Source organism: Glycine max, chromosome 11 (assembly GCF_000004515.6).
Source record: "Glycine max cultivar Williams 82 chromosome 11, Glycine_max_v4.0, whole genome shotgun sequence".
NCBI lineage: Eukaryota > Viridiplantae > Streptophyta > Magnoliopsida > Fabales > Fabaceae > Glycine > Glycine max.
Window position 1 is genome coordinate 8,258,454 of NC_038247.2, and position 56,626 is coordinate 8,315,079.

Below are 56,626 nucleotides of genomic sequence, written 5' to 3' on the forward strand. Positions count from 1 at the left end.
TTCATTTTATATATTTTATGTATTATGATATTTTTAATTTAACAATTATTTTTATTACTAAATTATTAAATGTTGTTAATAGTAAAAAATTTTATACAAAATAAATAATATTATTTTATAAAGTATAATTCAATATTAGTAACAAAACATTTTAGTATTTATTTTAAAATTTTAGTTTCTTAAAATTTAAGTATTTAAAATAAAACAAATATTTAAAAAAAATATTAAATAACATTATGTTAGTTTTTTATTTCATTTACAAAACAAATGAATTCAATAACATTATTAAAAAATTATCTAAATTTTAAATATATGAAATATATTAAATAAAATAATATTTAAAAATAAAATTATATTCAAATAATTAAATAAATAAATGAAAATTTCTAAAAGAAAAAACTTTAATCATAAAAAAAAACTTACAACTTAAAAAAAAACTTAAAACTCCATATTAAAAATTTTGAAGTCATAAATAAATAAAAAAATTAAACTGAAGTTGTAAAAATTAAAAAAAAAAAGAAGAATAATAAATTGTATACAACTTATTCTATTTTCGATAATAATTTGAAATCAATTCCATAATGGAAAAATTGAAAAAAAAATTACAGTCATTTAGTAAAAGTGCCAAAAAAAATGAGAAGGTGAGCGTTACTAAAAATTATTTAAAATCTAAAATTTTAAATACTAGAGACATTTAATCCATGATATTATGAGATTCACTGGAAAGTCATCTAAAATTTTAATTTAGAATCTTCCACCAAAAATGCTTTAATGAAATTTGTTTTAGACTTTTGTTTCAGAAATTTTATTTATAAAAAAAATATAAAAATCATGTTTTGTGAACCGACTTATATATATATATATATTATTTTTTAACTTACAATATTGAAGTCGCTGATTGGTGTAGGACTTCTCTATTTTTTTTTTATAATTTCTGGTGATTATAGACGAGTTTTTTGTTTGAACGATACAAGGGAATCAAACTTTTATTGTTTAAATGCAACTGGCAAAAGTCATTTCACCACGCAAACCACGATTGATATTTGGCTTTTGCTTTTATTTTCTTGGTTTCGTAACCCTATTTTTCTCAATGAATTTGCTAGGCACTTGCTTATTGGGCCATTCCCTTCTTAATTGTATCGACATCATGAGCATGTTTGTTATAGGTTTACTGGCCCAAGCAGCAGATTGATTTATCAGCAGCATGATTGTAATTATATTTGTTAGCTATTGTTATAAGTGTTTTATATTTTTGTTATCTCTCATTCTCTTATTACAACAACTTTATCTTTAAGTAGTTACTGATTATTCATCAATAGAAGCATACATTAAGCTCTTTCTTCATTTGGTAGTTTCCCTTTGCTTTATTCGTGTGATCAATTCGAGTTGAACATTACTGACCTATATTTATTTCTTTTCCTTCCCAATATAGTTATTTCTTCTCGGGTGATCAAGTGGTATAATGGAGTGAACTTTGAGAAAAAGAGAATGTTGTTGGAGTGAAAGGAAGATCAGCAATGCATGCTCAACACTGCTTATCCGTTAAAACTGAATAAATCAATATGAGATAAATAACATCAAGCACCCAATACATAGACATGGATGATGTAAAGAGAGAAAAAAAATTGAAAATTAATTGACCGTAAAAATGATTATTTTTCTTCTATAAGTGGTTCATCCTCTTTATCATCATCAAGATTGCTATATTGTATATAGGGGAATGATTTAGGGAATGATTGGGAAGAACAGAGGTTAATTTATTTTTTTTCCTTTTGGTATTATCAAGGTTGATTTTGAAAGAAGAAAAAATTGTAGAAAAGGAGGATAATAGATAGATATAATAAGCCACTTTCACTTTTTGCAATTCAGCCCTCACAATTGGAGACACATCAATGTGCTACGTGGAAGCCATCATAACCATTTAATAGCCACATTAGCTACAACTTACTATTATAAGAAGAAAAACATATTTTTCATCATGTATAACAAGATTTCAATTAACTTTATCTTTTATTATGTTATTATCTCTGGAGATTATAATACTCATTTTTATTTTTAATACCAAATTTTGATAATTGACAAAAAAAATCAAATTCAAATAAAAAGGGTAAATTAAAAAAATATTTTTTTAGTTAAAATTAATTCAATTAAACGTGATTAACTAAAATTCTTATTTAACCTAAATCAGTTGTTTTTTTTTATTTAAGACTAGAGAAAATAACATCTATTAGAAATTTTGTTATATTCTTCATATAATATACCATATATCTTTAATTAAATGGCTCCATATATATTATTTCAATTTTAAACAACTCAATTAATTTTTTTCTAATAAGAAAATATAAACAAGTTGCTTAAATCCTCTCTCTCCAACATCCCATATTTTCTCTCTTACATGTAACACACTAATGCCAAGCAACCCAATATGAGCAATTCTTTCTTATTTTAATTAAACAATTCAAAATTACAGATAAGACACTAAAATATCATTTTTATTTTTAAGCAGCTAATGCAATGTAATTAAACAACTCCCATTAAAAATGTTCATAAGCCATGGACTCAATTGATTGACAAAATTCAGATTTAGGCACTCTTTTAAAATAAAAATATTAGGTTAAATTAATTTGTAGTTACTAGATTATTTGAATTTTTTAATTAGATTCATCAAACTTTTATTTGTTTTTTAATTGGTCCTTCTATCTAATTAATTGTCGTTACGAGAAATAAATTTACCACGAAACCTACTTAGTTTATGGATCCAGTATTATCACTTCTACAAGTTTTTGAATCCAATATTTTTAACAAGGTTTTTCAACCAATATATTTTGTTATCTTTATATATAGGTCCATTCAATTCAAGTATTCTTTCACAAGTCTTTTTAGACAATTGATTCAAATAATTATTTTTTTTTAACAAAAGTAAAGAAGAATAACCCAGTTAAAAAAACAAATATAAATTCAAGGATTCAATGAGAAGAAAAATTAAAAAAACTTAATTAAAAAATATTAAACAATTTAAGAATCTACGGATTAATTTAACGTAAATATCATTCAAGAGCCTAACTTGAAATTGTCTCTTGATTTGACTATTTACTCTAGGTAAATCATTTCCTTAAACAAATTATTTCTTTTACCAACTCTTACAATGATATTAAATGGTTATGATACCCAACTGTGTGGGACAAGATTTTCTTGTGCTAATAAGTTGAACAACTAAACAGCGACCAATCTCTTCTACTAATCCAGTTAACAGATTAAAGTATTTACTTTTCCTAACGAAAAAATATAACGTATTTTTAATTCAACGAAATTAGTCTATATGTGGCAAACGCGTACAAAGGGAGCAAGTATACATGAAGTCTCAAGGAAAATAAAGTTAAACAAGTAGCAGATCTTGTTATTTTGTTGCTGTCAAGTTTTTCCATTTAGACGAGATCTTTTAGAAAAACGGATTCGCATTGGCTAATTAGTTATTTGAATTAGATAAAATATTATTAAACATGCAAAACGAAAACTAGATATGGCTTGTAAACTTGGATAATGAGGTAACGCTCGGAGAAAATCCCCGGCAAGGTCTACCATCCTTTTAACCCCCCAAATTGACTATTGTATATCCATGATGTCACTTCTCTAATGGTGAGATATCATAAAACACTGTGTAATGTATCTAGAAGTAGAAGCTAGGAATATGCATGAGATGCAATTAATATTCTTCGGAATTAGAGGGAAGTGCTCTAACATATTATTTCGCTATTAATTTGCATGCACTATAAAGACAAATTAATAGAATAGGTACGTACACATTTTAAGCAAGATTTGTTCAGTTTTATTTTTGAGTTTATTTCTTCTTATCTTCTAAAAGGATATAACATAGTTTTATAAAAGCAAATTATGCGATACCCTCAGTCCCACACGATGTATATATCCAGCCATTTCCTTTTTCGATCGGGATTAAGATTTACTAAGCATTTTTACTTAGATATGCTAATTAATTATTATTTTTTATATAAGTTGTTGAATTGTTAATAATGTTGACAATTCACAGAAGGCAGTGATATATGTCATCTGGATGCTCCTTATATAAAAACTATGATCCAACTAAATATCATGTGCATGAGATATTGTACTTGATTCTTTAGTTGCTTCCTCTCATTATTTATCATTAATTGTTTCCCCACAGGGAGTATCATATGCATCTGGTTCAATGCTCCAAAACCGGATGCAATTATTAAATCCCTTTGTTTGGTAAAAGGAAGATGACCTGTTGCAATGGAAGCACTCAAGATTAGTTGGAGATTTCGTTGTATATAAATTATGATTTCAATATAAAAAATACAATGGTGCCAAAATTTCTGTTGCATCAGGATTTTGATGATTCAGACTTTTTTTTTGGTTGTTGTTGAAAAGCTTGATGATATTCAGACTTATACATGATTGAGAAAAATTTTGGTAATACAGATGTAAAGACGACGGTTTAGACCAATGGGTAGAGTATGAGATCGGGAATTTGATCGAATATTAAACATCAAATTAAGTATAGATGGTATTGTACGTAGTTAATATATATAATATATTGTGCGTAGAATTCAAGAGATGTTTTAAGTTCACTAAACACTTAAAAAGTACTTACAAGATGTTCATTAATAAAAACATATCTCAAGATTCCTTGAACACTTAAAAAAAATACATGTAAATAGCCCACTAATAAAATCATCACAATTAACAATGGGATTTGAACTTATGTGCTTATTGATGATATACATGGATACATTCTTATGACCAACTTTTGTTAGCGTCAATATAATACTTCTACCTTTACGAATTGTTGTGAATGAATAATGAATTGCAATTGGGGACGCTATACGGCATTCTTAAGTTATTTTTAATTTATTTTTTATTAGTGAGTTATTGTTTTATTCTCACACTCACCTAATCTTAGAAAGGTTGAGGGTTCGTCAATTAATTAATTTAAAACTAAGAGATCGGTTAGACAAAAGAAAGTACTAGCATTTTACCATTTCTTTTCATTTACATAATATACGCATAATCCTTTTCTAAATAGCTAGGAGTTGACCGTGACTGCTTTGTCATGATTGTTTGCATATGAAAATGGTGGTGGAATATGAACATACATAAGCAACCATTCACTTGCACGTACCTAATAAGATTGAATAAGAAGCAGTCGCATCTAGCATTTGCTAGCTTCTCTTTGGCTAAATTTCATCGATCCAAAGCAGGCACTTTCAATTTTCATTTTGCAATCTTGTTCAAAATGTCTCTATATATGTACATGGAAATTATTGGGTAAGTAGGGATGAATGTGCGTCCCGTTATATACAAAAGAAGTTAGTCTTAATCATTTTTTTTATTCATAGTAATGAAACATGGTACTTCCGCATTTACAATACTCACATATTTTATTTAAAATTGAACTAAATTTCCTTAATTAATCTTAATCATATAATTACACAAAGATAATTAAGATTACTTAATTAATTTTTAATTTTATCATTTATTTAAATTATATGTGGTTAGAACACTTTGGTTAATATTATAAGAAATAAAAATTATAAATTTAAATCATACAATTATACTTGAATAATTAAGATTACAAGTTAGTTAGTGGTCGTAAGACCATTTAAAAAGCTTGGGCGTGTTTTTTAATTTGAATATTATCTAATATATGATAATCATCATAATTTTTTATTGATTGATAATATTATTTATTTTTTACTTTTTCAAAATTAATCTATTTCTTTTAAAGTCTAATAGATTATATTAGAGTTTAAACTTTAAAGTATGCATGCACTTAATTTCAGTATAGAGTTTTTATATACAATTAACCAAAAAAAAATTATTACTTTAATATATTTATTATAAGTATTAATAAAACTTATTATATATGATAATTTGTAATTTAATAACAATATAAATTTTTAATAGATTATCCTAAAACATTCTCATATACTTTTAGTATATAAACAACCTTTAGCTACCCATACATTAGAATTGAAGAACTAAGACATGGATCAAGGAGAAATTATTAAGTAATTAGATGTTCATAATTTTGATTAATGTTTTCGTGACATATATTTAAACTTTTCAATTCATAGCGAAAATTAATAACACTTAATTATATATCATATAAAATTAGTAAGAATTATAATTATTCTAAATCCCCTAATAATTTTTCGGTGAACATACTTTCACTATTATATACATGTATAAGATAAGTGCTTACACTCGTTTTAAAAAAAAAAGACAAGTGCTTACACTATTTAAAAATGTCTCATACTAATTATTTCGTAGATATAACCTTTTATCTTATGGAAATTAAAATTGTTGATATAAGTATTATGACTATATATATTTTAATAGTATAATTCATTATATTAACTAATAATTTCATCGGTATAAACTATTAATATATACTTGTATATAGTTAATATATCATATTGTTAATGTAGGTTCACAATATCAATAATAATGATTTAATTTCTTTTAAATAAATAAAAAATATCAACGTAAACAATCCTAAGGTTTATATTTTTGTTTTCGCAGTGATACGAAATTATGAATTGATTTGAATAAAAAAAAATGAATTAGTTAATCGTTAGGAATGCGTTAAGGCTTTGTTGGGGTCCCACAGAGGGACTATTTAGTTTTGCGTACATTGATTGAATTTGATTTGCATACAAGATGAACAGGACGATGTTATACATATATATAGTCCATATTTTGAGAGAGAGAGGGAGATTTCTTCTACACACGGGCCATGCAAAGTGAGCTTCAAACTTGCTAAGCAGATGCCACGTGGAAACCTACCCCTGTTGGTAGTTTAAGTTTGTTGCTGATGTCTTTGTTGCCCCCCATCTTAAGTACTCACATGGTGGCCATTGTTATACGTATGTATGTGCCTTGTTCTTGTTGGACAAGCCAAGGTTGCGTTGAAAATATGAAATTTTTTCCTTCATTTTCTTGGTTTATTCGCGCACTTTCTGTATATAATTAGCAATATGTCATGGAGGTGGAGTTAACGTTGACACTTGACGTGGCTACTTTCATGCTCGTCTATGTAAAACAGTAAAAGTATTTAGACATGAAAATTTAAGTAAAGATGACAAAACTAGAAAGGGAGAGAAGAAGCTATTAATGCACTTAATTTGTTTAGGCAACTAGCTTATACATGGTATAGATAGAAGATGATATTAGATATATGCACATATGCATACCTTATATATATGTTTTCCTAATTAACACATTCTCTATTTTTGAAAAATTAATAATATTTGCTATAATTATGAAACCTAATGCCTCTAGACTGGTAGTTGATAAATGAATCTTAATGAGTGTGGCTAATCATGTTTACGTCCACCCTTTGAAAATAAACATTATTAAGGAGTGTCTTTCAGGGTCGTTATCCTTATGTATAATACAGGACAAACTTGGAATTTTCTGTCATAGCATAGTAATTAAACAAGTATTGAATTAAGCATTGCTATATATTCCAAATATCGCCATGCTATATTGCTATATATTAACAACCGCCTCTCAGCCTCAGATAAATATCCAATTAACTTCCAACAGAGTTCCTTGCAAGTCTATATATACCCTCATTCTGCACTTCATAACACTCAATGGAAGGTATGAACTCTTTTGCTCTCTTTTAATTTGTTGTCATGTTATCTACACCATGAATCAAACTAATTCTTATAGTATTTAATTTCTAACATGCATGTTTATGCAGCTATATAGCGTGAGTGATGATGGGAAGAACACCATTTGCATGCAGTAGTGATGAAAATGGTTTGAAGAAGGGGCCTTGGACCCCAGAAGAGGATAGAATATTGGTGGATTACATTCAGAAACATGGGCATGGGAGTTGGAGAGCACTTCCAAAACTTGCAGGGTTGAACAGGTGTGGGAAGAGTTGCAGGCTAAGGTGGAGTAATTATTTGAGGCCTGATATCAAAAGAGGAAAATTCTCTGAGGAAGAACAGCAACTCATCATTAATTTACATTCAGTTCTTGGTAATAAGTAAGTTACTTACTATTCCTTCGATTGATTTCATTACTAAATGGAAAGCTTACTTAGAATGAAACATCTCCTCAGTTAGGCTTATATGTATGTACATGTTTTGTTAATATTTTTCATATATAATACTACATAATAATCAAAATCATTTTTGATTTATTTCCAATATATATTAGGTGGTCGGCTATAGCAGGTCATCTGCCAGGTAGAACTGATAATGAAATTAAGAATTTCTGGAACACTCATTTAAAGAAAAAGCTTCTGCAAATGGGGTTAGATCCAGTGACTCATCGTCCAAGATCAGATCACCTTAATCTTCTATCTAATCTCCAACAGTTACTGGCTGCTACAAACATTGTGAGTAATATTCTCACAAACACTTGGGACAGTACTCATAATGCTCTAAGGCTACAATCAGATGCCAAACTCCAATTGCTGCAGAACATACTTCAAGTTCCTACCTCAAACTTGGACCTACTCAATCCATTTGGACCATCAGATGGTTTTCTAAATGAAGTTTTGGGGTTGAATCAGTCTAATAAGCTCCAAAACCTTTATAATAATGGTAGTTCAACTGATGGTTTTCCTTCTCAGAATCAGCCAAATATCCAAAGCTTTGAAGCCCCTCATCAGCAGCAAACTCTACCCAATGGAGGAAGCATTAATAGGAGTAGCATGAAATCTGAAAAGCTTGATGCGCCATATTCTTCTTCAACAGCATTCGTTAATTCTCTTCCAAATCTAGTTTCAGCCTCACCTGAATATTGTTCCACTCATGTCATGCAAATGGAAAACAAGGTAAATCCAAATGAGTTCTCTGACCCTTCTTCCACTTCAACCAACAACTTTGAAATGTGGGGAGATTTCATGTATGAGGAAGTAAGCGATGCTTATTGGAAAGATCTCAAGATAGAGTAAGTAACCTTTATGATTATATTAATATTGCACTGTTTTTCTTTTTAGCTCATCCTATCCACTTGTGCTTATTTTGTTTCTCTTATAAATTCTATTTATTTATGGTACGACATATACTTATTTTTCTCTATCTATATATTTTTGCAGCCAAGAGTAGTGGACAGTCTCTTTTAAAGACAACGGCATTCGAGGTCTATCACTGCGATAATAATAGGAATTATCATTGATCTCTAGGATCAACACAGAATGTTTCATTTAGAAAAGTAGTTGGTTGGTTCATGTGCATTTGAAGATGGATTAAATCTTGGATTCAATCATTATATTTTGTATAGACGAACCATGCAACATGGAGATTGTAATTTATTTTACAGAATAAATAAAATCCTCTCTTATTCCTCCTCGTACATTAATTGCAGCACATAAGTCCAACTCACTCAATATATGAGTCTTCTTTCTTAAAATAATAGTATTATTTGTGATGTAAGCTAGAGTCTCTATACTTAGAATGGTTGAAAATAAAACAAATTGAGAAATAAGGGTGACCGATCGCGGTTTATGACGTAACCTCACATGAACTTTCTGTCAAAATTCAACTTATTTTAAAAAGATAGTTTTTTCACCAGTATTTAAAATGTTTCTTAAGACTATAAGTTATATTCAAAATAATAATAATATTTTTTCTGCCTTTTTGCTTTCTTTATCTCTTGTTACAATTTTTTTTAAAAAAATATACCAAAGCTAAACTTTGTAAAACCTAACCTACACTAACTCATTTTTCATCTTTAATGAGAATGATATGTGCTCTAGTTGTCTGTCTTATCTTTCCTCTTGAAATTAACACCTTAGAAACAAGAGTCAAAAGAGGGGAACAAATTAACAGAACAGCATGGAGACTTTGAAACATGAAGAATGGCAAAAAATGATTGAATACTAATTAAAGACGAATTGTTATGGAGACTAAGCTAACACAAAATACAAAACTGTGAAAACGACCCATTTAGTTTTGGAGCAGAAAGAGGTTTTAAAACATATAAAAGGAAGATAAATTAAAGTCAAACTTCTCAAAACCTTAACGAAAACGTTGCCCAAACACCGAGTTACTTATGCAATAATTCTGCTGACACTGAGACTTAGAAAGCAGCATGGAAAATCTTTCTTATAACTTGGTACCTTTTAATCTACCATTTGGCAAAAAGACGAGTTTTTGTTATCCGTTAGGTAAGACTATTTCTACTGATTTTGATCTAACAAACAAAGAAAAAAAAATCATGAATCGTATTACTTCCTCCATTTTACAATGGAAGGTTCACTAAAATTATATAAAGATTTTACATATTATTAATCAATTAAATATCATCTATATGACTCAATACTCATTATAAAAGCCATTAAACTATTATATAGACGATTTGTAATAATTCAATAACAATGAAAAAAAAGTTGTTTACATTATACATATATTATTTATTCTTATATAATTATTTGTTAGCAGATATAATTTGTTTTTCTTAAAACAGTATTAGTATTTAATTAATTAATTACAAATCTCATTATTGTAATGGAATATTATTATTATTATTATTATTATTATTATTATTATTATTATTATTATTATTTTACAAAAAATGATAGTACATATATATTAATACAGATGAAAAAACTTGTGTATAAAAGGTAGACAAATCGGAGATACCAGAAAACACTGTCTACAAGAGAAGGGTTACTTACACTACACACATGAATCAAAATTGACATTATCGCTGCCAATTTTGGTTACTGAGATAGGAACAGCATTCTCAATTTTGATTAAAAAAACAGTACCAATTATATATATCTAAGTTTTGTGAGATTAGTTTATTCACACACACACACAAAAAAAAAAGCTTTGTGGGATTAGAAATCCATTTGCTAGAATGGCCAGAGTAAAGGCAGCCACAACCAACAGATGTTGAAGTGGAAATATCAAATTCTATATTAAGGTAGTAATATAGTGGGAGAATTAATTACGAGTTGAATCTACATTACATTTAATGGGAAAGAGATGGAAATAACGCCTTCCAGGCTTCTTCCAAGTTCCAACAGCAACGTGGTACTTAACATTATGATCATTATTATATGTCAAGTAAGCCTCAGAACTGAAACATCAAACTTTCTGAACTTTCATTTGAATTTGGGATGATGAAAAATACAATCCAACTTGCCACTTCTGTCGTCAAATCTAGATAGGAGGGCAAGGGACGAACAGAGATGGGAGAAAAAAAGTAGGGAGTCTGCATTTGCGTCACATACAATTTGCCACTAACATGGAGAACCTCAATCCAAAAGAAGCACTAGCGAAAAATCCTAAACAATATTACAAGCCTCGTGATTCCATAAAAGTCCTATTCTGAGAAGCAAAAATCATAAAAGCAAACACATGCAAACAATTGAATGTTCAATGTACTTCCCATACCATAGTTGAATATTGTTCTATTTCTGGTTGCTAGCACCCTTCTTCTTGAGCAGGCTTCCGAACTTGCCAAGCAAAGGCTTCTTCTTCTTCTTCAATTGTTGTTGTTTTGATGGTGGGCTCCCACTCTCATCAATGTTCTCTGTTACAGCATTTCCATTTATCTTATCAAAGCTCTCACCACCTTCTTCTATCTTTGAGTTAACTTCCTCTTCAAATGATTCAGGCTCTGCTTCTCTCTCCGGCGAGAACTCCTTTTTCTCTATCTTGCAGCTCTCCCACATTTTATACTCAACTTCTACTGAATCATCCTTTGCTTTGCTCCCCTCCTTTTCTTTGCTCTCATTTTCCTCCAGTTTTTCACTCACTTCCTCATATTTGGGAGATTCAATTTTTTCAGCCTTGTCGTTGGATAGAATGCTATCTTCCTGTATGCTGTTTTGTTTGAGTTCCTCCTGATTCACTGAAAGCTCTACCTTTGAAATGTCCTCTCCTACATGTCCATTTTCTTCAGAAAATTCAACTACTTTAGGAAGCAAATCATAGTCCTTCTCACTGTCAGTAAGATCCCCATTTTCCTCAGTGTAGTGGTTTCTGGTTGTAGCTTCTTCCAGCAACTTAGATAACTCCTCCACCTTCTTGATAGATTCAGCTTCCCTAATTCGGAGTTCATCATTTTCTTGAAACATACACTGCAACTCATTTTCTTTATCCAATAAGTTCTCCTTCAATTTCATGTTCTCAGCTGTTGTTTCCTTAAGAGCTTCCTGCAGTTGGATTGCCTCAGCCTCAACTTCCTTCAGATTTTCCTTCAACTGAGCTTCTTCCTCCCTGTTGGCATTAGCTTCTTCCTCGGTTTCTTTAAGCAAATAAAGCAATCTTTTTATTTCTTTTTCCAGTGACACCTTCTCTTCTTCATTTTTCTTTATGCAGCTGACTAGTTGAAGCTCTCTCTGCTCCCACTCAGCCTTGGAGTTCTCAAAGGCACTCTTAGAATTTTCAATACTACATACAAGAACATCAATCTCATGTCGTGCCTCATCAAGCATGGACTTGTATTTTTCATTAGTAGCTTTTAAGACTAACTTTAAGTCTTCAATCTGGGCATCATAGCTTTCACTTTCAGCTTGGATGTTTAGTAGATTTTCTTTGGCTTCTCTAGCTTCTGCAGATACTTCATGTAGTGCAGAAGCTAAGCTTTCCATTGCCTTTTTACTCTTTTCTTCTTCATCCCTAGAATTCTCCAATTCACTGATAAGTTTGTTTTTCTCTTCTAATAAGGCCTGCACACTAGAAGCAGCAAGCTTTTCATCGTTCAGAGCCTGTGCTTTCTCTTCCTTAACCCTCTCAAGTTCAGATGTCAGAGCCTCAACTTCCTTTGACTTTTCAAGACTTTCTTCCTTAGCCTTACAAAGTTGGCGTTGTGAATCCTCAACATCTGCTCTCTGTCTCCCAATTGTCATTTCTAATAATTCCACCTTCTCTTTAAGAGTAGCAACTTCAGATTCTGCTTCATGCAACAAATCATTGTTTCCTTCTAGCTGTTTCATTACAGATTCCAAAGACTCTGATGCAGATCTCTCCAGCTTGTTTGCTTCTCCAATCCTCATTTCTAGTTCCTCAACCTTCTTATGCCACTCCTCTAGCAGGCTACGTGCATAAGATTCAGCCATCTTTGAAGCTTCAAGCTCCACATTAAGCTGTTCAATAAAAGATTCTCTCTCTGACAACTTATCATCGTAACCCTTTGCTTTTTCAAGTTCTTCCTTGAGAGCTTCTATATCTGTTTTAAGTTTCAATATAACCTGATTTTCTCTGGCCTCTGTTTCCACTTTTGAATCTAGTAAGGCCTTCAATCGCACCAATTCAGCTGATAAAAACTCTGCTTTCTCTGCATGAATCTCGGCAATTTTAGTTGCATCATCAGCATGATTCAATGCCTGGTTCTTTGCATCACAAGTCATGGCAAGTTCTTGTTTAACCCGCTGAAGCTCCTGAGTGGTGGAGAGAAGAGAATCCATGTCCAATGCATATTGGTTCCTCACACTTTCAATCTCTTTCTGCCATTCTTCTTCCTTCTTCTTAACAGTTTCAATTCCAGCCTGTTCCAATTCCACAGCTCGGAACTTCTCAATCTCAGAATTCTCCTCAGCCCGTTTTTGAGCAACCAATGCTTCCCGGAGTTTCTCATTTGCTTCCTCAGCCACTCTCTGTGCTTCTTTCAAGTCATCGACTGCTTTTAGCTTCTCATTCTCAGCCTGAATAAGCTGCTCTTTTGCTTTCTTTAGGTCTTGTTGAGCAAGATTCAATTGATTCTGTAACTCGGAACCCTTTGCAGCTCTTGGGGGTTGTTTCTGACAAAACCAAGGAATATATACCCACAGATCAGAGTGCAGATACCCTTAAAAGGAAACCAACATTAATTAAAATATTTTTGTAAATCAGCTATAAGGAATAATGAAAGAAACATCCCCAGCAGTTTCCAACCAGATATTGAACATCTCAGAACAAAGGGTAAGAAGTCGTGCATATTAGTCAACTAGTTAGCAGTTTAGCACTAATTGGCTGAGTGATCCATCCTCAAGCAAAAAAGGTTTAAAGGCAACTTGAGATGTTAGGAAGTTAAAATGCTTGATCAAAAAATTAGAAATGAAAATAAAGAAAACAGTTCAAGTGCTGCAGCTATTTGATAATATAGAAAAATATGACCGAAATCTCAAAGAAAGATGGGACCTTAAGTGCAATTTGTAACTTACATCAGGTGGGGTGGCAGAGGGTCTTGGTGATTTCCGCTCAACAGTGGGCTTTGAATTCACAGATCGTGGTGATCGTTCCACAGAAAGCCGTGAATTTTGCAAAGGTGATGGTGACTCAGATTCTGGCTTGGATGCTAGTTTGCTAGTTTTACTGACTCTAGGAGTTGCAATTGATCCTTTGTTGGAATTTTCAGATAGATTGGGTCTATCAAATTCAAAATGACAACACCAGATAAATAATAATGCATTTAATGAAACATACAGTACAAGATACCAATTACCAAATAAGCAATGGATGGATCTAAGCCATAAAAAGCAACTCTAGTGGCAAATTAAGCATCCAGAATCATTACCAATACGAAAATTAGGGCGAGAACAGCAGATACTGATGATGTATAATAATAAGCCTGAACTAACACAATTGTATAAAATCGAGACGAAAAAAGAAGCGAAATCCAGTTGTGAATTGCAAGTAGAAAAACACCGAAATTTCAACACACACAAATATGAAATTTATTTAGATTAAAAAAATGGAGAAAACCCAATAATAGCAAGTGACAATTACCAGATCAAACTTCACCAAGCAGAAAAAGAAAAAAAAAAAAAAAAAAGAGAATGAAAACCGAAATCAGATCTTCACAAGTGACACCGACAAAGTTCGCTAACCTGGATTTTGAGGCCATGGTAGTTGTCTGAGTTAGTGAGAAGAAGAAAAAAGCAAAAAGGTGATGATGTGTTTGTAGAGTTGGGAATGCTAGAGTAGTTCTGACATTGTACGAAGGAAGAACGGCAACAAATTATGGATTTTTAGAATTATTTTGCAGAAGAAGATGGATGTTGTTTTGCTTTTGCAATTTCGCAGAAACCAAATACTAATTTGAGTTGAGTTGGTTCTCTTCTCTTCTTCCAGAGTGGCCACACTGTTCTTATTCATTTAATTCTTAACCGTTTTTTCTTCTCTTGGGTGCAATCATGAATGGACAAAACTAACCCTATCATGAACTCTCCTTTTCCCAATCTGTCAATGCCATGAGTAACTTTTTCAGAGGTAAAGTAAAACCTCCTGTGTGAATTCCAAACACAAAACGGCTACGTCAATTTCAAAAATAAGTACTAATTAAGTTTTTACTTTTTACTGTTTACCTTCCATTTAGTAGTATTTTTTTATCATAGAAATCCAAGAAAGATACATTCAAGGTTAATGTTGAAATTGAATTTTAAATATGCATGCATGATTGTTCTTTTGCTAACTTTGATTTTTATTTTTTATTATATTTTTTAATTAAAAAGTAATCTAGAATTTTAAATTTGTAAGCTTCTATACATGTTCAATCGTAATATAATAACGGCCTTTTTAAAATGCTTTTAAGAGTTAATTACTATTGTAATTTCTGAAATTGCAGGATGCTTTAAATTTAGTTGATGAAATTATTAAAATTTTGAAATAATTCTTGAAAATGATATTTTAAATTAATTTTCTCCTTTATCTTCAATATATTAATGCTGTTAAAAATGTTAGTGTGACTTTGTATTTAAATGGTTTATTGTTACTCCTTGCTAATCACACAAATAATAGGATACTGACAACTTAATAACTAAAATCATTTTAAAATAGTCTTGAAAATTGAAGATGGTGTATTAAGTTAGTTTAGTAGTCAACCTTATGTAACTAATAACACTAGATATATTGGTATGACATGTTATGTTTCTTGTCAGCTCACGTGTTAAATCTACATGCGAAATCACTACTAATGAGTTCATTTTGATATTATATTTTGTAAGTTTATTTTCTTTCTCTTTTTGTTCAAAAGTGTCCTTAGAACTCTAGAATCTATAACAACATAGTTTCAAGAAGAACAACACAATGGCAATGATATTGTGTAGTTAAGACCATTTACATGGTTAAAACATAGCAAAAAGGACACAAGTAAGAATTGGAGTACATCTACAAGCTTAAGGGAGGAATGGCTTGGAAAAGAACAATAATCTATGATTTTGCTACTATGGTTTAGAGCAGTTGTACGCAAGTATAGAAAGTCATTTTTAGAATACTTTTTTTTCCTTCAAATAATTGCTCTTAAACCTTTGGATCTAAATAGAGGGCAAGAAACAATGATATAAAGGAGAGATGTTATATATCCCTCTTTCACCCTCCCCCTTCTAAAAATTAAATCATTCTTTATAATTTTAAAATTTAAATTATAAATAAAAACATTTTAGTTATTACAATTAAAATGTTTTAAATCTCTCTTTCCTCCTATCTGAATCCTTCCAATATTGGATCACCTTCTAAAAATTTAACCAAACAAAAAAAAAATTATCCAATCAAACACTATATAAAAGATAAATAGAGACTCGAACCTACCTGTAATGTGAGACTATCTTATTCACTCAATCAACTCAAAGACCTTATTAAATTTTACCTAAAAATATAGTTAATAACATTGTTTTGGTAAATTAGTTTTATATAAATTAAAGACTATTTTTTTTCATCCTTTCTCCCCTCTCTCAATTTTCTCTTTATTTACAAACCTAATTTCTTTCTCTAAAACTTAGCTAAGGCCAATCATTTCCTCTTCCTCTCCACTCTACGGAAGAATTTGAATAAAGTGACATCATTTTTGTGTATATATACTTATAGACTAGTTATGTTAAAATATATTATCATTTCTAGTTTACTTATAAAAATACTCAATATACACACTTTTTCTTATCTGGTCTTCACTTTATTTTTCATCACACCACGTTAACATATCTATCATTATCTGTACTTTTTTGTTTCTTTTTTCATATCTTCTCTTGTTTTCAACTCATCAATTCACCAAAAAATGAAACGCACGTTTATCATTACTCTTGTTGTTATCGTTGGTTTTGTATTTATTTATTTTTTCCAATTTGTACTGTTGTCTTTTGAATAGCGTAAACAAGTAGCTGCTTTACGCAAATGGCGCAATAAACAAAATTAGTTTAATACTAGAAGTGAAGTTGCCAAGGGATCAACTTTGGTATGGACGGTAAGAAGCTGACTAGCAACCAACAATCCTTTATCTTGTGGATATGGCAAAACTGATTGGAATTTGAGGTTTTAAAAATTAGGTACAACTTGCAAGTGAATGAATGAATAAGTGATTCCAACTTAATTCACTCCACAAATATGTACAACTATTTATTCATGCGTGATTTTAATGTTAAACGTCAACCTTTGCATACAAATTAATTTGTGACATATTCCGTATGAATGATGGATGAAAACTGGAATTCAATTTGTCGCCTACTTATCCCTTTCCTTGTTCTCACCTTAACTTCAATTCAGAGGATTTTCCATGCAAGAATGTAAGATAGACGAGAGCGTTAATAAGTTAATCTTTTTTTTTTTTTACATTTAAAATTTTGTTTTTATTTAGTACAAAATGGTTAAATCGTACTTCTTTTAAATTTTACAAATGGTTTTTCATGTTGATAAAATGAGAGAAAAATGAGATGTAACTATGAATTTGTTATTCATATAAACGATTTGTACAACATTTTTTTTTATCTCTTTCTCTTCATTACATTTCAATATCGGTTGATACATTTGGTCGAATTTTCCGTTCACACTAACTGTGACTTGGGATCGATTATCAGATTTCTCCTATTGATAGACAAAACATAAACTTTATTGTAAATTCCTTCCTACTAAATTTAGTAGTCTTGCAAGGGCATGCCTTGTCCTAATATAATTTTTTCACATATTAAAAAAAAAACTCTCTTCGTGACATTATTTATTACACGTCTTATGTTTCTCTCCTCCTCTCTTGTAAATTTTTTTATGCAAATATCATTCCACTTATTGTATAAATATGAAGGAGAGGTGGGAAAAAAAATATTATTTTATAAAGAACACATGCAACTCTATATTTTATAATAATTTCTTGATTTAAATTCAATATATTAAAATTTTAGAGTTCTTCCATGATTTAGCATAATTACATCTACATCAGGTGTATTTCTCTACTATTTTCTTAATATTAATTTTTAAAATCTCCACAACTACAGCATAATCACAACTTAAAACCTTGAGAGTAACTAAAAAGAAAATTAATATTAATTTTTTTTTAAAAAAGTCACATGTAAAATAAAGTAAACAAAAAAAATTATGGGCCATAGCCCCCTTTAGGGAACAGATAGTTCCGCCCCTATCTAGAAGTGAGAACCTAATACCTCCCCCACATAATTTCCTTGAATTGCCACACAATTTGTTGTATTTGTGTATAAAATCAATAGACAACTCTAAGCAATAAGCAGATGATAGAGTTTGATTTATGTCGTGTGACAAATGCATGCAAAACAAATTAAAATCTACTGCTCTTAGTATATGAATAGGAAAAATACACTACTCTATAATATCTATATATAATTTTGTGTGTTTGTTGTCTTGGAAAGTGAGGAGATGGAGAAGCATGTTTGACTTTACACCGTAGGCATGCATCCATGCCCATTTTGAATGCAACTTCAGGATTAAGCTCTCGGTCAACTGACAATTATAATATTATATAGTAAACATTATTTTTCTTTTATGAAAATAAAAAAGCATGCTACTTGGTTGTTGCGATTCTACAGCAAATCTGACAAACTGGCAGCATCCAGTAACTAACAGCATGTTTGATAATTGTTTACTCAACTTAAACGCTGGTTCAACCCCCATCCAACAAGTATTCATTACAAAAATTAACAAATTTCAATAATGTGAAAATCTTTTTCGTTGACAACATGTCCAACCTATCTTTATATTTAAAAGCTATGAAACTAATCTCTCGAGAAAATATAATACTCGTTAAGAAAAATATTTTCTTAACATATGTTATTTTATTCACATAATCATTGAACTTTGGACTTAAGGACTTAAGTTATTGTCACTTGTGTTGTGGGTTCAATTAAGTGATGATAATTTATAATTGAATTGTCGTGTAGAAATTTTTTGCATTATAAATACATTCTTAATTGATATTTTCTTTCCCCTTTATATCATTATTTCTCTGCCTCTTTTTAGTGATCTGTCCAGCAGCTTTTGTTGATTTCCCAAATAGCACACACCATCTATTTTACTGATTGACTAGTGCGTAGTCGATAACAAAATAAATATTGAGATATTAGGTTAATAGTCATTGTTGTTTAATTTGTTTGCATACCATCCACATGACCACTCACATGACATGTCTCAACCAATAATGTTAATTGCGTTATGTATAGTAACTTCTGTCTTCTGCCTAGTTGACCCCATCATATATAAACTGATAAAAGCAACGCAATTATTATTTAACATTACACAATAATAAAATGACATAAATCTATGAAAATTGCAACAGCAGCCTATATTTGGCCAGCAAGTCTAGTTAGACATCGTTAACATGGACAAATTTATGCATGGTTGGTGCAAGTCATATAAATATATATGGCGCGAGAATACAAAGCTGTGAAGTTTGAGACAACTGGCATGCACATGGGAAGAGGTATCAAAATAAAAATGGCAAAAAACTCATCTGGTTTAATTTGCAATTGCAGATTCAGATTGGCACAAGTACAGACAGCAAACACGTAACATCATCATCATCCTTAGGTGGGGAGCATGTTGTATTGTTTCTTTCTCCCTCTCAAATCCTTTTAATATTAATGAATTGAATTAATCACACACACACAATAGTCAATGAGTATTTCTTACCCTTTTGCCTCATTCCTCAAACCACTCTTATTTTTACTTCAATTAACTAGACCACGCTAACGCCACTCATGACAAACAAACACATTAGTTGGTTGTTTTGCTAGCGGCACCACCTGCAGTTCCTTTCATTAATAATCGCTCCCCAAAGATTTTGTCACATGCAAAATGTCAGATGACAGACCAATTTCCGCTTTATTCTTGTTGCATTCACTAAATTTTGTGAATGAAAAAAAACAAATCACTTCCGCATATGTCAAAAATTCATGTTCTTATGTTCATGGTTTGGATTTAGTTGAGAAAACTCAAAAATACTTTTAAAGCAATAAATTCTCTCTCTTTTTTATCTTTTGTCTCGAAATTTTAGAATGTGCATTAAAATTCCCAAAAACTACATGCTTCAACTTATTATCTTCTTTTTTATGAGATGTTTCAAACTTTTATCTAAAATAAAATATAACTTAAGTGATCGGTCGTGATAGTAATAAAAAGTGAAATATGATTTAAAGATAGATTAAGATAAGTTTTATATGTAATGTCATGAATTTATACCTTAAAAATCACTATTTTGAAGATTTATCTAAACATTATATCCAACTATTTAGTCAGAAACTACAGTATATTTTGTGATCATTACGTGTCTATGCTGGTTAACTTTTACATGAACGTAGTAAAAGAAATTATTTAAAAACAAATAAAAACTCAATTAAGTATCACATGAAGATTGACTAAGATTACAAACATATGATGGTATCCAAATATTTTTTTTTTTCTAATTTAGCGGTTATACCTACACAAGTACTCGATGGAAAAACAGTGGTTTTGAGTGTACTTAAAGTAATGTACTTCTTCATATAGATTGGTAATTATCTTAGAAATTTAAATATGCTTAAAGTGTTAGAGTAATATATTCACTTGATATTAAATGATTTTGAAATTTCAGCAAAAAAAAAATATTTTGAAAATGTTATTTAATTATATGTTAAATTAAAAAAAAAAACATTTTCTTCATTTATATTTATGAATTTCTTGCTTGGTTGGATTAATTTATATATGTAGGCATATATTATTTTGCAATAATATCTCCAACCAAAACATAGAAAATTTCAATTTTATAATGTAAAAATTAATACTTTATATTAAATTATAGTTGCATGAACTTTAAAATAATTTAGATATTGAACCAAAAAAAAATTATCCTTTCATAACAAGATAACTTTTAAAATGTCTCCGTATATATATATAAAAGGTATACGCCTATATGGCTATATGGTTCCTCATGCCTCCACTCTTTCAAATATTAGTAATAAATTAAATTAACTAAAGAATGCAGAACACCTAACTGTGTAGATGGGCTCCTATAGGTAGTACTGGATTAGTTGAAAAAGAGGCCAACCTGAACATCTAACCCCAAGAAAAATTGTAGGCGGACACCTAAAAAATACTAGATGACATCTAGAGAGAGAAGTGTAAAGTCTAATAGATGATATAATGTGCTAAAAAAAATTAATAACTGTTAATAGATTTGTTTGGAATAAAATAATATTCATATATTATTACACGACCGCAATACCCTCAAAAATATGATGTAGAGCACCGGAAAAACATAAATCCTAAAAGGTAAGGCATGGCAGTGTTCCAAGTCCCAATTGCAATCGCATCCCACGAGAGATGGCCACTAGTGATGTTTAGAAATAATATGAAAATCATTTACAAGGAATACGTGCAGATGAAAAATTAGAAATTAAGAAAACATGATCATCAAACTCAGTTTGTGCACAACAAAACAAGGTATAGATGAAGAATCTGAAAACATATATATTGGTAAAAATGAGACAAGTATGATGATGGTAAATTGTCCAATACTAAGTAGTAAGATGAGATATTATATCATCAGTCTTCGTCATAAGAGACATGAAAATTGGTTGTGCAGCCAGAAGCTTCAGGGTCTTCAGCCCCACAACAGTCATAGAACTTGGCAGCATAAGGTGGATCATCCGGGCCCAATTCATAGTACCTTCATAATTAACAAAAAAAAATGACAGAATATGGGAATAGATAGATAATTCAACTCGAACAAAAATATGAAAATTCTAGGTCACCAGCCTGGCTTACACCTGCTAAGGTGATGAAGCTAACCCTAAGATCTGGTCAGCTTAATACTTCATTCCTAAAATAATAGGCAGCAGGCTGTCTATCCCGTTGCCTTTTAAGAACAAACGTTAATAATATCAACAGTTCCTCATTTATGTTACTTCTTTGTAACGTACTCCAATTTAGTTGTCCAAACATAACATTGGCAAATTATGCTTTGCTTTATTTAAGAATTTCACCCTTTGGAACAGAGAAAGAACAAGTATTCACAAAACTTAATCCTGCTTGGTATGTTTTGCAAATTACCACTAAAAAATTGCACTGAACATGGCATGTCTGACACAGTGACATGTTAATCCTCCGGGGTTCTAGTAGAAATTTGAGGCTATAAGTGTGAAATTTTTTAGAAAAACAGATTTTGACAACTGAAGAACAACCTTACACAAAGACGCAGAGCACCTGGAGCTCCAACAACAAACTGGATCCAAGAAATAGTTAGAGAACAGAAATATGTTATTGGACAAATTGTCCTTTTTGTCAGGGAAATTGTTAAGACTTTTGGATAGTGAATACAGTAATGTAACCGTGTTAAAAATAATCAAGAAGGAAATATATCAGAAACTTAGTCAGTGTTAGAAGATTGCAGTCAAACTCAGTTTTTGACAATTGACAATTGTAATAAAAGGAAAGTAGTGAACTATGAATTCTTAGTTTAGTTTCTTACAGCTAAATGAAATCTTAGAATCTTGGTACAACAACAACGTCTAAGAGTTTTCCTACTAGATGGAGTCAGTTACATTTATCAAGCAATGCCATAGTTTTATTATGAATCATGTTCATAGACAAACCCTTTACCTCCAAATCCTTCTTAATAGTTTCAAGGTTTTGCCTATGATCAATCACTTTCTACATCTAGGCTACTCTCCTAACTGGGGTTTCTACCAGTCTTCTCTCTCTACTCACATGTAAAACACTCAAAGGTGAGATTCTACGGTGTTAAAGCCTTAGTAGTTTCTAATACATAACAAATAAAATGCTTTTAACATGGCATCAGGGATCATACAAACATTGTATCCATCATCAACAAACCACTGGCAGAAGCCAAAAAGTTCTTTCTAACCAAAATAAATGTGACAGCCACAGGTGTACATATTCCATCATTCTTACAATTTATGGTCACAATAATGAAGCCATGATACTTTTAAAAAAATATATGTTTTATGTAAATCATCATCTAGAACCACAACTTAATCAAGAAATTCCATTTTTATATTATTTCGTCTAAGTTGTGGCTTCTAACACTTCAACCTCTGCCCAGAGTTTTTCTTTTAAAAATACTATGCAAGTTGTGAACAACACTGCACGATTAGCTTATCAACCTATTTTATGCAGAATTAGTTTTTTTATCCTGTGTTGGGAAGAAGACCACAAGTTGCACTAAAGGCAATATGACATCCCATTTATAGATGAGAAATAAACCAGCCATCAAAACAGTGACAAAGATGATGGCATGACATAAATGAAATTCCTAAAAATATAGGCGGGGAGATGTAAGGTGAGTAGGATGGTTAAGGGAGAAGGGAAGAGAGGAAAGGATGCGGGTTCGATCTCTCTGCTAAAAAAATTAAAATTTGCCGTAAAAATGAAAAAAGAAAGAAAAAAAAGCAGAACATGAGCTAAACTAAAACACTCATTACAAGAACATCATTCAATAAAGGAAGGTGATGTCATGGGAAAATTAACCTTTGAGAACAGAGGAATGTAATCCTGCTGAGCATGATGATCAATTAAAAATTGCACGTCTATATGAGATTAAATTGAAAAGAAAATGATAGAAAGAAAGGGGAAAGAGAGTCACAGACCTCTTTTGATCGTCGTGACGGCGACAAACGAAGAAGGAAGTGTGGAAACGGCAAGAGGTTCAAGTGTTAGAAGCCGGCTCATAGTTTTGCTTGCATCTTTTACACACCTTTGAATTCGATTTCGATATCCAATGCTTCTCCTTCTCCATCTTCCTTCTCCTTACCCCCACAAAACTCTCTTCCTCTCGCTCACTTTACAATTTAACTGAAATTTATTCATTCAAGACTTTTATTTTAAAATAATTAGGCTATGAACACTATGTTTATGTTTATGTTTAATATGTAGGATAATTTTTTTTGTTTAAAAAACACTTAAATTCTTTTATAAATATATTTATAATCTAATTGTTTTTAAAACTTAATGATTATCTAACATAATTTTACTTTATCTATTTATGTACTAATACTTAGATGAACTTTTTAACCTTGTAAAAATATACATTGTTATTTAATAAAAAAAATATACGTCATTATTATTTATTGTTGTTTTGGAATCCACTCTAAGCTTCGGAGTTTGTCCAAATCTTATGGTGGGTGGAACATGCAACGGGGCTTATTTAAGAGATCGGAAAATGAGAATTTGGGGTGCAAAAATAGAATGTGAGTATATGGGGAGAAAAAAAAATTAGCTATCACAAAATAAATAAATAAAATACTTTAAAATGTGATAAATTTATATAGTGTGATTTTTCCATAAATTTCATTAAAAAAATTGTGCAATGGTTTGTTTTAGGATGAAGTTAATAATCAAATTTACCGTGTCATGCAAACATAAATTCTGATATGCTTCAAAAAAATAAACTTGGCGGCTCTGTACTACTGCTACAGAATCATTTGCAACGCACGCACTTTGGTTCTCAGCAGGGCAATGAATATGGCATGTGTTTGTAAATGCCAACTGAGTGCTGCAATTATAACCGCACCTTTATTTGTGAGTCGTGCGTAAAAAGGTCAAGCTTATACATTACGACACAAGATATTCAAATCCTTTCATAATTTACAGTATCCTCCTCCTACACTAGATTTGGGTCGTGAGCATTGAGCAAAGAGAATGAATATTCACGCAGTAGAACCATTTTAACTGATCTCTCACATGTAAGTTACGTCATCATCATATTCTGCTGTTGCGTCTTGCCTTCCTGAAATGATGTTCAACAAGCTCTTTGTGGCTCGGCCAACTGCTCTAGAAGTCTTTCTAGCAGCTCCAGCAACAGCAGGTTGCAAAGAAATTACGGGTAAACTTGCCCTCTCTTGAATCATAGCTGTATTAAACCAAACCAAACTATAATCAGACTAGCATAGAAGAAAGATAAGATTGCTCTGATATCAACCCATGTATCAACAAATGCTCCAATACAGGATCTCTTTTGCTTGCTTAAAAGAAAATTGACTACTTAATAATTCAATGTTTTAGCTGTTAAATGGAATGAATTCAAAGCTCTGTCTGTATATGAATGCAAGTGTGCAAAGAGATTGATGATTGATTAGTGTGCGGGTATGTATTATTCAAGTAACACTTGAGTGAGTTCCTTTACACAAATCATCCTTATTGAAAAATTAAACTCAACGTTTCTACACATGAAACAACGAATTTAAAAATCCCAGATTCTTTGCCTTCCCTCTTTTATTTCTTCTCTGTACATGACTGTGCTGCCAAATATTGTAGTTAAGATTAATTGGGGAAAAAAAATAAAGGAATCTAGGCAGACACAGCATACATACATACGGTTTGTTGTTGTGCCACTGAACCAATCTGTCGGATTCCAGCTTCTGCAGCTTGCAAAGCTTGAGCTGACTTGTTGACTCCATCTGCTATTTCCTGGCTAATTGCCAAAAAACAAATGATTAGATCAAGATACGCAACACAGTTAAAGCTGACTTTGAAAACCAATTCCTCATAAGAGGGAAACTAGCATTTTTTTACAAACTCTTCTTAACACTCTTATTATTAGGTGAAATTTTTGTGGGACCTGCTTAATAAGAGGGAATGCTGTGTGGGTTTCACAAACCCCGCCCAATAATGAAGAGTGTGTGAAAGAAAGTGTTGCTAGCGTTTCCTTTCCTGATAAAAGAGTATCTACTTTTTTATCATTAGTGGTTGCCAAATGTCCAAAATTTTAAAAAATCATACTTTCCTGATAAAATTTATAGAGTTCTATCAGATTGAAAGGTATATGTCAGTACTTTTCACTTGCATAATAAACAAAACAGTGGGTGAACAGCCAAACACATCTTCCAATGATGGAATAGAAGGGTTCAAAAGGAACTCTCCCAGGACCAGCTAAACTTCAGAAGGGAAACCAATCATAAGAATTACGAGTCTTGCATGAAGCAATCAGGGCGAGAGGAGAAAAGTCTTCCTGAAGGGTCCAATTCCTGTTGATGTAAGTTCATAATATCCATGTCTTGCTGTTCCAAAGGAACTGTATATGAAACAATCTTATAAATTGTTCAAATCACTGGCATGGAAACCTCTTGTTCCATAAATTGTTACAATTTACAAATCTTTTGTGGCTAGAAATATGGAGTGCTTAGGGTCAACAGATTGGCTTAAGTAAATTACAGTCAATCTATACTCTTAAGAATGAGTTTTCAACACCCAGCAACTAAAAGCAAGAAGAACACTAGAATGAGAGAAACCCTTTTAATGAATATATTTGTCTCTTGCATTTCTGCTTTAATGATACTAGTAAGAATGCATTAAATGCAGGTTTTGGTACACTATAGGACAGCAGTACAAATAAGTAGCACAAAACAGAACTAATATGTACAGTTAATAATCTTAAAAATAACCAACATCTGGAAAGACATAATATATGGAAAGAAACACAACAACAATGAATTCAAAGAAGGTAATCATTGTTACCTTAGATCACTTAGTTCTAGTGTTAGATCACTTATCTCCATCCCCGAAAGCCTAATAGCAGCCATGGTACTAGGGAGCTCCTCACGAGCTGTATCTGCCAGCTTTGAAAGGGATAATGCAGCATTTCTCATTGCCTAAGGAAGACATAGTATTTAGAGATTGTTTAGGTTTAACAATTATCCAAATAACACAAACAAGGGGATGACATATGGTATGCCTAGACATGAAAACATACAGTGATAAAAACATAACAACAACAACAACAACAAAACCTTATCCCACTAGGTGAGGTCGGCTAATCCATGAAAAGTATAACATCAAGTTTTACGTTGGCTGCCGAGGGCCTAACATAACCCTCCTCCTTAACCCAGGGGCTTGGGAATTACAATGTTGTTGCAGAAAGAAGTGTTCTAGGCATAGTGAATAAGCCAAGTCAAATTCCCACTGAATCAAATCAAACAGAAGGAGGAAGAGCTTACACCAAAACATTAAAACCAAAGATCAATCCACATTATATGTAGGACATCTTTTTAACATAAGTCACATAAAGGGGTATCTAAATTGGAATACGATTGAGCCTAGCAATAGCATTCTTTCCAGTCGAAGAGGTCTTATGTGCAGATTCCAAATCCTTTTTAGGTGTTTAACTTACTAAACAGCTAACGATTCCTCCTTGGTAAACCTATTTGATACAAGTATGAATACTTGACACTTTGTTCAGCCAGAACTCTTCTTAATTAGAAATTTAAACAATGAAATCTCAATGTATGAATATACTTTACAGAACCAAAAGGAAGCAAATGCAACCTGCTAGAATGTGATAGACAACTTACAAATAGGGTGGGAACAGCAGCAAAAACAAGGCTAGTGAATGCCACTGACGTCTGTAGAAACGTGAATCAAAACATCTCGTGAGCAACAATTTTAATTCAAATCGAAAGTAGAAATTCGAGGGGGGGGGGGGGGGGGGAGGTAACGATTAACTAAGAAGATTTGGAACAACGTTAGTTTTAGTTGAAGTAACACTGTTTCTTTATAAGAATTCTGATTTAGAAAGACGAAAACCTAAAAAATTAGCCCCAAAGGGATCATACCGTGGAGGCGATGAAAGCGAGGAGAAAGAAAGCTTGGTCGCTGAAGCTAAGCTTGGGGACAGGAGATACAAAGGGAGGGATTTTGGGGGTTGTGACTTGAGAATGAAAGGTTCCGTTTAGAAGAATGGTTTGGTCTGATTCATTGGGTGAAGGGGCAGAGGAACAATATGCAACCAATGGAAATGCAGACGACTTGGAATTGGAGGAGATGAAAAGAAAATGGGGTTGTCTGAGTGTCAAGGTGGAAGAGTGTTGGTATAATGGAGAAGAAGAAGCACGCGTGCTTGCTAGGAGAGAATTCATGCTCATACTCAATCACACCACCCACCCTTCAGTTCACTTCTCTTCTCGGCCACGCATGACATAACTATTAAGTATTTATCGGCTTTACTCCCAGCAAAATCTAATAGCTCATTTTTTTGGAATTCTATTATATCACTCCAACCAATAACTTCATAATAAAAAATTGATTAAATCTTTGTCAATAAATAAACATCAAAATCATTTTTAAAATAAATATTCACTACCCTAATTTAGTTTTTTAGAAAATTAAAAATAAAAGTATATTGTAAAAAGTAAGCTAATTTAGTTTTTGTCAATGTTATTAATTTTTTAAAACACTAATTTAATTATTGACTCTTTTAATTACTTCTAGTTAATATTCGAATTAATTTATTCCCATTTCAATCAATTTACAATATTGGGTATTCTTGTTGAAAATTCAAAAGAGTAAATTTTTAAAACCTATCTGATATAAAATATTATTCAAACATGCGGAAGTATTTTATGTATAGCATTTCTAATAAAATGGAGATACTTGCACAAACAAACAAATTTTAAAGAAAACTTGTAAAAAATTGTGTTTGGTTCTTCATCCAACACAAAAGTGAGTAATTTCAAGTCAAATGTGGACATTTTGGTTCAGGATACGCAGCAGCAAACACATTCCTAAATATTATCCAGAGGCTATGCATTAGTCATTCATCTAATCGTTTTGCTTTTTTTTGTTTATTGTACAACATTGGTCCTAATAAATGAGACAGCTTCTATCTTAAAAATATAGATATAGATGACATTAACTTTAATAATTATTACCATAACTAAAGCCAATGGTACAATGCTTGAAAAATAATAAATAAAAACTTTTTTATTAAAGATTACGATATGAATATATCAACCTCATTAAATATTACATTTTTCAATAAAAAAAATCTAATTTTATCTCTTTTAGTCATTACTACTGGACAATTATTAGCAAAAAACAATATATATAGATTTCAGATTTAATTAGCAGAGGGGGATTACGATACAGGAATACAGGATTCAGTAACCGAGATGCTGATGCATTCCGGGTGAGGTTGGTAAATTATGTGTACCAATATGTAACCCCAGGGGGCAAACATTAGTATAAATTATGTTAAGAACTTAGTCGAATACACACTTTCTTTCCTTCATCAATAGTTGCTTTAGAAGAAAAGCATACAACTTCAAAATAAAAATAGTAAAAGCTTAACCAGATTGCAACAGCAATTATTATTGTAGCTAAGAAAGGCGAATACACATACAAAAATCGAAAACCAAAAGGAGCACATTCTCTGCAAATTTTTTCAAATCAATGATGACAATTGCCTAAAGTTGCAGATGCTATCCTTAAAATTTAGTACAAGTCCAATGATTCAAGGACCCTGCGAGCCTGGATCTGAAGAGCTGTTAGTCTCTGCTCTGGATCTAGTGTTGAGCCGAACTGACTAGCAGCCCATATCAAAGAGGCTGATTTCTCCCCTAGAAGACGCCTTGTATCTTCATGTATAGTTGCCAAAGGAGGTGCATCTCTTCCATTGACATGTCCAATGAGCAGCAGCAAAAACTCTCCACATTTTAACCTAAGATACAACAGGTCCTTTATTATTATAATTGAGTTACCTAGAGATAGCAAGCCACCACATGACAAACAAAGTGCTTGAAATAAGAATAAAAAACAACCAATTTTTCATCTTTTCCCAAGGCAAAAATTTGCCACAACAAGCTTAATAATCTCAAGGTTTACACATTTACATTGCATTCCAACTTACAGAAATTCCTTTATATAGATTAGGCAATCAAAAGAGAAGAAAAAGACTTCTAATTTGACGTGTGGTGACGTCTTTGTATCAAATTCTTGATTCTTGATTCTTCCATACCTATCATACTCTAGATGCCTGCACTTGGACGTTAGGTCCTTCAGGTTTATTCATCGGTAAATGTTTTTCCCAATTTCTTATTGGAAACCTTTCTCCTCTCCCTAAGTTCCAATTGTTTAGCAATGTTTAGGCTACAGCTTTTATTCGGACTACAATACTTGATAGGATAAACAATAATGACTTGTTACAAGCGCAGAGACCTCACAAGGCCCTTTCCATCACATTCCAGTAGGTGTCATAAATGTTCTGTAAGACTGTAACCAATAGTCCAATAGTCATCTCTTTATCCTTGTGAGGTAGTTTGGCAGTTTTGAGTAACATGCTTGGGCTGTTTTTGGAACACTGAAATTTGAACGTATACTTTGCTAACGAAGTCTGAGGTTTTGCAAGGTAAATGGATAAAAAGGTGTTCTGGAGTTGTCCTTTTAGTTTGACAAAGGTTTAGGGAAATTCAATGAAATTAAGGCGAAAGAATTTACTTAGCAGATTCTCCCTTCATCTCTTCGGTGTGGCAAGCTTGTTTTCTTTTCTAACTGCTTTACCTCTACTCCAGCAATCTTACATCATAACCACTCACATTTTCTTTCACATTTCAGAAACGAATAAGAAAAATAATCAAATGATCTGAGCTTGCTAAATTAGAAATTCTGATGCTCTCTTCTAATACCATATAAAAAGCCTCTACATAATAATATCTTGAAGAAATGACAAGGTAAGCTAATACAATTTTACAGGAATAACCAAACATGACCAACAAGAATAGAGCACCTACATACTACTTATCTACAGAAGAGAGCCAAAGATCCATATCAGACAAGTTATAGAGCATTAAAATGAATGAGACTAGTTGTAAAAAGCAGCAGTACCTGAGATTTTCATCCAGTTGTTTGTCTCTTAGAAGGTCAGCAACTTCCATGATACCACTACATTTCTCGAAATCCTGATAAATAATTATCAAGAGAGAGAAATTTGAAGAAAAAAATGAACTGACAAAGAAAATGTTCTTTAGCAGCAAAACCTTAGACAAACTATCTGATAAGCATCAAGAGGAACATCAATCAGTACATCCTATCAGCTAAGCCAAGACCCTCGGATATTTAAAGTTTTTTAAAACAGAAAAGAATGGAAGGAGGACAAAAGAAACATATTTGCAAATGATGTAAAGTCAAGAAAGAGTCAGGGTACCATTTGATTGGATGATGAATCCACCATCAATGAGATTAGAGCATCTAAGCATGCACCTTGCTCAAGCACTCCACGAGTGGATAATATATTCATTAAAACCTGCAAAGGTGGCAGCAATTTTTACATAAACAACTTAGTAGCTAACAGTTTGTTTTTACAGAAATGGAAAACACGAAAAGATGTAAACAAAAAAATGATGGACACCTGACCTGAATAGCGTTGTGTTGATGGGCGAGAGCCGTACTCTGAGGGTGAAGCAAACAACACCCTTCCAAGACTCTAAGAGCGAGCGCAACTTCAGCATCAGTGGATGGACTCGTCAACTTCATCGGTTCAACACCAAATAATATATGACTCAAATCCCCTACCTTGATCTTCTTCTCATTGTAATCATCATCCCCACTTTCTTTGAGCGAGTGATGAAACAAGACCGGAACCACTGCAAATAGCAATGAACAATGAACAAACACATATTTAACAGAATGCAAAAGAGAACAGAAGAGACCTTGGAGTTGGGGAATGGATTGGGTTTGGTTAAAGAGGTCGATGGTTGAACCGGACTCCGCAACGGAACGCAGGAACTTGAGAATGGAACGGAGAGCGCGAACACGGAGAAAGGAGAACTCGGCACGCGCGTCTCTGAGGCCAGTTCTGAGTGCAAGAGTGACTTCTCTATACACTCTCTGTTGCTGCAGTGACTTCACGACCTCACTCACTGCACCATCACCATGATCCTCTTCTTCTGTCTTTGCACTTCCACCATCGTCTTTCCCTGTTTCACTCCATAGCGGTTTCTTCAGGTACATCTCCCCCTTTCCTTTCCTTTTCGTCAATTCCTCAATCTCAGTAACCACTCATACTCCTCAGGGTTAGGGTTTGTCAACACAGATCCGAAACAAATTGGGAACAAAATTTCCATGGCTCATTGCTTACCCCCTTTTTTACCATCTCTATAATAATCATCTATAAAATTAAAGTGCATTTTCTAGTTGTAGTTAAAGGATAACTAGTTTTTATATTACATAAACCTTCTGTAATATAATTTATTCTTTTAGACAATTTAAATTTAGTTTTTTTTAAACAACCAACACCTAAATAGTATAATTTATTCTTCAAAAATTAAAGTCTAGAATCAAAATCATTTTTAAGACACATTATAACCTTTTCAAATGTATGTCGTGATTTTAAAAATGCCTAGAATTATGAAAAATAATGGCCAAAACACTTTGCATAAATAAAATATAGAAATAAAATATTTTTAACAAATAAAGAAAAAATAAATAGGAGAACTTAATAGAACAATGAAATAACTCAACTAGAACATTATGTGTGTATAAAGATCAAATCAAATTATAAAAACTAAAGAAAAAAAAACTCAAACAAAGAGAAAGAAAAATCAAAGGAATTAAGCAAAAATATTTAAACTAAAAAGGAATAAGAGATATGAATTATTCTTAATCTTAATCTTTTGTCGTCACTTTTCACTAAGTTTTTTTCTTGATGAAAAATGTGAAAACAAACTCCAAAAGATATACTAAATCTGATAACCTAAAACATAAAATAGAGTGTTGCAATATACGTGACCAAAATCATCAGTACAATGTGATATTGTCAACATTGGGTCTTCATGAAAGTTGCATAACTTTTTATCCTTGAAATTCAAGCATTGCTCTCATGTCGTTTTGATTCATACAACTCAAAATATACTAAAAAACACTAAACCTAGAATACTAAAATGATAATCAATTTTGTTTCATTTTCAGATAAATATGCTAAGCATGAGGAATTACAATCAGTGGCCCGCAAGCTAGTCCTCAAATAGGAGAGCATGAGGAATATGAACATTAATCATGTGAACTGTTGCATTGGAATCCATTTCAAAAGTGACATTGGTCAGGAAGGCATTACACGTACCCAACTTAACATAGAAACATTTGATGGTTCTATCAAAATAATCTATAATTATTCCACCACAAGCAGTTGTAGCATTTGTTACATCATAAGGACCATCGATCAATGTTTATCTTGAAGAAAGCTTCGAGCGGGGGAGACCATGCAATATGAACTTCCCTATGGATGACAAACTTTCTATTAAGAGGAGGAGTTCGTTGATCATCAAGGTGGATTAGACGAGCCTGACTTAAAATCAAGTGAATGAAGAATGATTGGATATTAGATCTACTATTGAAGACTGTATCTTTACCATATGTCCAAAGCCCAAAGAAAGTCAATCATGGAGCCCAACACTGAAAGTTTATTTGATTTAATATCTTTACAAAATTAATTTTAACAATTTAATTAAAATTGAACAAACTAATTTTTTAAATTTAATTCCATTTATAATATTTTTTAAAATGTCAGTAAACTTATTTAAAATTTAATATTTATGATTATTTACATAATATTAGTGACTAAATTATTAGAATTGAATATAATAATTCATTGAACAGAATTTATATTTGAAATAAATAAATTTTAAATTTTTCATGATTATTTTTTAACAAAATTATATCAATAATTTCATGTTATTTTGTTGGTGTTAACCTTGATTGAATATTGAGCATAAGGGTGAAGAGGATGTTATTGTCTAGAGTGGAATTTCTAGAATCTGTGAGAGGTGAGGGTGATTCCGTAATTTGAGTTATCCCCTCCCACTTTCATTTCCTTATCTTTGTGTCGTGTCTCTCTTCACTTACGTTACCACTGCACCGCATCGCTCGTTCCTCGTGGTTCCTTCCTTTGTGTCTCTCTCTCTTCGGACACAAAGCAACACTTTCCATTTCCATGTCTCTGTCTCTTCTTCGTATCTACTCTTCCCCCCACCTTCTTTCCTCCTCTCTCTTCTTTCCAACCCCACCTCTCTCTTCTTTCCTTCCCAAATTACCAAATGCCCCCCGCACTCCCCACATTGTTTTATGCCACCGTAGGGACGCCTCCTCAGCTTCGAAGCAGCGAGTCCCAGAAGATACAGAATACGAACAACCCATGAGGACCAGTTACGACGACGACGAAGAAGAAGAAGAGGAATTTCTTGGCTCCTTAGTTTTGCCTGAAAGATGGGATGTACTGGGTCTCGGTCAAGCCATGGTAATTCTAATTCTTCATCATGTTTGCTTTCTTTTTGTTTTGCTTTTATGAATCTTATTATTTTGGAAAATTCGTCTTAGGTAGATTTCTCTGGCATGGTTGATGATAATTTCCTCAAGAATTTGGGATTAGAGAAGGGAACACGGAAAGTAGTAAATCATGAGGAAAGAGGTAGAGTTTTGCAGGCTATGGATGGGTGCAGCTATAAAGCTGCAGCTGGAGGATCTCTTTCTAATACCTTAGTGGCCCTCGCAAGGCTTGCTAGTCGCTCCCAAAAAGTTCCCGCTATAAATGTCGCAATGACCGGTAGTGTAGGGAGTGATCTATTGGGGGGCTTCTACAGGTTCCTTGCCTTCTCTCTAATCTTTATTATTAGTCTTCAAGTTGAGATGAAGGGCTTGCAGCTGATTTTGTTTCATAAAATTTTTAAACTTCTTTCTCTCATCAAATCATATAAGATAGAATAATATACATAATACATTTTCAATGTGAATTCCAATAAATAAAAAATGCTTAGGACACTCATTAGTTAGCAAGACCCTTACTACTTTTGGTTGCTATAGTGCATGAAAATGTATAGATCTGTTGTGTTAATATCTATGAAATTTTTAGGTTAAATTACTTTTTTCGTTTCTAATTTATTTTTTAAATTTAATTTGTTCCTCTAGTTTTTTCTTTCAATTTGATCCTCTATTTTTTCAAATCGATTCAATTTGGTCAACACCATTAAGAAATCATACTTTATGACTGTTTAAAATCTTCACTAAGTGATTTTAAACTGCCACAAAATATACATTTTCTAACGCCATCAATTTAATTTAGGCGACATGACCAAATTGAACAGATTTTAAAAATTAGAGGACCAAATTGAACTTAAATAATAAAATAGAAGACAAAAAAACTAATTTAACCAAGTTTTTACTTAAATATTTATCAAAGCCAGTTAGCTGGTCTCACTTATAACACCACTGTACTGTGTACTCATCTTCTGGACACAGGTTTCTATGTTATTTAATGATTCCATCAGTTTTGTTTTGGGCAAGTGAGATTTGATCAGGTTTGTTTACATTTGATTTTTACTTTTTTTAGGGAGAAATTACGCCGAGCAAATGTGCAATTTCTTTCTGCACCAATGAAGGATGGGACAACTGGAACAGTTATAGTCCTCACAACTCCAGATGCCCAGCGCACAATGCTTGCATATCAGGTTCAGTACACTACAAATGTCATCTTTCAGCAGGATATTTTAGGCATTTTGAAGTTTCTTTTACCTTTATTGGCTAATTCTATGAGCTCTATAAATAGTGTAGATGCTAACATTTCTGTACTCCGGTTTCAGGGCACATCTTCAACTGTTAACTATGATGCATCCTTGGCTAGTGCAGTTTCCAAGACCAACATACTTGTTGTCGAAGGATATCTATTTGAACTTCCTGATACGATTAAAGCAATAACCAAAGCATGTGAGAAAGCACGGACAAATGGTGCCTTGGTTGCAATAACAGCTTCAGATGTCTCCTGCATTGAGAGACACTTTGATGATTTCTGGTAAGATTATTGCCTGACTTTGTTTTTTATATAGTAGTTTATTCATTTCCACTGGATATCAAAATCCATTACATTCTCACATGCCGTGTTATTTTCATCCCAGTAACATGAACATATTGACATATTTTGTAATAAAATTTTGTTGCGCTGAAGGGTAGCAAAGTTTAATAAGGTAGGCGTGATTAATTTCATTTTTCCTGAATTTTTCATGTGTTTGTTCTGTTTTTAGTTACTTAAGCTGTAAGCAAATAACATCATTTGTTCTGGAACTAACTACTATATCCCCTAATTTTGGCATTTATCTCATTTTTGTAAAATATGGTAAATAGCAATCTAGGAAACCACATAAATCTGATGTGAAGTAATACTGAATACATGCGTGATGATTGGTTGTTAGATCATACTAATTGTTCTTTAATTTTTTCACAATTCTTATTTGCAATTAATTTTATCATGTTAGAACATATCCACTTCCAATTGAGTCCTGGTTGCACAACAGCTAACCAGGCTGTGTGGAGGAGTGAAGGGGAATGAAAGGCAATTTGGCAGATTGCCTCATCAAACCTGTAGGAACAACCACTTAAGTGCTATTAATCAAAGTAAAGATTGTTCCTACAAATGATATTTGCAGGTGTCAGATCACACACATGTATGTTTTTTTATATAACTGCTTTGTATTTTTTTTTTCATTCATCAGGGAAATTATTGGGAATTGTGTGGATTTAGTCTTTGCAAATGGTGATGAGGCCAGAGCTCTTTGTAATTTTGAAGCAAAGGAAAGTGCTGCTTCAGCTGCAAGGTATCTGAGCCACTTTGTTCCTCTAGCATCCGTTACAGATGGTCCTACAGGCTCTTACATAGGTGTAAAAGGAGAAGCTGTATATATCCCTCCTTCTCCATGTGTTCCAGTTGATACTTGTGGTGCTGGGGATGCATATGCATCTGGCATACTCTATGGTCTTTTAAGAGGCATATCAGATTTGAGAAGCATAGGCTCATTAGCCGCTAAGGTTGCTGCCACTGTTGTTGGACAACAGGGAACTCGGCTTAGAATTTCAGATGCAGTCAAATTGGCTGAATCTTTTGAATTTCAACTTGATTCCTCCTCCTCTGTTGGCACTGATCATAATATTTCCAGCGTCTAATCAGAGATTGCACTTTGAATTGAGTTGAATTGAATTACAATTTTTTTCATAAGATCAATGTATTATTTAATAGTATGTTTCAAAAGAATAGCCTTGTAAATACTCTCATTGTAAAAAGAATAGCTTTGCTAGCAATTCAATTGCTTAGGCCTACGTCCTGTTTTCATCATGGTTACTATTATGCGAGCTACATTGGTATATTGTATCATCATCGTCATAATTATTGTGAGAAGTACATACATATCTTGTATCATCATGAGACGAACATTGATATTGACAGATGGATACTAACCTAAAGTTGGTTACGGAAGGTATCATCATTCTTAATGAATGATTAATTTTCTTTAATTGGAGATGACAAATTTTGGTTAACTTTTTGTCTCTGGTTATAAAAGTTTGCCATGATAAAATATCACTGCAGACAAAACGTTGAATTTGATATTTTTTTTTTCTTTACTATTTTGTTTTTTATTGTAATTTTTTTTTATATAAACCCATTTAACTCATTTCATTCATCACCAAAACGTCAATACAAGAAATTACATGGCAGCGAGTATAGAGACTAGGTAAAAATAATGCTTTCCTAACAAGCTCATTGGCTACACTACATTGTTGATTTGTCTCTTTACAAAAACAACTGAAAAGGTTGTATTAATTGCCATTAAACTCCTACAATTTTGGACCAAATTTTCCAACTATGAAACTTCTTTGGTTGAGCCACTTATTCTGTCAACAACTCCTTTGCAATCTATCTCAAAAGTAACATCATTTAATCCCAATGTCTGGACAAATTTGATAGCTCCTGCAAGGGCCCAAGCTTCACCTTCTGCAACCTTCAAGCATGGCTTCATAACATCTGTTCTCACAGTAGCATTAACGTTACATTTCCAAATGCCCTACTGAGGTGGTTTCCATCTGTTGTTTTCGCTTTCATCCCCTCGCCAAGTTACACCATGGTGCACTGCCTTCACTCTAGCCCAGTCCTTGTAGAAACTGTCCCCTCTGCGCACAACTTCAAAGTCTGAAACTACTGTATTGTTCCATATAACATCATGTTCTTATTCTCTGTTATTTAATTTTAATTTTGTAATTTCATTTTTAGGGTACCAAAGTAGAAGTATGATCAATATTAAATCTTGTAACAAACATAATAACAAAACCAAAAAAGTAATAACGACGGAAGATAAAAGAAAATAAAAACTGATCTTTTAAGGATTTTGCATGAAAAAAGTTTCAATGCATAGCAATTAGCAGGTGCTACTGGCATAGTAATGATATGCAAATATTTTTATATATTATTTTTTTTATAAATATTTTATTATTATATTATATTGTATGACTTTATTATGTTTATTTTTTTCCTTTTCGTTTTTATTTTAAATATCAATTAATTAATAGTTTGATACTTAAGTATTTATGAATTATTTTCCAATGCGGAAAGTGCAAGTGCAGACATAAGAATGATTGTTAAAATAGTACAGTAATTATAAATTATTAAAATAGTGTTATGATAGATTAGAAATTTTTTAAGTAAATTAAATAGCATGAGTCGGTAATAGTATGTAATTTGAAATAATTAAAATAAAACTTAATGATTAATAAATAGATGTCGCGGTGATTTTTGGATATCAAGCTATTGATTAGCATTGACTCGCAATTTTAAGATCACCACCGATCTTTTATTTTTCCGAAGAAAAGGGAGAAAGCTCGAAAAAACCTATTTTTTAAGAGATCAAAAAGGTCCGGGGTTGGTTACGCAAAGGGAAGGTACTAGCACCCTAAACGTCTATAGTACTCTATAGGAACCTCTTGCTTATTTTATCTTTATGCTAAATTGATTATTTGTTTGGAAATAAATGCTTAAGTGTGAAAAGATTAAAGAGATAGGTTTAAAAGAAAGGAGAAAAAAGTTTTTTTTTATTATTATTATTTTTTTTTTTTTTTTTTTATTGATTTGGAAAGACAAAGTCTTTTGCCTACATACCCGAATGGGATCAAAATCATGTAGTTCGGGGTAGAAAGTCGAGTGGTTGGTTTTGATTGATTTTAAAGTTCGAAAAAGAAGAGTTTAGGCAAGGTAAGAGGCCGAAAAGGCATAGAAGAAATAAAAGAAGTGAGTTCGATTGATTTTAAATTGAAAAAAAAGTTTTGATTGATTAAAGATTGATTAAAGATTTGATTAAGAAAGAAAGAATAAAGATTGACCCCTTTTTTGAAATTTTGATTATGGAAAGTTTTTGGGTTTTGACTTTTTTCTTTTTTGTTCTTTTTTTTTTTTTTTTGATCTTTAGTTATGCAAAGATAAGTCTAAACGCGCCGGATCCCTTAAAATGACGTTGGATCAAGTGAGGATCCTTTTCCTCGGATACGGTTCAAATCACATGATCGTCCTTGGCGGAAGACATAAAAATAAATGTGAGTGTCGGTGCAGATTCTCATTTTTTATTTTTATTTACATTGGACCTAGATACATTCTAATTGGCAATAATAAATAAAAATTGCAAATGCATTAAAATAAATATGCTAGAAGAAATAATAAAATGCATGAAATACAAAACAATAAATACATATGGTGCATAAAATAAATAAAGAAAATAAAATGCAAGACATAAAAATAAATATAATGCTGGAAATAAATAAAAAATGAAAATAAAAATGCAAGACATAAAATAAACATGATACTTAAAAATAAATAAAAAAATGCAAGACATAAAGTAAATATGATGCATAAAATAAAAATAAACAAAATAAAATAAAAAAATGCAAGACATAAAATAAGTATGATGCTGAAAATAAAATAAAACGAAAATAAAAATGCAATACAGAAAATAAATATGATGCTAAAAAGAATGCGAGACATAAAAATAAAAATGCAAGGCAAAAATAAATAGGGTACATAAAATAAAGAAAATAAAAGTGCAAGACAAAAATAAATATGTAGCTGGAAAATAAAATGCAAGACAAACAATTAAACATGATGCTGGAAAATAAATAAAGAAAATAAAAATGCAAGGCATAAAATTAAATATGATGCGTAAAAATAAAAATGCAAGACATAAAATAAATATGGTGCGTAAAAAAAAGAAAAAAAAGGGGGTGCAGTAAGGAAAAGGGGGGTGAGAGTAGGAATCGGAAAAGAAGAAAAAGAGAAAAAGAAACTGGGCCAGAGAGGAGTCCAACGGGCCAGAGGGGAGAACCGGACCGGTTTGGTTCAAGGGAAAAAAAACCAAACCGGTCCAGCCTCTATATAAGGGCTAGGGGCCGGTTTTTTTTCATTTTTCAAAAGCTTTTTCTCTCTCTTCTCTTTTTCTCTCTTCTCTTTTCCTCTCTTCTCTCTCCTCCTTTCCGAAGTTCCCTGCGGCCATGAACATTCCCCGGCGCGGCGGCCGCTGGCGGCGCCACCGTGCCGGAGTAGCTCAAGCCCCCCCCTCTTTTTTTTTTTAACCTCTCGAACCCTCTTCACTCACTCGTTATGAATCTGAGGTTCGTTTTCAAAAAATGCGACACGGCAAGCCTAGATCTAAACTTAAAGCGGGTAGAATCCTACCCTTTTCTTTCGTGTTTGGTTGGGTTGAAACGGCTTTGGGCTGGTGACTGGTGAGTTAGGGCCGTGTAGCGTATGGTTCTGGATTCGTATTATTTTGGTTTATGCCGGTTCGGTTTTTGTGGTCTGTGTGATGATAGGGGTACGAATCGTGTGATTTGTGGTTTGAATACGAATCTGTGGTGTTGAATGTGTTTCGGATTTTGATTCTGTTGGTTTTTTTGGTGGTTGATTTGTACGGTGGTGGGTGGTGGCCTGAGGGAGGCTGCGTTGGTGGTTTGTGGTGGCTTGGTGGTGTTGGGTGTTTGACGCAGGGCTTGTGGTTGGTGGTGTTGGGTGGCGGGTCTGATGTAGGCTTGGCCGATGGTGGTGGTTCACGGAGGAGGAGGGTGTTGCTGAGTGGTGGCTAGTGGTGGCTTGGCTGTTCCGGCATTCTGACTGTTCGTATTCACCTCTCTGACATGCACAGTAATTAATGCCGCATTTAAAGGACAGGATTAGGGTGAAAAAACGAGGCGCCCCTCTGGGCCTGGACAAAAAAAAAAACCGAAAAGAAAAAAGAAAAAAAAAGGAAAAAAAGGAAAGGAAAAAAAACAAAATATAAAACAGCAAAATAAAATAAAATAAAGTAAAATAAAAAATAAAAAAAATAGAAAACGAAAAGAAGATACTAATAAAAATATTAATAAAAAACGGAAATAATAAAAACACTTAATAAAAGGAAAAAAAAGAAGAAAATAATAACTAAGAATAATAATAATAATAATAAAAAAGATAAATAAATAAATAAAAGAGGGGTCGTCTTCAAAACAAAAATGAGGTATTTTAAAATACCTCCCTGCCGAAATTTCATCTGAAATGATGGAAATTTCCGGCTTAAAAGACGAGAAAAAAGAAATAAAAACGGGTCAAAAATGGGGTATGACAATAGACTAAAATGTAATTTTTGTCTCTTTATTTTTTTAAATTTGTGCTTTTAATCCCTTCATTTTTTAATTGAAATATTTTATCCTTCACTTTAAAAAAATCATGATTTTAGTCTCTCATTTTTTAATTAAGACATTTTATTTTCCACTTTTAAAAAATTAACAATTTCAGTCTTATGACCAATTTTAAATGTTGATTCATGTACTTTGTAAATATTAATGGAAAATTATTTATTTATTATGCACATGATAAATATTTTTTTAAAATTATTTTATTGCTAACAAGTTTAATTTAATAAAAAATAATAAAATACACAATTAACAAATCTGAAATTGATCAAGCGAATTAAAATCACAGGTTTTTTAAAAGTGAAACACAAAATATTTTAATTAAAAAATAAGAAATTAAAATTACAGATTTTTTAAAAATAAGAATCAAAATGTCTCAATTAAAGAATAGACAAGACTAAAATCACATATTTTAAAAAATAGGGTAGCGAAAATTGCATCTTAACCAAGTAAATAGTAGGCTGGCATTAGAAAAACTTAATGATTGATAATGAAAATTGAATTAACATGTATCCTAATATTAACGTTGAGAAAACGAGGAGTCATTTGGTTTGAAGGAGAACATGTATCCTAATACTTTGGCATGAGGAAAGTGTGAGCCGTGAGCTTGCTCCCCAATTCAATCCCGGAGCTGTTCGTCGTCGGCTATGGGAGTGGGGAGAGACAGAGGATGCTCTGTTAATTAGTGGTATCGTATCGTCATATTAATTACCTGTTTAGTTTTGAATCTCATCTAACAAACCATTTCATTTCATTTCTGACTGTGTTTGTGTTTGGTTTTCATGCTTCAATTTTTCTCAACGACGAGCTTCTTTTTTAATTTGTTAATTCGTTTTCCTAATGCTTATAATGTATTTGGTCACTGTCTGTCTCGTTCATGCTGCTTTATAACTAACTTCATAGATGAAAAAACACTTGAATGAATAATACTAGTGTGGAGGTCTAAGATATACTAATAGTTAATTAACCGTGTGACATAATTAATTTATTGTTGGTTAATGCTTTGTTAATGTTTCATGATTTATTCTCATACTTTCTTAGTTACTGTAATTAAAATAATAACTTAGACCTATTTGTCATGATTAAAACAACGGTTTAAACTTTTCTATTTTACTCGGACATATGAAGTATAAACAATATACATAGACATAAGACATGTAAATGTAAATATAAAAATAGTAATTTCTTCCATCTCAACATAAAAAGAAGAAAAAAAGTCACCAATATTTCAAAACTTGTATCACGTGGATTTGAATGTCAAAAAAATAACAAAGGCATTTGGATTTTTTTTCCCTTTCGAGAAGCACATGATTACTGCCATATTACAAGAAAGAAAAAAAGGTGGTTACATAACGAGTGAAATCCGTATCAATCAAATGAATTCCTGATAGTGCAGCGAGCAGTCAAATAATTTTGGAAATCAAAATAGCTCCAAGAAGGCATTACAATATTTCGTCCAAATGAAAGAACTACAATATGGAATTACTTTTGCCTCCTTAGCTCATGCGTTTCATTAATTGATATAAAACTATCCAGATAACTACTGAAGTGATCTAAAATATGCTATTGATCTTTATAATTCAACCACGAAAGGCCCAAAATCTTGCTAGTATTTAGTGCTTTGTCAGATGCCAACACAAATGCCTACCGTACAAATGTATCAGGAGGAGCTTCTTCTGGAATCTGCCAAACAGACAGCACAGAAATAAAATGAAAACAAACAAATGTTAGCTTATATCACGTAAAGCACACTTGCCAACATGTCCCCAAACCTCGCATTGTTAAATATAGTCAGCAAAAAGTAAATCTAAATCTGTCAAATTATAGTGCTCCAAGACAAAGATATTTGTGTAATTTTAACACAAGCAAGAGCCAAGGGATCCTAATTGCAGATTTTATCCAATATATGGTTGATTGCATATCTGTCCTAGGGAGGATTTTGTTCTGGTATTGGAAATTATTAAAACAAATGTTTTTGAGAAAAGCCTGAATAGACGATTTTTAACAGATAGAGCATTGCAGAAGGCTATTACCTCTCCCGGATTCCATTTCTCTTTTAACCAAATACTTGGATCTACTGACACTTTCTCCACTTGGGACATATTTCTGCAGGAATAGACGACCATAAAATTCAAACAAAAGTATTTGTAACTCATGCAAAGCTGAATCGAAATTTCTTCAAATCCTATATAAAGATAACATCAGAAAATTGCATTAACAAAGGTTAAGTTTCGAAGCGGGTTCAATTACCAGTATAAACTGGGGCATTGTTAAATAAAACTAAAGTAAACAGAAGATCAAACTGCTACAAGCACCACTACTGACATTGAAATCTTTCTAATCTATGAACTGAAACATATGACTTAACAAAATAGATTTTATCAATGAATTATGCAACCAACTTCATCCAAATTAAAACAATTACAAAGAGGCAAGTTAGTCCATTACTTTCGAGAAAAATTAGAATGATTCTTGAGCTCTAATTAATTGCCCAGTGAGTTGGAAGTGACCTCCTGAGCCAATTGAGTGCTTGCTGCATTCATCATTTCTTCCCTTTTGTTTCTTACTCCTTCGTGAACCCAAAAACTTATTTTGAGAATTATCAAGTGTAAAGGTATAAAACCCAAAATACTTTAAAGACTTCTGGTCCATCTCTTCATAAAAATTGTTATAAAAGTAGAACGATACTGCCAGATGAAATCTTGAATATTTTTACTTAATTCACAAAAATTTATCATAATCATTTCAAAATTTACAATTAGGTTACATTGTGGGACTCTTGTCTCAAAAATTTACTGTTCTGCCACTTTATTAAATCAAATGGAATAAGAACAGTTAAATGGACATGAATAAAATTGAAATTTTCAAGCTCGGGATTTTCTTTAAACTGAAGATGCAACAAGCTGAAAAGTTTTCAGTGAAAACATTAATGATTGACTGGCTAGGTTATAATCAATCTATGTCATACTTATATAATTCATATGGTCTGAAACATTGTACCTTGCAATGATAGAAAGCTTAACTATTTTTCAATGAGTGACATGAGAAATTGATTAAATTGTGACAACTGCCTTTTTGAAATTTAAACTAATGTGACAATGAACTTACGACAACTGGACATCTGGTGTTGTTTGAAACATTGTAGTGGGATCAGAGTTATTGAAGGCAGTCAATGTTTGCTGAGTTGAACCTGGAAACATGTTCAAATCCACTGGTGTAGAATATGGGCCGCTTTGAACACCAAAGACAGCACTGCTGTTTAGATTTGCTGCGTTGTTGGATGCCAAAGAGTTTCCTAGTATTTATTACAACATTGACAGTCAGGCATATGAGCAGGAAAAACAGAAGATATATGTAGTCATAATGCTATCCAAATTACACCGACTATATACCTCCACTTCCAAAGAAACCAGGCTTCGTCAGAGTGTTTGTTAGTGGTGCAGATGGCCTAACAAGAGAGTTCCAAACAGATTAGACCAAAAGCAGGCATAAAAAATAAATTATTAGCAGAGTATAGACAAGGAAAGTACAAGGTGAAGGACAATCATTGCATGGGAAGCAATGATTGCAGACCTACATCTTATCCATTCTAGAACACACCATACTTTGAATCACCCAATTCCAAAAGAAACAAGGCTCCAAGGCACCACCAATGTAACCACTGAGCCACTATAGGAATGTTTTCAGACACCAAATTCTCAAGACCCAGTTCATTCTACAGCACTTAAACTGATATCCAACTAGTCTGTATTATAGCATCTACAAAACTGTAATCTTAAATGGCAATAATAAAAGCTTTTGTGCATTTCTCCATTCTCTTGACAGTTACACCATAATCCTAAACAAAAAACAAACAGTGGATAGGAATTCTAGAAAAAGGGGTGTTAGTAGAGGTCTAATGCAATGCACAAACCATCAGGCATTCAGGCCTCGTCAATACCTTAAAGGGTACAAACCATACTCCACTGCAGCTCACAGAACTCTGTTGGTTAAATTTTTTGGATTTTCCTTGAGTCATTTTCCAACCCCAAGCAACTGAAAATGGAGAAAATGTTTTCAAGCAGAGCAGGTCATTATTTACCTTTCAAAACCCATGTTCAATGGAGTACTCAGTTGGCTAAAGCTTGAGACTGACAAAGGACCATTACTTTGAGATGTTGAAAACGGATTTGCATTGGCATTGGCTACAATAGATTGGGGTGTTGGACTGCCAAGAGAAGAACTTATTGGTATTTGGTAAGGTTCAGAAAGTAGTTTCTGAAACTCAACCAACTTGGAATTTAGTATATTTCTCTCTTTCTCAACCTGCACCATCATATTTTATGGTTAAACACATAATACATGGTTGAGCACAACTGTAACCTAGAAGTTGCAAATGTAAATACAAAGACATAGTAAAGGAGGCTCTTCTTTAATAGAAAATATCAAAATGAAATTTCATTAAGAAAAATGAAGTAATTACAATTAGGTAGAGAACAGGGTCACTTCCAAAAAGGGGAAGGGGGGGAATCGAAGAAACAAAGGGGCTAAAAAAAATGTAGGCATGTTAAATCAGGTTTCTTACTATTGATTGCAAGTTCATCCCACGCTTAGCATCCTCATAAGCTGATGCCCGCAATTCTTCATAGCTAATATCACCAACAATGTCACAAGGAGCACTGCATAAAAGAAAGTCAAAATAGGTGTGAAAGGAAAAATAGTCAACAATTTTTTGCAACAGTCCAATTGTATGGGTTTTGAGGAAAATGGACTTGTTTTATATGATCTATTATCTGCATGATGTGCTAAAGTAGTACCTTCCTTATGATTAAACAATATATTATTTACAATAACAAGTTTGATTAATGTTTTCAAAGCATCATATCTAAAGAGAAATATACCCTTTGCAATGACTGTAGCATGTAAGTATCCAAAGAGGTTTCTCTTGCTCAAAATCTACTGCAATCTGGCGCTTACAGTTCTCAGGATCTGTGCATCTTTAATTACATCAACCAAGTTAAATATAGAATATTAATTAAACTTACACAAAACACAATAGTTAAATAAGGCACAATCCACAAACATTTATAGGAAACATGGATGCAAAATCACCATCATTAGACCCTTTTTTTATAGAAAAAGGGTCTATAGAAAGGAAAAATACAAGAGATGATAAGGTATTCTCCAAAAGAAACCACAAAGCCAAACGAAAAGTCGAAAACAAAATAATGACACTAAAATTTTCTTTTGCTAGTTTATTTAATTGAAAGGCAGTGTAACACATGACAGATATTCATTTAACAAGTTCTATAAAGACAAATATGTAGAGGAGCATACACTTCAGATAAAAAGGAAAGCCAGTACATATGCAACAAAACTGAAAGATATCAAATTTCGTATCTTCAAAATTGATCAAAGGCAAAGCCCTCCAGCTATCCAATTTGTTTGGGCCTTTCTTGGCACCATTAGTCAGTGTTTATGCACTTTGTAGAAATTTAGACCTGTGTTTTTTATGTTTCTTGTTCTGAAGTACAAGGGTGTATGTCAAACATGTGGAAATCATGATATATTGACATCTCTGTTCTACATGTTGACTTGATATACTTCCTCTAATCTCAAATATAAGAGAGAAAAACTAACTTACACTTATTAAGAAAGTTTGCTCAAATCATTTAATAGTACCAATTTTCATTTAAAACATAGACCATTTTCCTAAACTACCCTTCATTGGAACTTGATATCAAGAATATAAAAGAGACATTGAAAACAAAAACTCAATTAAATGAAGTGTATTTTAGGAACAGTCTCCTTAAATAAGGTAAAGTTAGTTGAGTTTTGCTTATATTTGAGACTGGAGGGAATAACATTAAGAAGAATGTCCATGATTCATGTCAGATGGAGAACAGATTGATAAATACTTACATATGATCTGTTTGTTTGGAGTTGTTTTCAGATTTCACACCGTTCTGCTGGGGTTTGGATGACTGTCGATTCCATTTGTTTTCAAAAGGCTGATTCAAAAGCAAATCATCAATACTAAGAGTCGATAATCAGATTATTTTTCGAAAAGTGAATATGAAGCAGATATAGCAATGAAACCACCCCAAAAAATAGACCATAACTAATGGCATACTCCCTCCATTCCTAATTATAAGACCCTTTCAACTAATTCATGTCTTTTAAGAAAAATAGTTAATTTAGTTAATCACATTAAATATGTCAATTATTTGTACTATCATTCCAAAATTATCCTTTTCTTATCTTAAAATCAACATAATTGTTTATCATTAATGTTTGGAGTGAGAATAATTAAGTAAAGTTATGTAGGGGAAAAAAATAATTAATACATCTACAAATTAAAAAAGAATCTTATAAGAAACGACAAACAAATTTCTGAAAAAGGTCTTAAGGGAGGGAGTATTCATTTATTATAATGCCTAACAATTAAAACGATATAATAAAAATAAATCACCTTCACATCATGCATACGCATAGGAAAAGAGTGAGAACGAACCTTGTATTGGTTGGGTTTATGCTCAGAATGAGGCCCACCATTTAACTGGGAGCTGTTCTGCTTGCCAAAACCAAAAGGATTACCCTTCTGCTGCTGCTGTTGTTGTGAGCCAGAGCCAAATCCAAAGGGATTTGTATTTTGCTGTTGATAAGAACTGCTCTGACCTCCAAACCCATTAACATTAGGTTTTCGCTGTTGCTGAACATGTAAATATCTACACCTTTCTCCATATTGACAGCTAAAAAGGTGAACCACGGACACATTTTCAAAACTTGTGATTAATAATTCAATTCAAGATTAAAGATCAAATAGATTATAATTTACTATATGATAGCACGACCTGCAAGGCCGAACCACAACATATATAATAATATGTAAATGCAAAGATTTCTATAGTTGAGAAAACCCAACGTCCTAGATTTGGCACAGAAACAGTGAGGAATCAAAAGAAAATAGTTGCGCATGGGAACAACGAAACAATTGTTAATCAATCATTTGAAATTGAAACGAAGAAGAAGAGAATAACCTGCCTCGCTGGAAGTTCCTACAAATATCTCTCATTGTGTTATGTTATGATCATCAAATCAAAAGCTTTGAATTGAATTCTCAACAAAACAATAGAAACCCTCGCTTTGTCTTTGCAAAAAATCACTTCTCTAGTTCTCTTCTCTTCTAAGTTCTAACCACCCCACTGATCATGGAAATTCAATTTTCCATTCACTTCTCATTCCACTCACTCTATCGTTGAATAAATAAAAATTCTTGGTTTTTCTTTGGTCCATGATAACAATCTTTTTTCTACTTTAAAACACCACTTCTTTTGGACTGAAAATGTAGGCTTTTCTTTAGGCCCAAAATTAAAGCTTTAAGGCCTTTCTTTTAACAAAAAAAAACCCCATTTGCATCATCCAATTTTTATTTTTATTTTTACTTTCACTTTTTTATTCTAATTTGTTTGGATAGAAAATTTTGAGAGAAAAACACACAATTTTTAAGTGAATTTAAATTTAAAATACTAGAATGTATTTGCTTCACGGAATCTTTTTATATTCTTAAGAATATTTATTCACGTGTTTATTACAAGATTATCAAAAAATATTTTTAACTAAATTTTACTGCATGTTTATACATTTTTTATTCTCACTCTAAGGGGTGAAAAATTTATTTTCTATGAAAATGTGGAAAGTTATTTTCTAACTTTCCTATAACTTTCATTTTATTTTTATTGTTTTAAAATTTAAATTGTATTCTAAAAAAGTTAACCAAACTTATTTATAATATTTTCATAGATGTGATTCTTGACAATACAATCTCATAACTTGAAACAAGGTTAAAATATGTAAAAAAAAAAAATTACTTTCTCTCAATCAAAACTCAAGAATTAGTTTAATGAGAAGGCGAGTTTAACTAAGATGTTCACTCTAACTAGGACATCTAAGTTTTATACTAACAATTATGAATGTCTTTTAAATGTATTCTCAATTACATCTTTGTTCTTATCATGAATAAAATATAATAAATTTATTTCTCTTATAAAAACTTGAAGCAAATGTCCCCTTATAAATCAAAATGGCTTGCATTTATATTAATATTCACTAAATTAGTTAATATGTATCAAATATTTGAAAAAATTAGAAATTATTCTACTTACATTTTTTCTATCCAATTAATAATCTTTATCCTAATCATTAACAATAATAAAGTGATTGAACACAAATAATTAATATGTTAAAATTAATATTAAATTGTTTGAGCATTATTCCAAATTCTTAGAAAAAATAATTTTTTATTAGATATTATTTACCGGTCCATCAAACTCTAAATTAATTAGATTCTCTTTCTCCTAATGAACAGGAGCCAAAAAAACAAAAAAAAAAATCTTAATCATCAAGAATTCTGCAATAAGAAGCACAACCTAATTTATATTGTTTAAATTTGAATTCTGGTATGATTGAAAAACTAAAAGCTATAAAACAAATATCAAATTATTATAAAACTGAAAATTATTTGTAGTTCTTAAAAATTAAAAACTTAAAATTGACAATTCAATCAAACAGCGCCTAACCCCTTATTTTTTAATTGTTCTTGTCTGTTTCATTGTCCTTTCTCCATCTTAATTGCAATACCAATAGCCTAGTTTAAACGATAAGTTTGTTTTTCCCTTGTACATATCCAGTCGACTACAAAGTTGATAAACAATAATCCAACTTGTATTCCAATATCTCAACTCATATCACATAGGCCTCGGTCGTATTCTTTGTCCCCACCACCACGATCTTCAATAATTTAACATAACGCTATTTTTAAATATATTATAAAGATCACACTTATTTTTAACATATGTCCTAGTCGACCATCAACAAATAATTTCTTTCCAGATAGGAAAATAATCGAAGGGAATGTAATTTCTTTAAAAAAATAATTATACGCATGTACATTAGATAAAAAATAATAATCCTAAGTAACATATTCACGTGACTTAACTACTGTTTGATTATTATGTCAATTTTATTAGTTATTACCGAATTTTTGTTACGTTTACTGAATAGGAAAATAAATTGTAATTTCATCAAAACACGTCAAAAAAATTTAAAGCAATTGTTATTATCTTGTAAAAGAAAGGTTTGTGGCACTTTTATGAAATATTGTTAAGTCTATCGGTTTATTTAAAAGCAACAATTACAGAAAAAAATGTGAAATTTTCTTATAATAAAAGAATTATATATCAGATATCACAGATAACTTGATCAATATACAATTTTAAGAGTTTAAATTTAGTACCTTCTGTTGTCGTATACTCTTGCAATGATACGATAATGCAATAAAGTGCAAGATTTTAAAACAATATAACAGACAAGCAAATGTTTTAATAATTAGTATTGATCAATGATCAATCGAGTGAATTGAATCTTCGAGTAGTTTTAAGTAATTGTTGAGAGGCTTTTAAAGGTCTATCTACCTGTAAATATTTTTAAGATCAAAATAATATAAGAGATAATAGAAAGATGAATGCAAAGGGAACAAAAAAAGTTGTACTTTGATCGTTACACGTTATCGGTCTCAAGTTTATCTCTCATTATACAAACTGATGTCAGAGATTGGCCATTTTTGGCCTCCTATGATCCATGGGAGGTCTCATTTTTGTAGTTTTTACTTGTTACTCCACAGTCGATACATTCTGAGGTTATTTTAGAGCATCCCAACAATTCTTGGAGTTCAGCCCCAGAACGAGTCTTATCTTAATGTATACAGTGGATAATCACCTTTTAATCCCTCAAAATATTAAGTGTAGTCACTAGTCACACAGGTCTTTGAAATTGAAAAATAAAAAAACTAAATAAGCTTTTGAAACTACCAGTAATTTAAACACTTAAATTTAATCACTGATTATCATTTTTAGTCATTGAATTCATTTGAATATATAAATTAGAATAATTATCTTAAAAGAAGGTATTTTTTATCATTTTCTAATAATAACATTTTTAGTTATTTTTCTTTGATCAGTGTGCTTTTAGAAGAAAAAGAATACTCTTTTATTTCTTTAAGTCTAGCATTACTAATAATTAAAAATAATATTATATCATAATATAAATTATTTTTCATAAATTTAAAGAGAAAAAAAGTCATACATTGATAATATAAAAAGTTTTACACAATCATTTAATCATAATTCACTAAATATAATAAATTTATTGATCTTTAAAATAATTTTTTTAAAGTAATTTAAACGATGATTTATGATTGAATAATAATGTAAAATTATTTTACACATGTATAAACATTAAACTCAAATTTAAATAATATAATTGATATGTTAAAAAAACTAATTGTTATAAGTTTTAATTATAACACACTTTATATATTTTAATGTAATTATTTATTATAAATTTTACTTATATAAAACACATTTTTATCTTTTGTAATGCAGATGCTAAAATATTGGTTATCACTTCAATGACGAATCCTATATAACAATTGAACTAATGTAATTGATGTAATATATTTCTAAATAGGAGTGATAAAATGAGTTCAACCCACCAAGTTAACTCGTCTAATTAACTAGAAAATACGAAAAAACTTATTGAATGCATGGTGACCAGTTTATCCGATTGGGTTGGCTCATCTCAACATGTCAGTTGAATCGCCAATCCACCATTTTAAACTTTGCATTTTTAGATTTTTGAAGAACTACTTTGACCACAAAATCATTGTTCCTGATGAAATGACATTAATACTTAATAAATTATATATTATTTTTTGAATGAAATTAAATTAAAGGAGTTGATAATTATCGAGAAGTTTCTTTTTGTGAATTTTGGTAGGTTAACCCACCATTTTACTTCTTGCGAGGCCAACCCACCTACGCACTTTTAAGTGGAGTGGATTATATTTCTTAATTTATTTATTTTAGTGGATCAGCCTGTTTCACACTGTTTGAAGTGAGTTTAAAATGTATTAAAAAATTAGCCTATTTTGGTTACTTCTAGTTCCGATGACTTTTTTTTTTATTTCTTTCTTCAAATACCGTGATTAAGTTAACAATATCTAACACATATTTACTCTAATTTATTCATTAATCAATTAAGCTATTGAACTGAGATAACCTCTTTTTATGAATAGGCTAAAAAGTAAAAACAAATATGTAAACGAATAACTGAATTAAGAACTTCACTTTTACAATATATACAGCCAAATTAAACTTATATTTTAATTTTTTTTACTGATTTAATTTTAAATAATAAAATATATAAAATTAATCCCAATTCATATCACCAACTATTTTGCATCGCATTCTTGTATTCATCCATATTATTATTGATATTCTATTTTGTTAAGAACAAATTACGGCGCAAATAGGGTTTTTATTCATTACGGGGCATTTATTTTACCGGTAGATTCTTTTAGAATATAAGAGAGATAAAAATAATTTCACGCTTATTACGAAGTAATTAATTAGCGTATAAAAAAATAATAAATTTATTATTCTCAAATATATTTCTTATCTGAATCAGCAATAATGTTACTTTCGGTTAATATCTAATCCCAATATAAGAAATAAGAAGTAGAAAATATTTATTTTTATGGGACCAAAATTTCTTTTATGAGTAAAAATACATATATATATATATATATATATTTTCTTCTTATCCAATATCACATTTTTTTTCTTAATGATCCTTCACTTAAGTTTCTTTTTAACTTTTGTTATTTTCAAAATTTTCTTTCACATGTAAATTTTTATTTACCATCAATCTCATAAATATTACCTGAAATAACTTTTTATTCCCCTCCAATTCCAATTATTTCCTGGTTATGTTTGATTTGGTACAAATAGGTATATCTATATTTCAGGTCATATCCTAATGAATAATAAATAAGTAGTGAAGTTTTTTTATAAAAACATGAAATATATAACATTTTAAGTACAATTTATCTATCATTTGTTGGTCTTATAATAAAGTTGTTTGTATTATGAAAAAAATAACATCTTTAATATAATAATGATATTTTAATAATTATAATATATTCTAAGAAAAAAAAATTAACAAACATATATTTTAATTATTTTCGATAATATAAAAAATATTTCTAACTAATTAACCAAACACAATTTTATTAAATACACAAAAATGTCATTCTCATATTTTATTTCAAAAATAATATCTTCAGGACTAAACAAAATCCGTTAAATAAACGTTACCTAAGAAATAAATTTATGGTTGAAAAGACAAAGGAATATCCAATAATTGGAGGCACTTGGCAAAAAACAATTGGAAGTGAGAAGTACCGAAGCACAAATGAAAGTGTTGGGCAATAATGATGTACTTACTTCTCAATAAGATGGCTTGAAAATAAAATCTAACAACACTTTCTTAAGTATTTTAGTGAAATATTATTTTAATTCAAATTAGTTTTATTTTGATAATTAATGCAATCACTTTTGGTATATATTAAATTTTGGTAAATATGTTAAAAAATTACATGATCATGACTATATTATATATATATATATATATATATATATATATATATATATAATCATAATTTTAATTTTATTTTCATCTTATCCTTTAAGTATAAAATTATTTTTAAATATTCACACAAATTTTTAATGCACGATATTTATAAATGTATGTGATTTTTTTTAAAAAAAGTGATGATATTCAAAAATGTTTTCCGAGGCATTATTGAGGAAAAATAAATAAAAAAGCATGGAGTATATATATTTTATCCCAAACACTATTCATATAACAAAATTTCACACAGTTTTAAACAATGTTTGCGATTTCTCAGCAATGATATCTTGTTATCAATTTATAAGAAATATTCAATTCAAATATAATAATAATGATAATTATATTACGTTTTTAGTTTTTATAACAATAATTATGCTATTTATCTAAATTAAATTTTGTTTTCACGTTGATTTAAGCAAAAAAGGATTATACATTGATCAATAGTGTGTAAAATGTTTTACAATATCATTCCATTATAATTTATTATCTATAATATTTTTTTAAAATTTTAAAATAATTATTTTCAAATAATTCAAACAAAGAATATTATAATTAGATGAGATTATAAAATTATTTTTTAAACATAAAACTCAATCTTCCTTTTGAAATGTAGGGGCTTAAGTCTGAAACAACACAGCTAAAAACCACGATTGAAGAAGATACATTCATTAAAACAAAATTTCATAGAAAAAGATGGAACAAAATTAAAAACTGAACAAGGAGCATCTAAAGATAAATCAAAGCTAGCAAGCTTGTCCATGACCTGGTTGTGTGATAAGCATTTTATTGTATTTTATTCATAAATTTCCACATGGGCATTAAATGTAATATTTGTGTTCCATAATTAGTAAGAAGTTTTAACACGGCCCAACATGTACGTGGGGTAACATTCCACGTAGGAGTTAGGACAAGGATGCTATGCTCGATCGTAGATTAGTTTCCTTTACCGGTATTACCGGTAAGATAAGATTTTCAACAAATGTAAAACGACATGTTAGACGTCAACATCTCCATCACATTCAACTTCCACAGTCTAGAGGCCTTCTAATGTAAATGTAAAATAATATAAAATATTTCCACACCAAAACAAATATTAATGTTCTTTCTTTTTAATTTATGATCATTGGTGTATGTTACATGCTTACCCATATCTCTCCCACGTTTATTAAAGTGACTGTATCAAAATATAAATATGTTCAATGTATAAAACGAGATCAATTATATTCAAATAATGAAGATGTAACATACTTATATATATGTGTCTATAGCATTATTGTTCGTAAATATACCTTTTGAAACATTAATAAAAATTCAGGATAATTCGGCATTCATTTTTCTAAAAAATTTGTATGTAAATCTATTTATAACAATCAGATCATATGAACAAACATATATGCCCAATTTTTTATATTCTTAAATAAAAAAAACATTTGTTTAAGAAAAACAACTGGGTGGTGTAACTAATTATAGGAGTATGTTATTAATAAATACTTGTATAAATACCACTATCTGTAAACAAAAACTTTTATGAGTAAAAAAATTATTATAGTTAAATTTAATTTAAAATATATAAATTTATTTATTTACTTCATAGATATATTCTACTTAATTTAAAAGAATCATTTATGGGAAAATAAAATGGATGAATCATCCATACAATCTTTTAAGTGAAAAAAAATTATACATTAATAATGTATAATAATTTTATACGATTATCATAATTATTACGTATGATAAATTTATTAATAATTATATTAATAATAATTTATAATTAAATGATAATATTTTATACCGGTAATATATGATTGTTAAACTCATCTTTTAAATAGCTTCGTATATTTTATATGAAATAAATAAATTAATATTATTTTTTAACTCATTTCACTTTTTCCAAATACATCCTTACTTAGAAAAATCTTTATATTTTTCTTGTATTGTGAATTCATAATAGTGTATTAGTGTTGTACGTATTCCCCACGTGTCACTTTATGGATCATGTGATATTTATTGAAGCAGTTCGACGGGCATCTTGCTATTTCTATGAAAGAATCTCATAAAGTAGTGAATCGATCGAAAGCTAAGAGATTGACAAGAAATTTACACGCATATGTAGTACTTTATTTTTTAAGGAGCTATTTATCACAGGGTCTTATAAAAGGAGGAATTAAAGGAAATGCAGAAAGTATATTACAAGTTGTGCACTTTTTTTTCATATCTTGTAACTTTATTAATTAAATTAGGTTTAATTCCTGACTTCGTCCTATAATTTTATAATTTATATATTTTAATTCTTATAATTTGAAAGCAAATTTTTAGTCCTATAATTTATATTTTAATTTATATAATTTGAAAGTGATCTTTTTAATCTTTATAATTTACATTTTAATTTTTTTTAGTCTTTATAATTTGGAAATGATTTTTTTAATCTTATACTTTATATTTTAATTATGTTTTAGTCTTTATCATCAAAATATGAATAATATTATCAATTACAATTAACTACAAAAATATTAAAAAATAATTTGTAACTAATTTATCACAAGATAATTTGTAATAACAAAATAGTTGATAATTTATAACTAATTTGTAGTTAATTATTTTATTTTTTTTCTAATAAGAACTAAAAAATAATTAAAATACAAATTATAGGAACTAAAAATATTACT

At 30.9% G+C, this 56,626-nt stretch overlaps 6 protein-coding genes and 1 long non-coding RNA gene across 8 annotated transcripts; 2 read left to right on the top strand and 5 right to left on the bottom strand.

The window, feature by feature from the left end:
* The first annotated feature begins 7,563 nt into the window (after window positions 1-7,563).
* On the top strand, window positions 7,564-9,343 carry LOC100781707 (transcription factor MYB53). The gene is made up of 4 exons (XM_003538942.5): window positions 7,564-7,644; window positions 7,748-8,038; window positions 8,212-8,949; window positions 9,098-9,343. Exons 2-4 carry the CDS (start codon window positions 7,764-7,766, stop codon window positions 9,105-9,107), a joined length of 1,023 nt encoding a protein of 340 aa, XP_003538990.2. The 5' UTR covers window positions 7,564-7,644; window positions 7,748-7,763; the 3' UTR covers window positions 9,108-9,343.
* A 1,743-nt stretch (window positions 9,344-11,086) lies between these two features.
* LOC100808226 (WEB family protein At3g02930, chloroplastic) lies at window positions 11,087-15,116 on the bottom strand. The gene is made up of 3 exons (XM_003537768.5): window positions 14,822-15,116; window positions 14,156-14,360; window positions 11,087-13,753 (listed from the first exon to the last, which is right to left on the bottom strand). Exons 1-3 carry the CDS (start codon window positions 14,836-14,838, stop codon window positions 11,420-11,422), a joined length of 2,556 nt encoding a protein of 851 aa, XP_003537816.1. The 5' UTR covers window positions 14,839-15,116; the 3' UTR covers window positions 11,087-11,419.
* A 6,528-nt stretch (window positions 15,117-21,644) lies between these two features.
* LOC121173025 (uncharacterized) lies at window positions 21,645-24,012 on the bottom strand. Its single transcript, XR_005887123.1, has 2 exons — window positions 23,807-24,012; window positions 21,645-21,867 (listed from the first exon to the last, which is right to left on the bottom strand). It is a non-coding gene; the product is annotated as an uncharacterized lncRNA (long non-coding RNA).
* A 700-nt stretch (window positions 24,013-24,712) lies between these two features.
* On the bottom strand, window positions 24,713-28,170 carry LOC100809293 (uncharacterized). Its single transcript, XM_003537770.5, has 5 exons — window positions 27,767-28,170; window positions 27,506-27,556; window positions 26,673-26,806; window positions 25,529-25,629; window positions 24,713-25,068 (listed from the first exon to the last, which is right to left on the bottom strand). Exons 1-5 carry the CDS (start codon window positions 28,073-28,075, stop codon window positions 24,896-24,898), a joined length of 768 nt encoding a protein of 255 aa, XP_003537818.1. The 5' UTR covers window positions 28,076-28,170; the 3' UTR covers window positions 24,713-24,895.
* A 998-nt stretch (window positions 28,171-29,168) lies between these two features.
* Window positions 29,169-32,039, bottom strand: LOC100808750 (uncharacterized). The gene is given in 5 exon segments (NM_001255124.2): window positions 29,169-29,649; window positions 30,813-30,886; window positions 31,132-31,230; window positions 31,341-31,570; window positions 31,637-32,039. Coding segments are annotated over 5 exon segments (930 nt in total). The 5' UTR covers window positions 31,938-32,039; the 3' UTR covers window positions 29,169-29,423.
* Window positions 32,040-33,797: 1,758 nt separating this feature from the next.
* LOC100809829 (uncharacterized sugar kinase slr0537) lies at window positions 33,798-37,046 on the top strand. Of its 2 annotated transcripts, none has more exons than XM_003537771.5 (5): window positions 33,798-34,218; window positions 34,299-34,561; window positions 35,308-35,425; window positions 35,558-35,766; window positions 36,464-37,046. In XM_003537771.5, exons 1-5 carry the CDS (start codon window positions 33,916-33,918, stop codon window positions 36,909-36,911), a joined length of 1,341 nt encoding a protein of 446 aa, XP_003537819.1. In that variant the 5' UTR covers window positions 33,798-33,915; the 3' UTR covers window positions 36,912-37,046. The 2 variants fall into 2 exon arrangements, with proteins under 2 accessions (XP_003537819.1, XP_014619453.1); XM_014763967.3 differs by having other exon boundaries at window positions 33,818-34,218; window positions 34,303-34,561.
* A 5,807-nt stretch (window positions 37,047-42,853) lies between these two features.
* Window positions 42,854-48,723, bottom strand: LOC100782777 (zinc finger CCCH domain-containing protein 16). The gene is made up of 10 exons (XM_006590795.4): window positions 48,470-48,723; window positions 47,944-48,181; window positions 47,352-47,440; window positions 46,331-46,426; window positions 46,015-46,108; window positions 45,532-45,755; window positions 44,843-44,898; window positions 44,559-44,745; window positions 43,484-43,556; window positions 42,854-43,133 (listed from the first exon to the last, which is right to left on the bottom strand). Exons 1-10 carry the CDS (start codon window positions 48,502-48,504, stop codon window positions 43,095-43,097), a joined length of 1,131 nt encoding a protein of 376 aa, XP_006590858.1. The 5' UTR covers window positions 48,505-48,723; the 3' UTR covers window positions 42,854-43,094.
* Between the last annotated feature and the right edge of the window lie 7,903 nt (window positions 48,724-56,626).

Coding starts and splice junctions, on each gene's coding strand:
- LOC100809293 (XM_003537770.5), bottom strand. CDS start 28,075: ATGAGCATGAATTCTCTCCTAGCAAGCACGCGTGCTTCTTCTTCTCCA. Junction 27,557..27,766: donor TCGCTTTCATCGCCTCCACG/GTATGATCCCTT, acceptor ACGTTTCTACAG/ACGTCAGTGGCATTCACTAG. Junction 25,069..25,528: donor GGCACAACAACAAACCGTAT/GTATGTATGCTG, acceptor GGTTTAATACAG/CTATGATTCAAGAGAGGGCA.
- LOC100781707 (XM_003538942.5), top strand. CDS start 7,764: ATGATGGGAAGAACACCATTTGCATGCAGTAGTGATGAAAATGGTTTG. Junction 8,039..8,211: donor CATTCAGTTCTTGGTAATAA/GTAAGTTACTTA, acceptor AATATATATTAG/GTGGTCGGCTATAGCAGGTC.
- LOC100809829 (XM_003537771.5), top strand. CDS start 33,916: ATGTCTCTGTCTCTTCTTCGTATCTACTCTTCCCCCCACCTTCTTTCC. Junction 34,219..34,298: donor TGGGTCTCGGTCAAGCCATG/GTAATTCTAATT, acceptor AATTCGTCTTAG/GTAGATTTCTCTGGCATGGT. Junction 34,562..35,307: donor CTATTGGGGGGCTTCTACAG/GTTCCTTGCCTT, acceptor TACTTTTTTTAG/GGAGAAATTACGCCGAGCAA.
- LOC100808226 (XM_003537768.5), bottom strand. Junction 13,754..14,155: donor CCTCTGCCACCCCACCTGAT/GTAAGTTACAAA, acceptor TGGTTTTGTCAG/AAACAACCCCCAAGAGCTGC.
- LOC100782777 (XM_006590795.4), bottom strand. CDS start 48,504: ATGAGAGATATTTGTAGGAACTTCCAGCGAGGCAG. Junction 44,746..44,842: donor TGGTTTCTTTGGAAGTGGAG/GTATATAGTCGG, acceptor AATAAATACTAG/GAAACTCTTTGGCATCCAAC. Junction 43,557..44,558: donor ACACCAGATGTCCAGTTGTC/GTAAGTTCATTG, acceptor CTATTCCTGCAG/AAATATGTCCCAAGTGGAGA.